We start from the raw sequence: 72,089 nt of genomic DNA, 5'->3' as shown, positions 1-72,089 counted from the left end.
GCAGATTCTTTAACAAGAGTGTTTCAAACTGCTCTATTAAAAGAAAGGTTCAGTTCTGTTAGTTGAGCACAAACATCACAAACCAGTTTCTGAGAATGCTTCTGTCTACTTTTTATGGGAAGAGATTTCCTTTTTCACCAGAGGCCCCAAAGCGTTCAGAATGTGCATGTCCAGATGCTACAAAAAGACTGTTTCAAACCTGCTCTCTAAAGGGGAATGCTCAACTCCGTGACTTGAATGCAAACATAACATGGAAGTTTCTGAGAATGCTTCTTCTTTTTCTATGGAGGTAATCCTGTTTCAAACGAAATCCCCAAAACAATTCAAATATCCGCTTGCAGATTCTATAACAAGAGTGTTTCAAAACTGCTCTATGAAAACAAAGCTTCAACATTGTTAGTTGAGTACACACATGAGAAACAAGTTTCTGAGAATGCTTCTGTCGAGTTTTCATGTGAAGAGATTTCCTTTTTCACCACAGGCCTCAAAGCGTTCAGAATGTTTAATTCCAGATGCTTCAAAGAGACCGTTTCAAACCTGCTGTATAAAAGGAAATGCTCAACCCTGTGACTTGAATGCAAACATAACAAAGAAGTTTCTCAGAATGCTTCTTCTTTTTATATGGAGATAATCCCATTTTCAAGGAAATCCTCAACGCAATCCAAATATCCACTTGTAGATTGTATAGCAACAGTGTTTCAAAATTGTTCCATCAAAAGAATGTTTCAATTCTGTTAGTTGAGTACACACATCAGAAACCAGTTTCTGAGAATGCTTCTGTCTATTTTTTATGGGAAGACATTTCCTTTTTCACCACAGGCCTCAAAGCACTCCAAATGTCCAATTCCAGATTCTACAAAAAGAGTGTTTCAAACCTGCTCTATGAAAGCAAATGTTCACCTCTGTGACATGAATGCAATCATCATTAAGAAGTTTCTGAGAGTGCATCTTTCTAGATTTTATACGATGATGTTCCCGTTTACAACGAAATCCTCAAAGCTATCCAAATATCCACTTGCGGATCGTACAAAAAGAGTGTTTCAAAACTGCTCTATCAAAAGCAAGCTTCAAATCTGTTGGTTGAGTACACACATCATAAAAAAGTTTCTGAGAATGCTTCCGTCTAGTGTTTATGGGAAGAGATTTCCTTTTTCACCATAGGACTCAAAGCGCTCAGAATGTCCACTTCCACATACTACAAAAAGACTGTTTCAAACCTGCTCTGTAAAAGGGAATGCCCAAACCTGTGACATGATTGCAAACATCAAAAAGAAGTTTCTGAGAATGCTTCTTCTTTTTCTGTGGAGATAATCCCGTTTCCAACAAAATCTTCCAAGCAACCCAAATATCCACTTGCAGATTCCATAACAAGAGTGTTTCAAAACTGCTCTATCAATAGAAAGGTTCAACTCTCTTAGTTGAGTACACACATCAGAAACTAGTTTCTTTGAATGCTTCTGTCTAGTTTTTATGGGAAGAGATTTAATTTTTCAACACAGGCCTCAAAGCGCTCCAATTTTCCGCTTCCAGATTCCACAAAAAGAGTGTTTCAAACCTTCTCTATGAAAGCGAATGTTCAACTCTGTGACTTGAATGCAATCATCATAAAGAAGTTTGTGAGAATGCATCTGTCTAGATTTTATACCATGATATTCCCGTTTCCAACGAAATCCTCAAACCTATCCATATATTCACTTGCAGATGGTATAAAAAGAGTGTTTCAAAACTGCTCTATCAATAGAAAGGTTCAACTCTGTTAGTTTAGTACACACATCAGAAACAAGTTTCTGAGAATGCTTCTGTCTAGTTTTTATGGGAAGAAATTTCCTTTTTCACCATAGGCCTCAAAGCTTTCCGAATGTCCACTTCCAGATACTACAAAAAGACTGTTTCAAACCTGCTCTGTAAAAGGGAATGCTCAACTCTGTGACTTGAATGTAAACATCACAAAGAAGTTTCTGAGAATGCTTCTTCTTTTTATATGGAGATAATCCCGTTTCCAACGAAATCCTCAAAGCAATCCAAATATCCACTTGCAGATTCTATAACAAGAATGTTTCAAAACTGCTGTATCAAAAGAAAGGTTCAACTCTGTTAGTTGAGTACACACATCAGAAACAAGTTTCTGAGAATGCTTCTGTCTAGTATTTATAGGAAGAGATTTCCTTTTTCACCATAGGCCTCAAAGCGCTCCAAATGTCCACTTTCAGATTCTACAAAAAGAGTGTTTCATACTTGCTCTATGAAAGCAAATGTTCAAGTCTGTGACTTGAATGCAATCATCATAAAGAAGTTTCTGAAAATGCATCTGTCTAGATTTTATACGATGATATTCCCGTTTCCAACGAAATCCTCAACTCTATCCAAATATCCCCTTGCAGATTGTACAAAAAGAGTGTTTCAAAACTGCTCTATCAAAAGAAAGGTTCAACTCTGTTAGTTGAGTACACACATCACAAACAAGTTTCTGAGAATGCTTCTGTCTAGTTTTTATGATAAGAGATTTGCTTGTTCACCACAGGCCTCAAAGCTCTCCAAATGTCCACTTCCAGATTCTACAAAAAGAGTGTTTCAAACTTGCTCTATGAAAGTGAATGTTCAACTCTGTGACTCGAATGAAATCATCATAAAGAAGTTTCTGAGAATGCATCTGTCTAGATTTTATACGATCATGTTCCCGTTTCCAACGAAATCCTCAAAGCTATCCAAATATCCACTTGCAGATTCTACAAACAGAGTGTTTCCGATCTGCTCTATCAAAAGAAAGGTTCAACTCTGTTCGTTGTGTAGACACATGAAAAACAAGTTTCTGAGAATGCTTCTGTCTAGTTCTTATGGGAAGAGTTTTCCTATTCCACCATAGGCCTCAAAACGCTCTAAATATCCACTTCCAGATACTTTAGAAGAGTGCTTCAAACCTCCTCTATGAAAGTGAAGGGTCAACTCTGGTAGTTGAATGCTAAGTTCTGAAAGACGTTTCTGAGAAGGCTTCCGTCTACATTTTATAGGAAGAAAATCCCGTTTCCAACGAAATTCTCAAAGGTTTCCAAATATCCAATTACAGATTTTACAAAAACAATGTTTGAAAGCTGTTCTATGAAAAGAAAGGTTGAACACTGTTAGTTGAGTACTCACAACCCAAACAAGTTTCTGATAATCCTTCTGTCTAGTTTTTATGGGAGGGTATTTCCTTTCTCACCATAGGCCACAAAGCGCTCCAAATGTCCATTTCCAGTTACTACAAAAAGACTGTTTCAAACCTGCTCTGTGTAAGGGAATGTTCAACTCTGTGACTTGAATGGAAACATCAGAAAGAAGTTTTTGAGAATGCTTTTTCTTTTTAGATAGAGATATTCCCGTTTCCAACGAAATCCTCAAAGCAATCCAAATATTCACTTGCAGATTCCAGAAAAAGGGTGTTTCAAAACTCTTCTGTCAAAACAAAGGTTCTACTCTGTTAGTTGAGTACACACATCCGAGACAAGTTTCTGAGAATGCTTCTGTCCAGTTTTTTGGGAAGAATTTTTCTTTTTCCGCTTAGGCCTCAAATCACTCCAAGTGTCCACTTCCAGATAATATAAAAAGAGTGTTCCAAACTTGCTCTATGAAAGAGAATGTTCAACTCTGTGGCTTGAATGCAAGCATCACAAAGTAGTTTCTGAGAAGGCTTCGGTCTAGGTTTTATATGAAGATTTTCCCGTTTCCAACGAAATCCTCAAAGGTATCCAACTATCCACTTACAGATTCTTCTATAAGAGAGTTGGAAAACTGCTCTATTAAAAGAAAGCTTCAACGCTGTTAGATGAGTACACACATGACAAAGAAGTTTCTGAGAATGCTTCTGTCTAGTTTTTAACGGAAGATGTTTCCTTTTTCACCATAGGCCTTAAATCGCTCCAAATGTCCACTTCCAGATACAACAAAAAGCGTGTTTCAAACCTGCTCTATGGAAAGGAATGTTCAACTCTGGGACTTGAATGCATACATCACCAAGAAGTTTCTGAAAATGCTTCTGTCTACTTTTGATAGGAAGATATTCCGTTTCCTCTGAAATCCTCCAAGCTATCCAAATATCCACTTGCAGATCGTACAAAAAGACTGTTTCAAAAGTGCTCTATCAAAAGAAAGGTTCAACTCTGTTAGTTGAGTACACACATCAGATACTAGTTTCTGAGAATGCTTCTGTCTAGTTTTTATGGGAAGAGATTTCCTTTTTCACCATAGGCCTCAAAGCGCTCTCTAGGTCCACTTCAAGATTCTCCAAAAAGAGTGTTTCCAACCTGCTCTATGAAAGCGAATGTTCAACCCTGTGACTTGAATACAATCATCATAAAGAAGTTTCTGAGAATGCATCTGTCTATATTTTATATGATGATATTCCCGTTTCCAATGAAATCCACAAAGGTATCCAAATATCCACTTCCAGACTCTACAAACAGAGCGTTTGCGATCTGCTCTATCAAAAGAAAGGTTCAACTCCGTTTGTTGAGTAGACACATGACAAACAAGTTTCTGAGAATGCTTCTGTCTAGTTTTTATGGGAAGAGATTTCCTATTCCACCATAGGCCTCAAAGCGCTCCAAATATCCTCTTCCAGATACTACAAGAAGAGTGTTTCAAACCTAATCAATGAAAGGGAATGGTCAACTCTGGGACTTGAATGCAAACTTCTCAAAGTCGTTTTTGAGAAGGCTTCCGTCTACTTTTTATATGAAGATTATCCCGTTTCCAATGAAATTCTCAAAGCTTTCCAAATATCCACTTGCAGATTTTACAAAAAGAACGTTTGAAAGCTGCTCTATCAAAAAACATGTTCAACACTGTTAATTGAGTACACACATCCCAAACAAGTTTCTGAGAATCCTTCTGTCTAGTTTTTATGGGAAGATATTTCCTTTCTCACCATAGGCCACAAAGCGCTCCAAATATCCAGTTCCAGTTACTACAAAAAGACTGTTTCAAACCTGCTCTGTGAAAGGGAATGTTCAACTCCGTGACTTGAATGCAAACATTAGAAAGAAGATTCTGAGAATGCTTCTTCTTTTTATATAGAGATATTCCCGTTTCCAACGAAATCCTCAAAGCAATCCAAATATCCACTTGCAGATTCCAGAAAAAGGGTGTTTCAAAATTTTCTATCAATGAAAAGTTCAACTCTGTTAGTTGAGTACACACGTCAGAAACAAGTTTCTGAGAATGCTACAGTCAAGTTTTTTTGGGAAGAATTTTTCTTTTTCCGCTGAGGCCTCAAATCGCTCCAAATGTCCACCTCCAGATACTATAAAACGAGTGTTTCAAACCTGCTCTATGAAAGGGAATGTTCAACTCTGTGGCTTGAATGCAAGCATCACAAAGTAGTTTCTGAAATGGCTTCTTTCTAGATTTTATACGAAGATTTTCCCGTTTCCAACGAAATCCTCAAAGCAATCCAAATATCCACTTGAAGACTCTTCTAAAAGAGAGTTTGAAAACTGCTCTATTAATAGAAAGCTTCAACCCTGTTAGTTGAGTACACATTTGACAAACAAGTTTCTGATAATGCATCTGTCTAGTTTTTATGGGAAGATGTTTCCTTTTTCACCATAGGCCTCTAAGCACTCCAAAAGTCCACTTCCAGATACAACAAAAAGAGTGTTTCAAACCTGCTCTATGGAAGGGAATGTTCACCTCTGGGACTTCAATGCATATATCACCAAGAAGTTTCTGAAAATGCTTCTGTCTACTTTTTATATGAAGATTTTCCCGTTTCCTCCCAAATCCTCGAAGCTATCCAAATATCCAATTGTAGAACGTACAAAAGGAGTGTTTCAAAACTGCTGTATCAAAAGAAAGGTTCAACTCTGTTAGTTGAGTACACACATCACAAACAAGTTTCTGAGCATGCTTCTGTCTAGTTTTTATGGGAAGAGATTTCGTTTTTCACCATAGGCCTCAAAGCGTTCGGAATGTCCATTTCCAGATACTACAAAAAGACTGTTTAAAACCTGCTCTGTAAAAGATAATGCTCAACTCTGTGACTTGAATGTAAACATCACAAAGAAGTTTCTGAGCATGCTTCTTCTTTATATATGCAGATAATCCCGTTCCCAACGAAACCCTCAAAGCAATCGAAATATCCACTTGCAGATACTACTAAAAGAGAGTTTGAAAACTGCTCTATTAAAAGAAAGCTTCAACACTGTTAGTTGAGTACACACATGACAAACAATTTTCTGAGAGTACTTCTGTCTAGTTTTTATGGGAAGATGTTTCCTTTTTCACCATAAGCCGTAAAGCGCTCAAAATGTCCAGTTCCAGATACAACAAAAAGAGTGTTTGAAACCTGCTCTGTGGAAGGGAATGTTCAACTCTGGGACTTGAATGCATACATCACCAAGAAGATTCTGAAAATATTTCTGTCTACTTTTTATATGAAGATATTCCCGTTTCCCCCGAAATCCTCCAAGTTATCCAAACATCTACTTGCAGATCTTAAAAAAGAGTGTTTCAAAACTGCTCTATCAAAAGAAAGGTTCAACTCTGTTAGTTGAGTACACACATCACAAACAAGTCTCTGAGAATGCTTCTGTCTTGTTTTTATGGGAAGAGATTTCCTTTTTCACCATAGGCTTCTAAGCGTTCGGAATGTCCACTTACAGATACTACAAAAAGACTGTTTCAAAATGCTCAACCCTATGAGTTGAATGCAAACATCACAAAGAAGTTTCTGAGAATGCTTCTTCTTTTTCTATGGAGATAATCCCGTTTCAAACGAAATCCTCAAAGCAATCCAAATATCCACTTGCAGATTCTATAACAAGAGTGTTTCAAAACTGCTCTGTCAATAGAAAGGTTCAACTCTGTTAGTGGAGTACACACATCAGAAACAAGTTTCTAAGAATGCTTCTGTCTAGTTTTTATGGGAAGAGATTTCCTTTTTCACCATAGGCCTCAAAGTGCTCCAAATGTCCTCTTCCAGATTCTACAAAAAGAGTGTTTAAAACCTGCTCTGTGAAAGGGAATGTTCAACACTGTGACTTGAATGCAATCATCATGAAGAAGTTTCTGAGAATGCATCTGTCTTGATTTTATACGATCATATTCCCGTTTCGAACGAAATCCTCAAAGCTATCCAAATATCCACTTGCAGATTCTGAAAACAGAGTGTTTCCCATCTGCTCTATCAAAAGAAAGGTTCAACTCTATTTGTTGAGTAGACACATGACAAACAAGTTTCTGAGAATGCTACTGTCTAATTTTTATGGGAAGAGATTTCCTATTCCACCATAGTCCTCAAAGCGCTCCAAATATCCCCTTCCAGATACTACAAGAAGAGTGTTTCAAAACTGCTCTATGAAAGGGAATGGTCAACTCTGGGACGTGAATGCAAACTTCTCAAAGACGTTTCTGAGTAGGCTTCTGTCTACATTTTATATGAAGATAATCCCGTTTTAAATGAAATTCTCAAAGCTTTCCAAATATCCACTTGCAGATTTTACAAAAAGAACGTTTGAAAGCTGCTCTATCAAAAGAAAGGTTCAACACGGTTATTTGAGTACACACATCCCAAACAAGTTTCTGAGAATCCTTCTTTCTAGTTTTTATTGTAAGATATTTCCTTTCTCACCATAGGCCACAAAGCGCTCCAAATGTCCACTTCCACTTACTACAAAAAGACGGTTTCATACCTGCTCTGTGAAAGGGAATGTTCAACTCTGTGACTTGAATGCAAACATCAGAAAGAAGTTTCTGAGAATGCTTCTTCTATTTATATAGAGATATTCCCGTTTCCCATGAAATCCTCAAAGCAATTCAAATATCCACTTGCAGATTCCAGAAAAAGGGTGTTTCAAAACTGTTCTATCAACAGGAAGGTTCCACTGTGTTAGTTGAGTACAAACATCAGAAACAAGTTTCTGAGAATGCCTAGTATTTTTGGGAAGAATTTTTCTTTTTCCGCTTAGTCCTCAAAGCACTCCAAATGTTCATTTCCAGATACTAAAAAAAGACTGTTACAAACCTGCTCTGTAAAAGGGAATGCTCAAGTCTGTGACTTGAACGTAAACATCAGAAAGAAGTTTCTGAGAATGCTTCTTCTTTTTATATGGAGATAATCCCGTTTCCAACGAAATCCTCAAAGCAATCCAAATATCCACTTGCAGATTCTACAAACAGAGTGTTTCCGATCTGCTGTATCAAAAGAAACGTTCAACTCTGTTAGTGAGTAGACACATGACAAACAAGTTTCTGAGAATGCTTCTGTCCAGTTGTTATGGGAAAACCTTTCCTATTCCAACATAGGCCTCAAAGCGCTCCAAATATCCACTTCCAGATACTACAAGAAGAGTGTTTCAAACCTGCTCTATGAAAGGGAATGGTCAACTCTGGGACTTGAATGCAAACTTCTCAAAGACGTTTCTGAGAAGGCTTTCGTCTACTTTTTACCTGAAGATAATCCCGTTTCCAACGAAATTCTCAAAGCTTTCCAAATATCCACTTGCAGATTTTACAAAAAGTATGTTTGAAAACTGCTCTATCAAGAGAAAGGTTCAACACTGTTAGTTGAGTACACATATCCCAAATAAGTTACTGAGAATCCTTCTGTCTAGTTTTTATGGTAAGATATTTCCTTTCTCACCATAGGCGACAAAGCTCTCCAAGTGTCCACTTCCAGTTACTACAAAAAGACTATTTCAAACCTTCTCTGTAAAGAGAATGTTCAACTCTGTGACTTGAATGCAAACATCAGGAAGAAGTTTCTGAGAATGTTTCTTCTTTTTATACAGAGATATTCCCGTTTCCAGTGAAATCCTCAAAGCAATCCAAATATCCACTTGTAGATTCCAGAAAAAGGGTGTTTTAAAACTGTTCAATGAAAGAAAAGTTCAACTCTGATAGTTGAGTACACACATCAGAAACAAGTTTCTGAGAATGCTTAGTTTTTTCGGGAATAATTTTTCTTTTTCCGCGTAGGTCTCAAAGCGCTCCAAATGTCCACTTCCAGATACTATAAAAAGAGTGTTTCAAACTTGCTCTATGAAAGGGAATGTTCAACTCTGTGGCTTGAATGCAAGCATCAAAAAGTAGTTTCTGAGAAGGCTTCTGTCTAGGTTTTATGCGAAGATTTTCCCGTTTCCAATGAAATCCTCAAAGCTATCCAAGTATCCACTTGCAGATTCTTCTAAAAGAGAGTTTGAAAACTGCTCTATTAAAAGAAAGCTTCAACACTGTTAGTTGAGTACACACACGACAAACAATTTTATGAGAATGCTTCTGTCTAGTTTTTATGGTTAGATGATTCCTTTTTCAACATAGGCCTCTAAGCACTCCAAATGTCCACTTCCAGATACAACAAAAAGAGTGTTTCAAACCAGCTCTATGGAAGGGAATGTTCAACTCTGGGACTTCAATGCATACATCACCGAGAAGGTTCTGAAAATGTTTCTGTCTGCTTTGTATATGAAGTTTTTCCCGTTTCCTCCCAAATCCTCAAAGCTATCCAAATATCCACTTGCAGATCGTACAAAAATTGTGTTTCAAAACTGCTGTATCAAAAGAAAGGTTCAACTCTGTTAGTTGAGTACACACATCACAAACAAGTTTCTGAGCATGCTTCTGTCTAGTTTTTATGGGAAGAGATTTCCTTTTTCACCATTGGCCCCAAAGCGTTCGGAATGTCCACTTCCAGATACTACAAAAAGACTGTTTCAAACCTGCTCTCTAAAAGAGAATGCTCAACTCTGTGACTTGAATGTAAACATCACAAACAAGTTTCTGAGAATGCTTCTTCTTTTTATATGGAGATAATCCCTTTTCCAACGAAATCCTCAAAGCAATCCAAATATCCACTTGCAGATTCTATAACAAGAGTGTTTCAAAACTGCTCTATCAAAAGAAAGGTTCAACTCTGTTAATTGAGTACACACATCAGAAACAAGTTTCTGAGAATGCTTCTGTCTAGTTTTTATGGGAAGAGATTTCCTTTTTCACTGCAGGCCTCAAAGCGCTCCAAATGCCCACTTCCAGATTCTACAAAAAGAGGGTTTCAAACCTGCTGTATGAAAGGGAATGTTCAACTCTGTGACTTGAATGCAATCATCATAAAGAAGTTTCTGAGAATGCATCTGTCTAGATTTTATACGATGATATTCCCGTTTCCAATGAAATCCTCAAAGCTATCCAAATATCCACTTGCAGATTCTACCAACAGAGTGTTTCCGATCTGCTCTATCAAAAGAAAGGTTCAACTCTGGTAGTTGAGTAGACACATGACAAACAAGTTTCTGAGAATGCTTCTGTCTAGTTTTTATGGGAAGATATTCGCTATTCCACCATAGGCCTCAAAGCGATCCAAATATCCACTTCCAGATACTACAAGAAGAGTGTTTCAAACCTGCTCTATGATAGGGAATGTTCAACTCTGTGACTTGAATGCAAACATCACAAAGTTGTTTCTGAGAATGCTTCTGTCTACTTTATATATGAAGATATTCCCGTTTCTAACGAAATCCTCAAAGCTATCCAAATACCCACTTGCACATTTACAAAAATAGTGTTTCAGAACTGCTCTATCAAAAGAAAAGTTCAACTCTGTTAATTCAATAAACACATTTCAGAAAAGTTTCTGAGAATGCTTCTGTCTATTTTTTATGGGAAGAGATTTCATTTTTCACCATAGGCCTCAAAGCGCTCCAAATGTCCACTTGAAGAAACTACAAAAAGAGTGTTTGAAACCTCTGTGAAAGGGAACGGTCAACTCTGTGACTTGAATGTAAACCTCACAAAGACGTTTCTGAGAATGCTTCTACCTTTTATATGAAAATATTCCCGTTTCCAACGAACTTCTCAAAGCTATCCAAATATCCACTTGTAGATTCTGCAACAAGTGTGTTTCAAAACTGCTCTATCAAAAGAAAGGCTGAACTCTGTTGATTGAGTACACACATCAGCAACAAATGTATGAGAATTCTTCAGAGTAGTTTTTATGGGAGGAGATTTCCTTTTTCACCATAGGCCTCAAAGCGCTCCAAATGTCCCCTTCCAGATATTACAAAAACAGTGTTTCAAACCTGCTCTGTAAAAGGGAATGTTGAATTCTGTGACTTGAATGCAAACATCTCAAAGAAGTTTCTGAGAATACTACTGTCTAGATTTTATATGAAGATTTTCCCGTTTCCAAATAAATCCCCAAATTTATCCAAAGATCCACTTGCCGATTCTACAAAAAGAGTGTTTCAGAACTGCTCTATCAAAAGAAAGGTTCAACTCTGTTAGTTGCGTACACACATCTCAAAGAAGGTTCTGAGAATTCTTCAGTCTAATTTCTATAGGAAGATGTTTCCCATTTCACCATCGTCCTCAAAGCGCTCCATATGTCCACCTCCAGATACTACAAAAAGTGTGTTTCAAACCTGCTTTATGAAACGGAGTGTTCAACTCTGGGACTTGAATGCAAACATCACCAAGAAGTTTCTGAGAATGCTTCTGTCTAGATTTTATATGAAGATACTCCCGTTTCCAACGAAATTCTCAAAGCTATCCAAATATCCATTTGCAGATTCTACAAAGAGAGTGTTTCGGAACTGCTCTATCTAAAGAAAGGTTCAACTCTGTTAGATGAGTACACACATCCCAAACAACTTTCTGAGAATGCTTCTGTCTAGTTTTTATATGAAAATATTCCCATTACAAACGAAATCCTCAAAGCTATCCAAACATCAAACTTCAGATTCTACAAAAAGTGTGTTTCAGAACTTCTCTATCAAAAGAAGGTTAAACACTGTTAGTTGAGTCCACACATCACAAACAACTTTCTGAGAATGATTCTGTCTAATTTTTATGGGAAGAGATTTCCTTTTTCACCATAGGCCTCAAAGCGTTCCTAATGTCCACTTCCAAATACTACAAAAAGAGTGTTTCAAACCTACTCTATGAAAGGGAATGTTCATCACTGTGACTTGAATGCAAATGTCACAAAGAGGTGTCTGATAATGCTTCTGTCTAGATTTTATATGAAGATATTCCCGTTTGCAACGAAATCCTCAAAGCTATCCGAATATCCATGTGCAGTACCTACCAAAAGAGTATTTCAGAACTTCGTTGTCAAAAGATAGGTTCACCTCTCTTAGTTGAGGACACACATCACATAGAAGTTTCTCAGAATGCTTCTGTCTAGTTTTTATGGGAAGAAACTTCCTTTTTCACCACAGGACTCAAAGCGCTCAAAATGTCCACTTCCAGATAGTACAAAAGAGTGTTTCAAACCTGCTCTATGAAACTGAATGTTCAACTCTGTGACTTGAATGCAGACATTATAAAGAAGTTTCAGAGAATTCTTCTGTCCAGATTTCATATGAAGATATTCCCGTTTGCGAAGAAATCCTCAAAGCTATCCAAATACCCACTTGCAGATTCTTCAAAAAGAGTGTTGCAGAACTGCTCTTCCAAAGAAAGGTTCAATTCTGTTAGTGGAGTACACACATTACAGACAAGATTCTGAGAATGCTTCTGTCTAGTTTTCATGGGAAGAGATTTCCTTTTTCACCATAGGCCTCAAATCGCTCCAAATGTCCAATTCCAGCTACTACAAAAAGAGTGTTTCAAACCTGCTCTACCAAGGGGAATTTTCAAATCTGTTACTTGAATGCAAACATCACAAAGATGTTTCTGAGAATGCTTCTGTCTACTTTTTATATGAAGATATTCCCGTTTCCAACGAAATCCTCAAAGCTATCCAAATATCCACTTGCAGATTCTACAAAAAGAGTGTTTCAAAACTGCTCTATCAAAAGGAATGTTCAACTCTGTTAGTTGAGAACACACATCCCAAGCAAGTTTCTGAAAATTCTTCTGTCTACTTTTCTTGGGAAGATACTTCCTTTTTCACCATAGGCCTCAAAGTGCTCCAAATGTCCACTTCCAAAAACTACAAAATGTGTGTTTCAAACTTGCTATATGAAAGGGAACGTTCAGGTCTGTGACTTGAGTGCAAACATCACAAAGAAGTTTCTGAGAATGCTTCTGTCTACTTTTTATATGGAGATATTCCCGTTTCCAATGAAATCCTCAAAGCTATCTAAATATACACTTGCAGATTCTACAAAAAGAGTGTTTCAAAACTGCTCTATCAAAAGAAAGGTTCAACTCTGTTAGTTGAGCACACTCATCACAAACATTTTCCTGAGAATGCTTCTGTGCAGTTTTCACGGAAAGAGATTTCCTTTTTCACCACAGGCTTCAAAGTGCTCCAAAAGTCCGCTTCCAGATACTACAAATGAGTGTTTCAAACCTGCTCTATGAAAGGGAATGTTCAACTCTGTGACATGAATGCAAACATCACAAAGAAGTTTCTGAGAATGCTTCTGTCTACTTTTTATATGAAGATATTCCCGTTTCCAACGAAATCCTCAAAGGTATCCAAATATCCACTTAGTGATTCTACAGACAGATTGTTTCAAAACTGCTCTATGAAAAGAAAGGTTCAACCCTGTTAGTTGAGCACACTCATCCCAAACAAGTTTCCGCGAATGCTTCTGTCTAGTTTTTATTGCAAGATACTTCCTTTTTCATCATAGGCCTGAAAGCGCTCAAAATGTCCACTTCCAGATACTACAAAAAGAGTGTTTCAAACCTGCTCTATGAAAGGGAATGTTCAACTCTGTGAGTTGAATGCAAACATCACAAACAAGTTCCAGAGAATTCTTCTGTCCAGAATTTATATGAAGATATTACCATTTCCAATGAAATCCTCAAAGCTATCCTAATAGCCACTTGCAGATTCTAAAAAAATAGTGTTTCAGAACTGCTCTTTCAAAAGAAAGGTTCAACTCTGTTAGTTGGGTACACACATTATAGACAAGTTTCTGAGAATCCTTCTGTCTAGTTTTAATGAGAAGAGATTTCCTTTTTACCATAGGCCTCAAATCCCTCCAAATGTCCACGTCCAGATACTACAAAAAGAGTATTTCAAACCCGCTCTATGAAAGAGAATTTTCAACTCTGTAACTTGAATGCAAACATCACAAAGAAGTTTCTGAGAATCCTTCTGTCTACTTTTTATAGGAAGATACTACCGTTTGCAATGAAATCCTCAAAGCTATCCAAATATCCACGTGCAGATTCTACAAAAAGAGTGTTTCAGATCTGCTCTATCAAAAGAAAGTTTAACTCTGTTAGTTGAGTAAACACATTACAGACAAGATTCTGAGAATTCTTCAGTCTAGTTTTTATGGGAAGGGATTACTTTTTTCACATTAGGCATCAAATCGCTCCAAATGTCCACTTCCAGCTACTACAAAAAGAGTGTTTCAAACCTGCTCTGTGAAAGGGAATGTTCAACTCTGTGACTTGAAGGCAAACGTCACAAAGATGTTACTGAGAATGCTACTGTCTACTTTATATATGAAGATATTCCCGTTTCCAATGAAATCCTGAGAGCTATCCAATATCCACCTGCAGATTGTACAAAAAGAGTGTTTTAGAACTGCCCTATCAAAAGAAACGTTCAACTCTGTTAGTTGAGTAAACACATTAGCGATAAGTTTCTGAGAATATTTCTGTCGAGTTTTTATGGGAATAGGTTTCCTTTTCCACCATAGGCCCAAAATCGCTCCAAATGGCCACTTCCAGTTACCACAAAGAGAGTGGTTCAAACCTGCTCTATGAAAGGGAATGTTCAACTCTGTGACGTGAATGCAAACATCAGAAAGAAGTTTCTGAGAATGCTTCTACTTTTTATATGAAGTTATTCCCTTTTGCAAGGAAATCCTCAAAGCTATCCAAATATCCACTTGCAGATTCTATAAAAAGAGGGTTTCCGTACAGTCCTATCAAAAGAAAGTTCAACTCTGTTAGTTGAGTACACACATCACAAACATGTTTCTGAGAATGCTTCTGTCTGGTTTTTAAGGGAAGAGATTTCCTATTTCACCCTAGGTCTCAAAGCGCTCCAAATGTCCACTTCTAGAAACAACAAAAAGTTTGTTTCTTACCTGTTGTATGAAAGGCAATGTTCAACTCTGTGACTTGAATGCAACCATTACAAAGGAGTTTCTGAGAATGTTTCTTTCTACATTTTATATGAAGATATTGTTGTTTCCAACGAAATCCTCAAAGCTATCCAAATATCCACATGCAGATTCTACAAAAAGAGGGTATAAAAACTTCTCTATCAAAAGAAAGGTTCAACTCTGTTAGTTGAGCACACACAGCACAAACAAGTTTCTGAGAATGTTTCTGTGTAGTTTTCATGGAAAGAGATTTACTTTTTCACCACAGGCTTCAAAGTGCTCCAAAAGCCTACTTCCAGATAATACAAATGAGTGTTTCAAACCCTGCTCTATTAAAGGGAATGTTCAACTCTGTGACTTGAATGCAAACATCACAAAGAAGTTTCTGAGAATGCTTCTGTCTACTTTTTATATGCAGATATTCCCGTTTCCAATGAAATCCTCAAAGCTATCCAAATACCCACTTGCAGATATAAAAAGAGTGTTTCATAACTGCTCTATCAAAAGAAAGTTCCAACTCAGTTGTGTACACACATCAAAAACAAGATTCTGAGAATGCTTCTGTCTGGTTTTTATTGGAAGAGATTTCCTTTTTCACCATAGGCCTCAAATCACTCCAAATGTCCGCTTCCAGATACTTTAAAAAGAGTTTTTCAAACCTGCTCTATGAAAGGGAATATTCAACTCTGTGACTTGAATGAAAACATCACAAAGAAGTTTCTGAGAATGCTTCTGTATACTTTTTATGTGAAGATATTCCCGTTTCCAAAGAAATCCTCAATGTTCAACAAATATCCAATTGCAGATTCTACAACAGGAGTGTTTCAAAACCGTTCTATCAAAACAAAGGTTTAAATCTGTTAGTTAGGCACACACATCCCAAACAAGTTTCTGAGAATGCTTCTGTCTAGTTTTTATGGGAAGATATTTCCTTTTTCACCATAGGCCTGAAAGAGTTCCAAATGTCCAATTCCAGATACTGTAAAAAGAGTGTTTCAAACCTGCTGCATGAAAGGGAATGTTCAACTCTGTGACTTGAATGCAAACATCACGAAGAAGTTTCTGAGAATGCCTCTGTCTAGATCTTATATGAAGATATTCCCTTTTCCAAAGAAATCCTCAAATCTATCCAAATATCCACTTGGAGATTCTACCAAATGAGACTTTCAAAATTGTGCTATCAAAAAAAGCTTCAACTGTGTTAGTTGAGTACACACATCACAAACAAGTTTCTTAGAATGCTTCAGTCTAGTATTTATGGGAAGATGTTTCCTTTTTCACCATAGGCCTCAAAGCGCTCCAAATATCCACTTCCAGGTACTACAAAAAGAGTGTTTCAAACCTGCTATGTGAAAGGGCATGTTCAACTCTGTGACTTGAATGCAAATATCTCAAAGAAGTTTCTGAGAATGCTTCTGTCTACTTTTTATATGAAGATATTCCCGTTACCAAAGAAATCCTCAAAGCTCTCCAAATATCCAGTTGCAGATTCTACAAAAGAGTGTTTCAAAACTGCTCTATCAAAAAAAAAGGTTCAACTCTGTTAGTTGAACACACACAGCAGAAACAAGATACTGATAATGTTTCTGTGAAGTTTTCATAGGAGGTATTTCCTTTTTCACGACAGGCCTGAAAGAGTTCCAAAAGTCCACTTCCGGATACTACAAATGAGTTTTTGAAACCTGCTCTATGAAAATGAATGTTCAACTCTGTCACTTGAATGCAAACATCACAAAGAAGTTTCTGAGAATGCTTCTGTCTACTTTTTATATGAAGATATTCCCGTTTCCAACGAAATCCTCCAAGCTATCCAAATATTCACTTGCTGATTCTACAACAGGTGTGTTTCAAAACATCTCGATCAAAAGAAAGGTTCAACACTGTGAGTTGAGTACACACATCACTAACAAGTTTCTGAGAATGCTTCTGTCTAGGTTTCATGGGTAGAGATTTCCTTTTTCACCATAGGCCTCAAAGCGCTCCTAATGTCCACTTCCAGATACTACAAAAAGTGTTGCAAACGTGCTCTGTTAAAGGGAAAGTTCAAGTCTGTGACTTGAATGCAAATATCACAAAGTAGTTTCTGAGAATGCTTCTACTTTATATATGAAGATATGCCCTTTTTCAACGAAATCCTCAAAGCTATCCAAATATCCACGTGGAGATTCTACCAAAAGAGTGTTTCAGAACTGCTCTATCAAAAAGTTCAACTCTACTAGTTGAGTACACACATTACAAACAAGTTTCTGAGAATGCTTCTGTCTAGTTTTTAAGGGAAGAGATTTGCTATTTCAACATAGGCCTCAAAGCACTCCAAATGTCCACTTCCAGAACCTACAAAAAGTGTGTTTCTAACCTGCTATAAGAAAGGGAATGTTCAACTCTGTGACTTGAATGCAAACATCACAAAGAAGTTTCTGAGAATGCTTCTGTCTACTGTTTATATGAAGATATTCCCATTTCCAATGAAATCCTCAAAGCTATCCAAATATCCAATTGGAGATTCTACAAAAAGCGTGTTTCATAACTGCTCTATCAAAAGAAATGTTCGACTCTGTTAGTTGAGCACACACATCACAAACAATTTACTGAGAATGCTTCTGTGTGGTTTTCAAGGAAAGAGATTTCCTTTTTCACCACAGACTTGAAATTGTTCCAAAAGTTCACTTCCAGATACTACAAATGAGTGTTTCAAACCTGCTCTATGAAATGGAATGTTCAACTCTGTGACTTGAATGCAAACATCACGAAGAATTTTCAGGGAATACTTCGGTGTAATTTTTTATGAAGATCTTCTCGTTTCCAATGAAATCGTCGAAGCTATCGAAATATCCACTTGCAGATACTACAACAGGAGTGATTCAGAAGTGCTCTATAAAAAGAAAAGTTCAATTCTGTTAGTTGAGCACACACATCACAAACTAGTTTCTCAGGATGCTTCTGTCTAGTTTTTATGGGAAAAGATTACCTTTTTCACCATATGTCAAAAAGCTCTCCAAGTGTCCATTTCCAGATACTATAAAAAGAGTGTTTCAAACCTGCTATCTGAAAGAGAATGTTCAACACTTTGATTGAATGCAAACATCACAAAGATGTTTCTGAGAATGCTTCTGTCTACTTTTTACATGAAAATATTCCCATTTCCAACGAAATCCTCAAAGCCATTCAAATATACACTTGCTGATTCTACAAAATTACTATTTCAGAACTTCTCTATCAAAAGATAGGTTCATCTCTCTTAGTTGAGTACACACATCACAACAAAGTTTCTGAGAATGCTTCTGTCTAGTTTTTGTGGGAAGATACTTCCTTTTTCATCATAAACCTCAAAGCACTCCAAATGTCCACTTCCAAATACTAGAAAAAGAGTGTTTCAAACCTGCTCTATGATAGGGAATGTTCAACTCTGTGACTTGAATGCAAACGTCACAAATAAGTTTCTGAGAATGCTTCTGTCCAGATTTTATATGAAGATAATACCATTTCCAATGAAATCCTCAAAGCCATCCAAATATCCACTTGCAGATGCTACACAAAGAGTGTTTAGAAACTACTCTTTCAAAAGAAGGGTTCAACTCTGTTTGTTGAGCACACACAAGACAAACAAGTTTCTGAGAACGCTTCTGTGTAGTTTTCATGGAAATAGATTTACTTTTTTACCACAGGCTTCAAAGTGCTAAAAATGCACACTTCCAGATACTGCAAATGAGTGTTTCAAACATGCTCTATGAAAGGGAATGTTCAACTCAGTGACTTGAATGCAAACATCGCAAAGAAGTTTCTGAGAACGCTTCTGTCCACATTTTTTATGAAGATATTTCCGTTTCAAACGAAATCCTCAAATCTATCTAAATATCCACTTGCAGATTCTACAAAAAGAGTATTTCAAACTGTTCTATCTAAAGAAAGCTTCAACTCTGATAGTTGAGTACACACATCACAAACAAGTTTCTGAGAATGCTTCTGTCTAGATTTTATGGGAAGATATTTCCTTTTTCATCATTGGCCACAAAGCGCTCCATATGTCCACTTCCAGATAGTACAAAAAGAGTGATTCAAACATGCTCTATGAAAGGGAATTTTCAACTCTGTGACTTGAATGCAAACATCACAAAGAGGATTCTGAGAATGCTTCTGTCTAGATTTTATATGAATACATAACCGTTTCCAACAAAATCCTCTAAGCTATCGAAATATCCACTTGCAGATTCTAAAAAAAGAGTGCTTCAGAACTTCTCTATCAAAAGATAGGTTAACCTCTCTTAGTTGAGTACTTACATCACAACCAAGTTTCTGAGAATGCTTCTGTCTAGTATTTATGGGACGATACTTGCTTTTTCACCACAGGCCTCAAAGCGCTCCAAATGTCCACTTCCAGATACTACAAAAAGACTGTTTCAAACCTGCTCTATGAAAGGGAATGTTCAACTCTGAGACTTGAATGCAACATCACAAAGAAGTTTCTGAGAATGCTTCTGTCCAGATTTATATGAAGATATTCCTGTTTCAAGCGAAATCCTCAAAGATATCCAAATATCCACTTGCAGATCCTACAAAAATAGTGTGTCAGAACTCCTCTATCAAAAGAAACGTTCAACTCTGTTAGTTGAGTACACACATTATGGATAAGTTTCTGAGAATGCTTCTGTCGAGTTTTTGTGGGAAGAGATTTCCTTTTTCACCATAGGCCACAAATCGCTCCAAATGTCCACTTCCAGCTAGTGGAAAAAGAGTGTTTCAAACCTGCTCTATGAAAGGGAATGTTCAACTCTGTGACTTGAATGCAAACATCACAAAGAGGTTTCTGAGAATGCTTCTACTTTTTATGTGAAGATATTCCCGTTTCCAACGAAATCCTCAAAGCTATTCAATTATCCACTTGCAGATTCTACAAAAAGAGCGTTTCAAAACTGCTCTAAAAAAAGAAAGGTTCAAATCACTTAGTTGAGTACACACATCACAAACAAGTTTCTGAGAATGCTTCTGTCTAATTTCTATGGGAAGATATTTCCTTTTTCACAATAGGCCTCAAAGCGCTCCAATGTCCACTTCCAGATACTATAAAAAGAGTGTTCCAAACCTGCTCTATGAAAGGGAGTGTTCAACTCTGTGACTTGAATGCAAACATCGCAAAGAGGTTTCTGAGAATGCTTCTGTCTAGATTTTATATGATGATATTCCCGTTCCCAATGAAATCCTCAAAGCTATGCAAATATCCACTTGCAGATACTACAAAAAGAGTGTTTCAGAACTTCTCAATCAAAAGATAGGTTCACCTCTGTTAGTTGAGTACAGACATCACAACAAAGTTTATGAGAATGCTTCTGTATAGTTTTTATGGGAAGATACTTTCTTTTTCACCATAAGCCTCAAAGCACTCCAAATGTCCACTTCCAGATACTACAAAAGGAGTATTTGAAACCTGCTCTATGAAAGGGAATGTTCAACTCTGTGGCTTTAAAGCAAACATCACAAAGAAGTACCTGAGAATATTTCTGTCCAGATTTTATATGAATATATTCCCGTTTCTAGTGAATTCCTCAAAGCTATCCAAATATCCACTTGCAGATCGTACAAAAAGAGTGTTTCAAAACTGCTCTATCAAAAGAAAGGTTCGACTCTGTTAGTTGAGGACACACATCACAAACAAGTTTCTGAGAATGCTTCTGTCTAGTTTTTATGGGAAAAGATTTCCATTTTTACCATAGGCCTCAAATGGCTCCAAGTGTCCACTTACAGCTACTCGAAAAACAGTGTTTCAAACCTGCTCTTTGAAAGGCAGCGTTCAACTCTGTGACTTGAATGCAAACATCACAAAGAAGTTTCTAAGAATGCTTCTGTCCAGATTTTATATGAAGATATTCCCGTTTCCAATGAAATCCTCAAAGCTATCAAAATATCCAATTGCAGATTCTATAAAAAGAGTGTTTCATAACCGCTCTATCAAAAGAAAGGTACAACTCTCCTAGTTGAGTACACACATTACAGACAAGTTTCTGGGAATGCTTCTGTCTAGTTTTTATGGGAAGATATTTGCTTTTTCACCGTAGGCCTCAAATCGCTCCAAAAGTCCACTTCCAGCTACTACAAAAAGAGTGTGTCAAACCTGCGCTATGAAAGGGAATGTTCAACTCTGTGACTTGAATGCAAACATCACAAAAAGGTTTCTGAGAATGCCTCTGTCTACTTTTTATATGAAGATATTCCCGTTTGCAACGAAATCGTCAAAGCTATCCAATTATCCACTGGCAGATTCTACAAAAAGAGCGTTTCAAAACTGTTCTGTAAAAAGAAAGGTTCAACTGTGTTAGTTGAGTACACACATCACAAACCAGTTTCTAAGAATGCTTCTGTGTAGTTTTTATGGGAAGAGGTTTCCCTTTTCACCGTAGCCCCCAAAGCGCTCCAAATGTCCTTTTCCAGATACTATAAAAAGAGTGTTTCAAACCTGCTCTTTGAACGGGAATGTTCAAGACTGTGAATTGAATGCAATCATCACTAAGAAATTTCTGAGAATGCTTCTGTCTAGATTTTATACGAAGATACTCCCGTTTCTAACAAAATCCTCAGATCTATCCAAATATCCACTTGCAGATTCTACAAAAAGGTGTTTCAGAACAGCTCTATCAAAAGAAACGTTCAATTCTGTTAGTTGAGTACACACATCACAAGCAACTTTCTGGGAATGCTTCTGCCGAGTTTTCATGGTAAGAGATTTCCTTTTTCACCATAGGCCTCAAAGCGCTTCAAATGACCACTTCCGAAAACTACAAAAAGAGAGTTTCAAACCTGCTCTATGAATGGGAATGTTCAACTTTGTGACTTGAATGCAAACATCACAAAAAACTTTCTTAAAAGTCTTCTGTCTACTTTTTATATGAAGATATTCCCATTTCCAACGAAATCCTTAAAGCTATCCAAATATCCACTTGGAGATTCTACAAAAAGAGTGTTTCAAAACTCCTCTATCAAAAGAAAGGTTCAACTCTGCTAGTTGAGTGCACACATCACAAACAAGTTTCTGAGAATGCTTCTGTCTACTTTTTATGGGAAGAGGTTTCCTTTGTCAACATAGGCCTCAAAGCGCTCCAAATGTCCCCGTCCAGATACTACAAAAAGAGTCTTTCAAACCTACTGTATGAAAGGGAATCTTCAACTGTGTGACTTCAATGGAAACATCACAAAGAAGTTCCTGAGAAGGCTTCTGTCTACTTTTTATATGAAGATATTCCCGTTTCCAATGAAATCCTCAAAGCTATCCAAATATCCACGTGGAGATTCTTCGAAAACAGTGTTTCAGAACTGCTCTATCAAAAGAAAGGTTCAACTCTGTTAGTTGAGTACACGCTTCACAAACAAGTTTCTAAGAAAGCGTTTGTCAAGTTTTTATGGGAACAGACTTCCTTTTTCACTATAGGCCTCAAAGCGCTCCAAATGTCCACTTCCAGATTCTAGAAAAAGAGTGTTTCAAACCTGCTCTGTGAAAGGGAATGTTCAACTCTGTGACTTGAATGCAAACATCACAAAGAAGTTTCTGAGGATGCTTCTGTCTACTTTTTATATGAAGATATTCCTGTTTCCAATGAAACCCTCAAATATATCGAAATATACACTTGCAGATTCTACAGAAACAGCGTTTCAAAACTGTTCTGTCAAAAGAAAGTTTCAACTGTGTTAGTTGAGTACACACATCATAAACCAGTTTCCGAGAATGCTTCTGTCTAGTTTTTATGGGAAGAGTTTTCCTTTTTCACCAGAGCCCCCAAAGCGCTCCAAATGTCTTTTTCCTGATACTATAAAAAGAGGGTTTCAAACTGCTCTTTGAAAGGGAATGTTCAAGTCTGTGAATTGATTGCAATCATCACAAAGAAGTTTCTGAGAATGCTTCTGTCTAGATTTTCTAAGAAGATACCCCCGTTTCTAACGAAATCCTCATATCCATCCAAATATCCACATGCAGAATCTACAAAAAGAGTGTTTCACAACTGCTCTATCAAAGGAGACTTTCAACTCTGTTAGTTGAGTACACACATCACAAACAACTTTCTGTGAATGCTTCTGCATGGTTTTCATGGTAACAGATTTCCTTTTTCACCATTGGCCTCAAAGCGCTCCAAATGTCCACTTCCAGATACTACAAAAAGAGTGTTTCAAACCTGCTCTGTGATAGGGAATGTTCAACTCCGTGAGTTGAATGCAAACATCACAAAGAAGCTTCTCAGAATGCTTCTGTCTACTTTTTATATGAAGATATTCCCATTTCCAATGAAATCCTCCAAGCAATCCAAATATCCACTTGCAGATACTACAACCAGAGTGTTTCAAAACTGCTCTATCAAAAGAGAGGTTCAACTCTGTAAGTTGAGCACACACATCACAAACATGTTTCTGAGAAAACTTCTGTCTATTTTTTATGGGAAGAGGTTTCCTTTTTCACCATAGTCCGCAAAGCGCTCCAAATTTCCATTTCCAGATACCACAAAAATAGTGTTTCAAATGTGCTCTGTGAAAGCGAGTGTTCAACTCTGTGACTTGAATGCGAACACCACAAAGAAGTTTCTGAGAATGCTTCTGTCTACTTTTTCTTTGAAGTCTTTCCCCTTTCCAACGAAATCCTGCAAGCTATCCAAATATCCACTTGGAGAATCTACAGAAAGAGTTTTCAGAACTGCTCTTTCAAAGAAAGCTTCAGCTCTGTTAGTTGAGTACACACATCACAAAGAAGTTTCTGAGAGTCCTTCTGTCCAGTTTTTATGGGAAGATATTTCCTTTTTCACCAAAGGCCCCAAAGCACTCCAAATCTCCACTTCCAGATACTACAAAAAGAGTGTTTCAAACCTGCTCTGTGATAGGGAATGTTCAACTCCGTGAGTTGAATGCAAACATCACAAAGAAGCTTCTCAGAATGCTTCTGTCTACTTTTTATATGAAGATATTCCCGTTTCCAATGAAATCCTCAAAGCTATCCAAATATACACTTGCAGATTCTACAAAAAAAGAGTTTTAAAACTGCTCTATCAAAAGAGAGGTTCAACTCCGTTAGTTGAGTACACACATGACAAACATATTATGAGAATGTTTCTGTGTAGTTTTTATGGGAAGAGATTCCCTTTTTCACCATTGGCTTCAAAGTGCTCCAAATGTCCACTTCCAGATACTACAAAAAGTGTGTTCCAAACCTGTTCTATGAAAGGGAATATTCAACTCTGTGAGTTGAATGGAAACATCACAAAATAGTTTCTGAGAATGCTTCTCTTTACTTTTTATATGAAGATATTCACGTTTCCAACGAATTCCTCAAAGCTATCGAAATATCCACGTGCAGATTCTACAAAAGGAGTGTTTTAGGACTTCTCTATCAAAAGAAATGTTCAACTCTGTTAGTTGAGTACACACATCACAAACAAGTTTCTGAGAACTCTTCTGTGTAGTTTTCATTGGAAGAGATTTCCTTTTTCACCATAGGCTTCATAGTGGTCCAAATGTCCAATTCCAGAAACTTCAAAAAGCGCTTTTCAAACCTGCTGTATGAAAGGGAATGTTCAACTCTGTGAGTTGAATGCAAACATAATAAGGATGATTCTAAGAAGGCTTCTGTCAACTTTTTATATGAAGATATTCCCGTTTCCAACAAAATCCTCAAAGCAATCCCAACACCACTTGCAGATTCTACAACAAGAGTGTTTCAAAACTGCTCTAACAAAAGAGAGGTTCAACTCCCTTAGTTGAGCACTCACATCACAAACAAGTTTCTGAGAATGCTTCTGTCTAGTTTTTATGGGAAGATATTTCCTTTTTCACCATAGGCCTCAAAGCGCTCCATGTGTCCATTTCCAGATACCTCAAAAAGAGTGTTTCAAGCCTGCTCTATGAAAGGGAATGTTCAAATCTGTGACTTGAATGCAAACATCACAAAGAAGTTTCTGAGAATGCTTCTGTCTACTTTTTATTTGAAGATATTCCCGTTTCCAACGAATTCCTCAAAGCTGTCAAATATCCACTTGCAGAATTTAAAAAAGAGTGTTTCAAAACTGCTCTATCAAAAGAACGGTTCAAATCTGTTTGTTGAGTACACACATCACAAACAAGTTTCTGAGAATGTTTCCATCTAGTTTCTAGGGGAAGATATTTCCTTTTTAACCATAAGCTTCAAAGCGCTCTAAATGTCCACTTCCAGATACTACAAAAAGAGTGTTTTCAAGCCTGCTCTATGAAACGCAATCTTCAACTCTGATACTTGAATGCAAACATCATGAAGAAGCTTCTGAGAATGCTTCTCTCTGCTTTTTATATGAAGATATTCTGGTTTCCAAAGAAATCCTCAAATGTATCCAAATATCCACGTGCAGATACTACAAGAAGAGGATTTCAGAACTTCTATATCAAAAGGAAGGTTCAACTGTGTTAGTTGAGTACACACATCACAAACAAGTATCTGGAATGCTTCTGTCTAGTTTTTATGGGAAGAGATTTCCTTTTACATCATAGGCTTCAGAGGGCTCCAAATATCCACTTCCAGATCCTGCAAAAAGAGTGTTTAAAACCTGCTCTATGGACGGGACTGTTCAACTCTGTGACTTGAATGCAGACATCACAAAGAAGTTTCTGAGAATGCTTCTGTCTACTTTTTATATGATGATATTCCCGTTTCCAACGAAATCCTCAAATGTATGCAAATATCCACTTGCAGCTTACAAAAAGAGTGTTTCAGAACTGCTCTATCAAAAGAAAGCTTCAACTCTGTTAGTTGAGTACACACATCACAAACAAGCTTCTGAGAATGCTACAGTCTAGTTTTCAAGGGAAGATATTTCCTTTTTCTCCTTAGGGCTCAATGCACTCTAAAAGTCCACTTCCAGATACTACAAAAAGACTGTTTCAAACCTGCTCTATGAAAGGGAATTTTTAACTCTGTGACATGAATGCAAATATCACGGAGAAGTTTCTGAGAATGCTTCTTTCTACTTTTTATATGAAGATATTTCCGTTTCCAAATAAATCCTCAAAGCAATCCAAATATCCACTTACAGATTCTACAAAAAGAAGGTTTCAAAACTGCTCTATCAAAAGAAAGGTTCAAAACTGTTAGTTGAGTACACACATCATAAAAAATTTTCTGAGAACGCTTCTGGCTATTTTTTATTGGAAGATGTTTCCGTTATCACCATAGGCCTCAAAGGTCTCCAAATGTCCCCTTTCAGATAATACAAAAAGAGTGTTTCAAACCTGCTCTATGAAAGGGAATGCTCAACTCTGTGAGTTGAATGCAAACATTAAAAATTTGTTTCTGAGAATTCTTCTGCCGAGATTTTATATGAAGATATCCGGGTTTTCAAAGAAATTTTCAAAGTGCTCCAAGTATCCACATGCAGATTCTACAAAAAGAGAGTTTCAAAACTACTTTGTAAAAAGAAATGTTCAACTCTGTTTGTTGAGCACACACATCAGAAATTTGTTTCTCAGAAAGTTTCTGTCTTGTTTTTATGGGAAGATATTTCCTTTTTCACCATGGGACTCAAAGAGCTCAAAATGTCGACTTCCAGATACTACAAAAGAGTTTTTCATACCTGCCCTATGAAAGGGATGTTCAACTCTGTGCCTTGAATGCAAACATCACAAAGTCGTTTGTCAGAATGCTTCTGTCTAGATTTTATATGAAGATATTGCCATTTCCAACGAAATCCTCAAATCCATCCAAATATCCACTTGCAGATTCTACAAAAAGAGTGTTTCAAACCTGTTTTATGAAAGGAAATGTTCAAATCTGTGACTTGAATGCGAACTTCACAAAGAAATTTCTGAGAATGCTTCTATTTTTATATGAGGATAACACCGTTTCCAATGAAATCCTCAAAGCTATCCAAATATTCACTTTCAGATACTACAAAATGTGTGTTTCAAAACTGCTCAATCAAAAGAAAGGTTGAACTCTGTTAGTTGAGCGCACACATCACAAACAAGTTTCTGAGAATGCTTCTGTCTAGTTTTCATGTGATGATATTTCCTTTTTTACCATAGGCTTTAAAGCACTCCAAATGTCCACTTCCAGATACCAAAAAAGAGTGTTTCAAACCTGCTCTCTGAAAGGGAATGTTCAAACTCTGTGACTTGAATGCAAATATCACAAAGACGTTTCTCAGCATGCTTCTGTCTAGATTTTATATGACGATATTCCCGTTTCCAACGAAATGCTCAAGGCTATCCAAATATCCACTAGCAGAATCTACAGAAAGAGTGCTTCAAAACTGATCTATCAAAAGAAAGGTTCAACTCTATTAGTTGAGAACACACATCACAAACAAGTTCCTGAGAATGCTTTTGTCTAGTTTTTATGTGAAGATATTCCCGTTTCCAACGAAAGCCTCAAATTTATCTTAATATCAACTTGCAGATTCTATAAAAAGAGAGTTTCAAAACCGCTGTAAAAAAGAAATGTTCAACTCTCTGAGTTGAGTACACACATCACATAGAAGTTTCTTAGAATGCTTCTGTCTAGTTTTTATGTGAAGATATTTCCTTTTTCACCATAGGCCTCACAGCACACCAAATGTCCACTTCCAGATACTACAAAAAGAGTGTTTCAAATCTGCTCTATGAAAGGGAATGTTCAACTCTAACTTGAATGCAAGCAGCCCAGAGATTTTTCTCAAAATGCTTCTGTCTAGATTTTACATGAAGACATTCCCGTTTCCAAAGAAATCCTCAAATCTATCCAAATAACCACTTGCAGATTCTACAAAAAGAGTGTTTCACAATTGCTCTATCAAAAGAAAGGTTCAAATCTGTTAGTTGAGTACACACATCACAAACCAGTTTCTGAGAATGCTTCTCTCTAGTTTTTATGGGAAGAGACTTCCTTTTACACCATGGGCCTCAAAGCGCTCCAAATATCCACTTCCAGATACTACAAAAACAGTGTTTCAAACCTGCTCTATGAAAAGCAATTTTCAACTCTATGACTTGAATGCAAACATCACAAAGAAGTTTCTGAAAATGCTTCTGTCTACTTTTTATTTTAAGATATTCCCTTTTCCAACGAAACCCTCAAAGCTATCCAAATATCCACTTGCAGATTCTACAAAAAGAGTGTTTCAAAACTGCTCTATCAAAAGAAAGGTTCAACTCTGTTAGTTGAGGTCACACATAATAAACAAGTTTCTGAGAAAGCTTCAGTCTAGTTTTTATGGGAAGATATTTCCTTTTCACCATAGGCCTCAATGCACTCCAAATGTCCATTTCCGGATACTACAAAAAGAGTGTTTCAAACCTGCACTATGAAAGCGAATGTTCAACTCTGTGGCTTGAATGCAAATATCACAAAGAAGTTTCTGATAATGCTTCTGTCTACTTTTATAAGAAGATATTTCTGTTTCCAACGAAATATTCAAAGCTATCCAAGTGTCCACTTGCAGATGCTATGAAAAGATTGTTTCAAAACTGCTCTATCAAAAGAATGGTTCAACTGTGTTAGTTGAGTACACACATCACAAACAATTTTCTGAGAATGCTTCTCTCTACTTTTCTTGGGTAGATATTTCCTTTTTCACCATAGGCCTCAAATCGCTCCTAATGTCCACTTCCAGATACTCCAAAAAGAGTGTTTCGAAAGTGCTCTATGAAAGAGAATATTCAAATTGGTTAGTTGAGTCCAAACATCACAAAGAAGTTTCTGAGAATGCTTCTGTGTAGTTTTTATATGAAGATATTCCCTTTTCCAAATAGATCCTCAACGCTACCAAAATATCCATTGCAGCCTCTACAAAACTAGTGTTTCAAAACTGCTCTATCAAAAGAAAATATCAAATCTGTGAGTTGAGAACACACATCACAAAGAAATTTGTTAGAATTCTTCTGTCTAATTTTCATCGGAAGATTCTTTCCTTTTTCACCACAGGCCTCAAAGTGCTGCAAGCCTCCACTTACAGATTATTCAAAAAGAGTGTTTCAAAACTGCTCTTTAAAAAAGAATGTTCAACTCTGTGAGTTGAATGCAAGCATCAAAAAGAAGTTTCTGAGAATGCTTCTGTTTCGTTTTTATATGAATATTTTCCCGTTTCCAATGAAAGCCTCAATGCTAACAAAACATCCACTTGCAGATACTTCAAAAAGAGTGTTTCAATACTGCTGTATCCAAAGAAAGGTTCAACTCCGTTAGTTGAGTACCCACATCACAAACTAGTTTCTGAGATTGCTTCTGCCTAGTTTTTACGTGAAGATATTACCTTTTTCACCATAGGCCCAAAAGCTCACAAAGTGTCCCCTTCCAGATACTACAAATAGAGTGTTTCAGAACTGCTCTATGAAAAGGCATGTTCAGATCTGTGCGTTCAATCAAAGCATCACATAGAAGTTTCAGAGAATGCTTCTGTCTAGTTTTTATGTGAAGATATTCCCTTTTCCAACGAAAGCCTCAAAGTTATCCTAATATCAACTTGCAGATTCTACACAAAGAGAGTTTCAAAGCCGCTGTATTAAAAGATATGTTCAACTATCTGAGTTGAGTACACACATCTCATAGAAGTTTCTGAGAATGCTTCTGTCTAGTTTTATTGGGAATATATTTCCTTTCTCACCATAGGCCTCAAAGTGCTCCAAATGTCCACTTCCAGTTACTCGAAAGAGTGTTTCAAAACTGTTCTATGATAGGGAATGTTCAACTCTGTCAGTTGAATGCAAACATCACAAAGAAGTTTCTGAGAATGCTTCTGTCTAGTTTTTATGTGAAGATATTCCCGTTTCCAATGAAAGCCTCAAATCTATCCAAATGTCAACTTGCAGATTCTGCAAAAGAGTGTTTCAAAACTGCTCTATGGAAAGCCATGTTCAACTCTGTGAGTTGAATGCAAGCATCACAAGAATTTTCTGAGGATGCTTCTGTTTAGTTTTTATGAGAAGATATTCCCGTTTCCAATGAAAGCCTCAAATCTATCCAAATATGAACTTGCAGATTCTACAATAAGAGTATTTCAAAACTGCAGTATGAAAAGAAATGTTCATCCCTCTCCCTCTCCCTCTCCCTCTCCCTCTGTCTCCCTCTCTGCACGGTCTCCCTTTCCCTCTCCCTCTCCCTCTCCCTCTGTCTCCCTCTCCACATGGTCTCCCTCTCCCTCTCTTTCCACTGTCTCCCTCTGATGCTGAGCCGAAGCTGGACTGTACTGCTGCCATCTCGGCTCATTGCAACCTCCCTGCCTGATTCTCCTGCCTCAGCCTGCTGAGTGCCTGAAATTGCACGTGCACGCTGCCACGCCTGACTGGTTTTCGTATTTTTTTGGTGGAGACAGGGTTTCGCTTTGTTGGCCGGGCTGGTCTCCAGCTGCTAACCGCGAGTGATCCGCCAGCCTTGGCCTCCCGATGTGCCAGGATTGCAGATGGAGTCTCGTCCACTCAGTGCTCAATGTTGCCCAGGCTGGAGTGCAGTGGCCTGATCTCGGCTGGCTACAACCTCCACCTCCCAGCTGCCTGCCTTGGCCTCCCGAAGAGCCGAGATTGCAGCCTCTGCCCGGCCGCCAGCCCATCTGGGAAGTGAGGAGCATCTCTGCCTGGTTGCCCATCATCTGGGATGTGAGGAACCCCTCTGCCTAGCTGCCCAGTCTAGGAAGTGAGGAGCGCCTCTTCCCGGCCGCCATCCCATCTTGGAAGTGAGGAGCATCTCTGCCCGGCCGCCCATCGTCTGAGATGTGGGGAGCACCTCTGCCCTGCCACCCCATGTGCGATGTGAGGAGTGCCTCAGCCCAGCCATGACCCCATCTGGGAGGTGAGGAGCATCTCCACCTGGCCACCCCATTTGAGAGGTGAGGAGCCCCTCCACCTGGCAGCTGCCCCACCTGAGAAATGAGGAGCCCCTCTGCCCAGCAGCTGCCCCATCTGAGAAGTGTGGAGCCCCTCTGCCCAGCAGCCACTCCGTCTGAGAGGTGAGGAGACCCTCCACCCAGCAGCCACCCCATCTGGGTTGTGAGGAACATCTCCACCCAGCAGCCACCCCACCCAGGAGGGAGGTGGGGGACAGCCCCCGCCCGGCCAGTCACCCCATCCAGGAGGGAGGTGGGGGTCAGCCCCTGCCCGGCCAGCCACCCCATCCGGGAGGGAGGTGGGGGGTCAGCCCCCGCCTGGCCAGCCACCCCGTCCAGGAGGGAGGTGGGGGGTCAGCCCCCTCCCGGCCAGCCACCCCATCCAGGAGGGAGGTGGGGGGTCAGCCCCCGCCTGGCCAGCCGCCCCGTCCAGGAGGGAGGTGGGGGACAGCCCCCACCCGGCCAGCTGCCCTGTCTGGGAGGGAGGCGGGGGGTGCCTTCACCCGGCCAGCCGCCCTGTCCTGGAGGTGGGGGGCACCTCTGCCCGGCCGCCCCTTCTGGGAAGTGAGGAGCCCCTCTGCCCGGACCCCACCCCGTCTGGGATGTGGACCCAACAGCTCATTGAGAATGGGCCATGATGACGATGGCGGTTTTGTGGAATAGAAAGGTGGGGAAAAGTTAGAGAAATCAGATTGTTGCTGTGTCTGTGTAGAAAGAAGTAGACATGGGAGACTTCATTTTGTTTTGTACTAAGAAAAATTCTTCTGCATTGGGATGCTGTTGATCTATGACCTTACCCCCAACCCTGTGCTCTCTGAAACCTGTGCTGTGTCCACTCAGGGTTAAATGGATTAAGGGTGGCGCAAGATGTGCTTTGTTAAACAGATGCTTGAAGGCATCATGCTCCTTAAGAGTCATCACCACTCCCTAATCTCAAGTACCCAGGGAGAGAAACACCCGTGGAAGGCCGCTGGGTCCTCTGCCTAGGAAAACCACAGACCTTTGTTCACTTGTTTATCTGCTGAAATTCCCTCCACTATTGTCCTATGACCCTGCCAAATCCCCCTCTGCGAGAAACACTCAAGAATGATCAACAAAAATAAACAAATAAATAAATAAATGTTCAACACTGTGAGTTGAGTACACACATCATAAAGAAGTTTCTGAGAATGCTTCTGCCTAGTTTTTATGTGAAGATATTCCCTTTTCCAAAGAAATCCTCAAAGCTATCCATATATCCACTTGCAGACTCTACAAAACTAGTGTTTCAAAATTGCTCTATCAAAAGAAAAGATCAACTCTGTGAGTTGAGAACCCACATCACAAAGAAATTTGTGAGAATTTTTCTGTCTAGTTTTTATGGGAAAATATTTCCTTTTTCAACATAGGCCTCAAAGTGCTCCAAACTTCCACTTACAGATACTTCAAAAAGAGTGTATTAAAACTATTCTATGAAAAGGAACGGTCAACTCTGTGTGTTGAACGCAAGCATCACAAAGAGGTTTCTGAGAATGCTTCTGTTTAGTTTTTATGAGAAGATATTCCCGTTTCCTAAGAAAGCCTCAAAGCTAACAAAATATCCACTTGCAGATACTACAAAAGCAGGGTTTCAATACTGCCGTATCAAAAGAAAGGTTCAACTCCGTGAGTTGAGTACACACATCACAAAGAAGTTTCTGAGAATGCTTCTGTCTAGTTTTTACGTGAAGATATTTCCCTTTTCACCATAGGCCAAAAAGCGCACCAAGTGTCCCCTTCCAGATACTAAAAAAAGAGTGTTTCAGAACTGCTCTATTAAAGGGCATGTTCAACTCTGCGAGTTGAATTGAAACATCACCAAGGAGTTTCAGAGAATGTTTCTGTCCAGTTTTTATGTGACGACATTCCCGCTTCCAACGAAATCCTCAAAGCTATCCAAATATCCACATGCAGACTCTACAAAAAGAGTGTTTCAAAACTGCTCTATCAAAAGAAATGTTCAACTCTGTGAGGTAAGTACACACATCACAAAGAAGTTTCTGAGAATTCTTCTGTCTAGTTTTATTGGGAATATATTTCGTTTTTCACCATAGGTCTGAAAGCTCTCCAACTTTCCACTTACAGATTCTACAAAAAGAGTGATTCAAAACTGCTCTATTAAAAGGAATGTTCAAACCTTTGAGTTGAATGCAAGCATCACAAAGAAGTTCCTGAGAACCTAGTTTTTACGTGAAGATATTTCCTTTTTCAGCATAGGCCCAAAAGTGCACAAAGTGTCCCGTTCCAGATACTACAAAAGGAGTGTTTCAGAACTGCTCTATGAAAGGGCATGTGCACCTCTGTGAGTTGAATCGAAACATCAAAAAGAAGTTTCAGAGTATGCTTCTATATAGTTTATATGTGAAGATATTCCGGTTTCCAACGAAAGCCTCAAAGGTATACAAATATCCACTTGCAGGATCTACAAAAAGAATGTTTCAAAACTGCTGAATGAAAAGAAATGTTCAACTCTGTTAGCTGAGAACACACATCACAAAATAGTTTCTGAGAATGCTTCTGTCTAGTTTTGATGTGAAGATATATCCTTTTTCACCTTAGGCCTCAAAGCGCTCCAAATGTCCACTTCTAGATACTGTAAAAAGAGTGTTTCAAAACTGCTCTATGATAGGGAATGTTCCACTCTGTGAGCTGAATGCAAACATGACAACGATGTTTCTGAGAATGCTTCTGTCAAGTTTTTATGTGAAGATATTACCGTTTTCAAAGAAATCCTCAAAGTTATCCAAATATCCACTTGCAGACTCTAAAAAAAGAGTGTTTCTAAACTGCTCTATCAAAGGAAAAGTTCAATTATATGAGTGGAGTACACACATCACAAAGCAGTTTCTGTGAATTCTTCTGTCTCCTTTTTCAGGGAAGATATTTCTTTTTCACCATAGACCTCAAAGCTCTCCAAGTTTCCACTTACAGATTCTACAAAGAGTCTTTCAAAACTGCTGTATTAAAATGAATGTTCAAATCTGTGAGTTAAATGCAAGCATCACAAAAAGTTTCTGAGAATGCTTCTGTCTAGTTTTTATGTGAAGATATTTCCGTTTCCAATGAAAGCCTCACGGCTATCCAAATATCCACTGGCAGATTCTGCAAAAAGAGTGTTTCAAAACTGTTGTATCAAAAGAAATATTCAACTCTGTGAGTTGAGTACGCACATCACAAAGTAGTCTGTGAATGCTTCTGCATAGTTCTTATGTGAAGACATTTCCTTTCTCACCAAAGGCATCAAAGAGCTCCAAATGTCCACTTCCAGATACTACAAAAAGAGTGTTTCAAAACTGCTCTATGATAGGGAATGTTCAACTCTGTCAGTTGAATGCAAACATCACAAAGATTTTTCTGAGAATGCTTCTGTCTAGTTTTTATGGGAAGATATTCCCGTTTCCAATGAAATCCTCAAAGCAATCCAAATATCCACTTGCACACACTACAAAAAGAGCGTTTCAAAACTGCTCTATCAAAGGAAAAGTTCAACTCTGTGAGTGGAATACACTCATCACAAATAAGTTTCTGAGTATTCTTCTGTCTAGATTTTATGGGAAGATATTTCTTTTTCACCATAGGCCTCAAGGCGCTAATATTTCCACTTACTGATACTTCAAAAAGAGTGTTTCATAACTACTCTATGAAAAGGAATGTTCAACTCCGTGAGTTGAATGCAAGCATCACAAAGAAGTTTCTGAGAAAGCTTCTGTCTAGTTTTTATGTGAAGATATTCCCGTTTCCAACGAAAGCCTCAAAACTATCCAAATATCAGCTTGCAGATTCTACAAAAAGTGAGTTTCAAAACTGCTGTATCAAAAGAAATGTTCAACTCTGTGTGTTGAGTACACACATCACAAAGTAGTTTCTGAGAATGCTTCTGTCTAGTTTTTATGTGATGACATTTCCTTTTTCACCATAGGCATCAAAGCGCTCCAAATGTCCACTTCCAGATAGTAGAAAAACAGTGTTTCAAAACTGCACAATGAAAGGGAATGTTCAACTCTGTGAGTTGAAAGCAAACATGATAAAGAAGTTCTTGAGAATGCTTCTTTCTAGTTTTTATGTGAATATATTCCTGTTTCCAACGAAATCCTCACAGCTATCAAAATATCCACTTGCGGACTCTACAAAAAGAGTGTTTCAAAACTGTTCTATCAAAAGAAAAGCTCAACTCTGTGAATGGAGAACACACATCACAAAGAAGTTTCTGAGAATTCTTCTCTCCAGCTTTTATGGGAAGATATTTCCTTTTTCAGCACACGAATCAAAGCGCACCAAATTTCCACTTGCAGATTCTACAAAAAGAGTGTTTCACAACTGCTCTAAGGAAACGAATGTTCAACTCTGTGAGTTGAATGCAAGAATCTCAAAGAAGTTTCCGTGAATGCTTCTGTCTAGTTTTTATGTGAAGATATTCCCGTTTCCAACAAAAGACTCAAATCTATTCAAATATCCACTTGCAGATTCTACAAAAAGAGTGTTTCAAAACTGCTATATCAAAAGAAAGGGTCAACTCTGTTAGTTGAGTACACACATCAAAAACAAGTTTCTGAGAATGCTTCTGTCTAGTTTTTATGGGAAGAGATTTCCTTTTTCACCATAGGCCTCAAAGCGCTCCAAATGTCCTCTTCCAGCTACAAAAAGAGTGTTTCAAAACTGCACTATGAAAGAAAAAGTTCAATCAAATCTGTGAGTGGATTACACACATCAGAAAGAAGTTTCTGAGAATTTCTCTGTCTACTTTTTATGGGAAGATATTTCCTTTTTCACCATAGGTCTCAAAGCTCTCCAAGTTTCCACTTATAGATTCTACAAAAAAAGTGTTTCAAAACTGCTGCATCAAAGGAAAGGTTTAACTCTGTGATTTGAGTACCCACATCACAAAGTCGTGTTTGAGAATACTTCTTTCTACTTTTTATGTGAAGATATTTCCTTTTTCACCAGAGGTCTCAAATCGCTCCAAATGTCCACTTGCAGATTATCCAAAAAGAGTGTTTCAAAACTGCTCTATGAAACGGAATGTTCAACTCTGTGAGTTGAATGCGAGCATCAGAAAGAAGTTTCTGAGAAAGCTTCCGTCTAGTTTTTATGTGAAGATATTCCCGTTTCCAATGAAAGCCTAAAAACTATCCAAATATCGTCTTGCAGATGTTACAAAAGAGTGTTTCAAAACTGCTGTATCAAAAGAGAGGATCAACTCTGTAAGTTGAGTACACACATCAAAAAGAAGTTACTGAGAATGCTTCTGTCTAGTTTTTATGTGAAGATATTTCGTTCTTCTCCATAGGTCTCAAAGGGCTCCAAATGTCCACTTCCAGATACTACAAAAAGAGTGTTTCAAAACTGCTCTATGAAAGGGAACGTGCAAATCTCTGATTTGAATGCAAACATCACAAAGAAGTTTCTGAGAATGCTTCTGTCTAGTTTTTATGTGAAGATATTCCCGTTTCCAACGAAATCCTCAAAACTATCCAAATATCCACTTGCAGACTCTACAAGAAGAGTGTTTCAAACCTGACCTATCAAAAGAAAAGTTCATCTCTGAGTTGAGTACACAGATCACAAAGAAGTTTCTGAGAATTCCTCTGTCTAGTTTTATGGGAAGATGTATTCTTTTTCACCATAAGCCTCAAAGCTCTCCAAGTTCCCACTTACAGATTCTTCAAAAAGATTGTTTCAAAACTGCTCTATTAAAAGGAATGATCAAATCAGTGAGTTGAATGCAAACATTGCCAAGTGGTTTCTGAGAATGCTTCTGTCTACTTTCTATGTGAAGATATACCCGTTTCCATCGAAATCCTCAAAGCTATCCAATTATCCACTTGCAGATTCTATAAAAAGAGTGTTTCAAAACTGCTGTATGAAAAGAAGGTTCAACTCTGTGAGTTGAGTACACACATCACAAAGTAGTTTCTCAGAATGCTTCTGTCTAGTTTTTATGTGACGATATTTCCTTTTTTACCATAAGCCACAAAACGCTCCAAATGTCCACCTCTAAATACTACAAAAAGAGTTTTTCAAAACTGCCCTTTGACAGGGATTGTTCAACTCTGTGAGTTGAATGAAAACATCACAAAGAAGTTTTTGAGAATGCTTCTGTCTAATTTTTATGCAAAGATATTCCCGTTTCCAACGAAATCCTCAAAGCTCTCTAAATATACACTTGCAGACTTCACAAAAAGAGTATTTCAAAACTGCCCTATCAATAGAAAAGTTCAACTCTGTGAGTTGAGTACACACATCACAAAGAAGTTTCTGAGAATTCTTCAGTCTAGTTTTTATGGGAAGATATTTCGTTTTTCACCGTAGGCATCAATGAGCTCCAAGTTTCCACTTACAGATTCTACAAAAAGAGTGTTTCAAAACTGCTCTATTTAAAGGAATGTTCAACTCTGTGAGGTGAATGCAAGCATCACAAAGAAGTTTCTGAGAATGCCTCTGTCTAGTTTTTATGTGAAGATATTCCCGTTTGCAGCGAAAGCCTCAGAGCTATCCAAATATGCAATTGCAGATTCTACAAAAAGAGTGTTTCAAACCTGCTGTATAAAAAGAAAGGTTCAAATCTGTGAGTTGAATGCAAACATCATGAAGAAGTTTCTAAGAATTCTTCTGTCTAATTTTTATGGGAAGATATTTCCTTTTTCACCAAAGGCCTCAAAGTGCTCCAAGTTTCCTCTTACAGATTCTACAAAACAAGTGTTTCAAAACTGCTCTATGAAAAGGATTGTTCTACCCTGTGAGTTGAATGCAAGCATCACAAAGAAGTTTCAGAGAATGCTTCCGTCTAGTTTTTGTGTGAATATATACATTTTTCTAGTGAAGACCTCAAAGCTTTCCGAATATCCACTTGCAAATTATACAAAAAGACGGTTTCCAATCTGCCCTATCAAAAGAAAGTTTCAACTCTGTGAGTTGAATGCACACATGACAAAGAAGTTTCTGAGAATGCTTCTGTCTAGTTTTATGTGGAGATATTCCCGTTTCCAACGAAATGCATAATGAAGTTCTAATATCCACTTGTAAATTCTACACGAAGAGTGTTTCCAAACTGCTGTATCAAAAGAAAGGATCAACTCTGTAAGTTGAGTACACACATCACAAAGAAGTTTCTGAGAATGCTTCTGTCTAGTTTTTATGTGAAGATATTTCCTTTTTCACCATAGGTCTCAAAGGACTCCAAATGTCCACTTTCAAATACTACAAAAAGAGTGTTTCAAAACTGCTCTATGAAAGGGAATGTTCAACTCTATGAGTTGAATGCAAACATCTCAAAAAAGTTTCTGAAAATGCTTCTGTCTAGTTTTTATGTGAAGATATTCCCGTTTCCAATGAAATCCTCAAAGCTATCCAAATATCCACTTGCAGACTATACAAAAAGACTGTTTCAAAACTGCTCTATCAAAAGAAAAGTTCAACTCTGTAAGTGGAGTACACATATCATGAAGAAGTTTCTGAGAATTCTTCTGTCTAATTTTAAAGGGAACATATTTCCTTTTTCACCATAGGCCTCAAAGCGCTAAATGTTTCCACTTACAGATTCTTCAAAGAGAGTGTTTCAAAACTGCTCTTTGAAAAGGAATGTTCAACGCTGTGAGTTGAATGCTAGCATCACAAAGTAGTTTCTGAGAATGCTTCTGTCTAGTTTTTATGTGAAGATATTCCCCTTTCCAATGAAAGCTTCAAAGCTATCCAAATATCCACATGCAGATTCTACAAAACAGTGTTTCAGAACTGCTGTATCAAAAGAAAGGATCAACTCTGTAAGTTGAGTACACACATCATAAAGAAGTTTCTGAGAATGCTTCTGTCTAGTTTTTATGTGAAGATATTTCCTTTTTCACCATAGGTCTCAAAGGGCTCCAAATGTCCAATTCCAGATACTAGAAAAAGATTGTTTCAAAATTGCTCTATGCAAGGGAATGTTCAAGTCTGTAAGTTGAATGCAAACATCACCGAGAAGTTTCTGAGAATGCATCTGTCTAGTTTTTAGGTGAAGATATTCCCGTTTCCAACGAAATACTCAAAGCTATCCAAATATCCACTTGCAGATTCTACAAAAAGAATTTTTCAAAACTGCTCTATCAAAAGAAAAGTTCAACTCTGAGTTGAGTGCGCATATCACAAAGCAGTTTCCGAGAATTCTTGTGTGTAGTTTTATGGGAAGATATTTCCTTTTTCACCATAGGCCTCAAAGCTCTCCAAGTTTCCACTTACAGATTCTACAAAAAGAGTGTTTCAAAACTGCTCTATTAAAACGAATGATCAAATCTGTGAGTTGAATGTAAGCATCGCAAGGAAGTTTCTGAGAATGCTTCTGTCTAGTTTTTATGTGAAGATATTTCCATTTCCAAAGAAAGCCTCAAAGGTATCCAAATATCCACTTGCAGATTCTACAAAAAGAGTTTGAAAACTGCTGTATCAAAAGAATGGTTCAACTCTGTGAGTTCAGTACACACATCAAAAAGTGGTTTCTGAGAATGCTTCTGTCTAGTTTTTATGTGAAGATATTTCCTTTTTCAGCATTGGTCTCAAAGGGCACGATATGTCCACGTCCAGATACTACAAAAAGAATGTTTGAAAACTGCAGTATTAGCAAAAGAAACTACCATCAGAGTGAACAGGCAACCTGCAAAATGGGAGAAAATTTTTGCAACCTACTCATCTGACAAAGGGCTAATATCCATAATCTACAATGAACTCAAACAAATTTATAAGAAAAAAACAAACAACCCCATCAAAAAGTGGGCAAGGGACATGAACAGACACTTCTCAAAAGAAGACATTTATGCAGCCAAAAAACACATGAAAAAATGGTCATCATCACTGGCCATCAGAGAAATGCAAATCAAAACCACTATGAGATATCATCTCACACCAGTTAGAATGGCAATCATTAAAAAGTCAGGAAACAACAGGTGCTGGAGAGGATGTGGAGGAATAGGAACACTTTTACACTGTTGGTGAGACTGTAAACTAGTTCAACCCTTGTGGAAGTCAGTGGGTTGATTACTCAGGGATCTAGAACTAGAAATACCATTTGACCCAGCCATCCCATTACTGGGTATATACCCAAAGGAGTATAAATCATGCTGCTATAAAGACACATGCACATGTATGTCTATTGTGGCACTATTCACAATAGCAAAGACTTGGAACCAACCCAAATGTCCAACAATGATAGACTGGATTAAGAAAATGTGGCACATATATACCATGGAATACTATGCAGCCATAAAAAATGATAAGTTCATGTCATTTGTAGGGACATGGATGAAATTGGAAATCATCATTCTCAGTAAACTATGGCAAGAACAAAAAACCAAACACCGCATATTCTCACTCTTAGGTGGGAATTGAACAATGAGATCACATGGACACAGGAAGGGGAATATCACACTCTGGGGACTGTTGTGTGGTGGGGAGGGGGGGAGGGATAGCATTGGGAGATATACCTAATGCTAGATGAGGAGTTAGTGGGTGCAGCGCACCAGCGTGGCAAATGTATACATATGTAACTAAACTTCACAATGTGCACATGTACCCTAAAACTTAAAGTATAATAATAAAAGAAAAAAAAAGAAAAGTAAAAGAAAATATGTAACCTAAATATATTAATAAATTATGAAAATTTGAGATCCCATATATAAATGTACAAAATAAATCATTTCAAATCACAAAAAAAATGAAGGTTCTGAGAATGCTTCCGTCTAGTTTTTATGGGAAGAATTTCCTTTTTCAACATTGGCCTCAAAGCACACAAAATGTCCACTTCCAGATACTAGAGAAAGAGCATTTCAAAACTGCTCTATGAAAGGGAATGTTCAACTCTGTGAGTTGAATGCAAGCATCCTAAAGAAGTTTCTGAGAGTGCTTCTGTCTACTTTATGTGAAGATATTCCAGTTTCCAACGAAATCCTCAAAGCTATCTAAATATCCACTTGCAGACTCTACAAAAAGAGAGTTTAAAAACTGCTCTATCAAAAGAAAAGTTCCACTCTGTGGGTGGTGAACACATATCACAAAGAAGTTTCTGAGAATTTTTCTCTCTGTTTTTAAGGGAACATATTTCCTTTTTCACCATAGGCCTCCAAGCGCTAAATATTTCCACTTACAGATTCTTCAAAAAGAGTGTTTGAAAACTGCTCTCTGAAAAGGAATGTTCAACTCTGTGAGTTGAATGCAAGCATCTCAAAGTAGTTTCTGAGAATGCTTCTGTCTAGTTTTTATGTGAAGATAGTCCCGTTTCCAACGAAAACCTCAAAGATATCCAAATATCCAGATGCAGATTCTACAAAAGAGTGTTTCAAAACTGCTGTATCAAAAGAAAAGATCAACTCTGTAAGTTGAGTACACACATCACAAAGAAGTTTCTGAGAATGCTTCTGTCTAGTTTTTATGTGAAGATATTTCCTTTTTCACCATAGGTCTCAAAGGGCTCCAAATATCCACTTCCAGATACCACAAAAAGAGTGTTTCAAAATTGCTCTTTGAAAGGGAATGTTCAATTCTGTGAGTTGAATGCAAACATCACAAAGAAGTTTCTGAGAATGCTTCTGTTTAGTTTTTATGTGAAGATATTACCGTTTCCAGCGAAAGCCTCAAATCTATCTCAATATCCACTTGTAGACTCTACAAAAAGAGTGTTTCAAAACTGCTCTATCAAAAGAAAAGTTCAACTCTGAGTTGAGTGCACATATCACAAAGGAGTTTCTGAGAATTCGTCTGTCTAGATTTATGGGAAGATATTTCCTTTTTCACCATAGGCCTCAAAACTCTCCAAGTTTCCACTTACAGATTATACAAAAAGAGTTTTTCTAAACTGCTCTATTAAAAGGAATGATCAAATCTGTGAGTTGAATGCAAGCACCGCAAAGACGTTTTTGAGAATGCTTCTGTCTAGTTTTTATGTGAAGACATTCCCTTTTCCAATGAAAGCCTCAAAGCTATCAAATATCCACCTGCATTTTCTACAAAAAGAGTGTTTCAAAACTGCTGTATAAAAAGAAAGAATCAATTTTGTGAGTTGAGTACACACATCACAAAGTAGTTTCTGAGAATGCTTCTGTCTAGTTTTTATGTGAAGATATTTCCTTTTTCAGCATTGGCCTCAAAGCGCACCAAATGTCCACTTCCAGATACTACAAAAAGAGTGCTTGAAAAGTGCTCTATGACAGGCAATGTTCAGCTCTGTGAGTTGAAGGCAAACATCACAAAGAATTTTCTGAGAATACTTCTTTCTAGTTTTCATGTGAAGATATTCTCGATTCCAACGAAATCCTCAAAGCTATCCAAATATCCACTTGCAGATCGTACAAAAAGAGTGTTTCCAAACTGCTGTATCAAAAGAAAAATTCTGCTCTTTGAGTTGAGTACACGCATCACAAAGAAGTTTCTGAGAATTCTTCTGTCTAGTTTTTATGGGAAGATGTTGCCTTTTCACCATAGGTCTCAAAGCACTCCAAGTTTCCAGTTACAGATTCTACAAAAAGAGTGTTTCAAAACTGCTCTATGTAAATGAATTTTCAACTCTGTGAGTTGAATGCAAGCATCACCAAGAAGTTTCTGAGAATGCTTCTGTCTAGTTTTTATGTGAAGATATTCAGGTTTCCAATGAAATCCTCAAAGCTATCCAAATATCCACTTGCAGATTCTACAAAAGGAGTGTTTCAACAGTGCTGTATCAAAAGAAAGGTTCAACTATATAAGTTGAGTACACACATCACAAAGAAGTATCAGAAAATGATTCTGTCTAGTTTTTATGTGAAGATATTTCCTTTTTCACCATAGGCTTCAAAGCTCTCCAATGTTCTATTTACAGATTCTACAAAAAGAGGATTTCAAAACTGCTCTATTAAAGGGAATGATCAAATCTGTGAGTTCATTGCAAGCATCGCAAAGAAGTTTCTTATAATGCTTCGGTGTAGTTTATATGGGAGGATATTTCGTTTTCCACCGGAGGCCTCAAACCGCTCCAATTTTCCACTTACAGATGCTACAAAAAGAGTATTTCAAAACTGCTCTATGAAAAGGAATGTTCAACTCTGTGAGTGAAATGCAAGCATCACAAAGAAGTTTCTGAGAATGCTTCTCTCTAGTTTTTATGGAAGATATTCCCCTTTCCAACGAAAGCCTCAAAGCTATCCAAATATCTACTTGCAGATACTACAAAAAGAGTGTTTCAACACTGCTATATCAAAAGAAATGTTCAAATATGTGAGTTCAATGCAAACATCACAAAGAAGTTTCTGAGAATTCTTCTGTCTTGTTTTTACGGGAAGATATTTCCTTTATCAGCAAAGGCCTCAAGCACACCAAGTTTCCACTTACAGATCCTAGAAAAAGAGTGTTTCAAAACTGCTCTTTGAAATAGTGTGTTCTACTCTGTGAGTTGAATGCAAGCATCACAAGGAAGTTTCTGAGAATCCTTCTGTCTATTTTTTTTGTGAATATATACCGGTTTCCAGCGAAGACCTCAATGCTTTCAAATATCCACTTGAAAATTCTAGAAAAAGAGGTTTTCCAATCTGCCCTATTAAGAGAAAGTTTCAACTCTGTGAGCTGAATGCACACATCACAAAGAAGTTACTGAGAATGCTCCTGTCTAGTTTTATGTGAAGATATTCCCGTTTCCAAATAAATCCACAATGCTGTCCTAATATCCACTTGTAAATTCTACAGGAAGAGTGTTTCAAACTGCTGCATCAAAGGAAGGGTTAAACTCAGTTAGTTGAGTACACACATCACAAAATAGTGTCAGAGAATGCTTCTGTCTACTTTTTATGTGAGGTTATTTCCTTTTTCACCATAGGTCTCAAATCGCTCCAAATGTCCTCTTTCAGATTCTACCAAAAGTGTGTTTCAAAACTGCTCCATGAATAGGAATGTTCAACATTGTGAGTTGAATGCAAACATCACAAAGAAGTTTCTGAGAATGCTTCTGTCTAGATTTTACGTGAAGATATTCCCTTTTCCAACGAAATCCTCAAATCTATCCAAATATCCACTTGCAGACTCTACAAAAATAATGTTTCAAAACTGCTCTATCAAAAGAAAAGTTCAACTCTGAGTTGAGTACACACATCACAAAGAAGTTTCTGAGAATTCTTCTGTCTAGTTTTTTGTGAAGATATTTCCTTTTTCACCACATGCCTCAAAGCTCTCCAAGTTTCCACTTACAGTCTACAAAAAGAGTGTTTCAAAACTGCTCTATTAAAAGGAATGTTCAAATCTGTGAGTTGAATGCAAGCATCACAAAGAAGTTTCCGAGAATTCTTCTCTCTAATTTTTATGTGAAGATATTCCCGTTTCCAACGGAAGCCACAAAGCTATCCAAATATCCTCTTGCAGATTCTACAAAAAGAGTGTTTCAAAACTGCTGTATGAAAAGAAAAGTTCAACCCTGTGACCTGAGTACACACATCACAAAGTAGTTTCTGAGAATCCTTCTGTCTAGTTTTTATGTGAAGATATTTACTTTTTCACCATAGACCTCAAAGCACTTCAATGTCCTCTTTGAGAAACTACAAAAAGAGTGTTTCAAAACTGCTCTATGACAGGGAATGTTCAGCCCTGGATTTGAATGCAACCATCACAAAGAAGTTTCTGAGAATGCTTCTGTCTAGTTTTTTGTGAAGATATTCCCGTTTCTTACGAAAGCCTCAAAGCTATCCAAATGTCCCCTTGCAGGTTCTTTTTTTTTTTTTTTTTTTTTTTTCGTGTGAGCAACATGGCTGTTTATTTCACCTGGGTGCAGGTGGGCTGAGTCTGAAAAGAGAGTCCGCGAAGGGAGATAAGGCTGCGGCCGTTTTATAAGATTTGGGTAGGTAAAGGAAAATTACAGTCAAAGGGGGTTTGTTCTCTGGCGGGCAGGAGTGGGGGTCACAAGGTGCTCAGTAGGGGTGCTTTCAAGCCAGGATGAGCCAGGGAAAGGACTTTCACAAGGTAATGTCATCAGTTAAGGCAAGGACCAACCATTTACACTTCTTTTGTGGTGGAATGTCATCAGTTAAGGTGGGACAGGGCATATTCACTTCTTTTGTGATTCTTCAGTTACTTCAGGCCATCTGGGCATAAACGTGGAAGTCACAGGGGATGCGGTGGCTTGGCTTGGGCTCAGAGGCCTGACATTCCTGCCTTCTTATATTAATAAGAAAAATAAAACAAAATAGTGTTGAAGTGTCGGGGCGGCAAAAATTTTTTCAGGGGGTGGTATGGAGAGAGAATGGGCGATGTTTCTCAGGGCTGCTTCAAGCGGGATTAGGGGTGGCTTGGGAACCTAGAATGGGAGAGATTAAGCTGAAGGGAGGTCTTGTGGTAAGGGGTGATATTGTGGGGATGTTAGAAGAAACATTTGTCATATAGAATGATTGGTGATGGCCTGGATACGGTTTTGTATGAATTGAAAAAATAAATGGAATAACAGAAGGAGAAAAACAGGTATAAAAGGTCTAAGAATTGGGACGACTCAGGATGTCTGATTAGAGAGTGCTTAAGGAGATTCGAAAAGAGTGTTTCCAAACTGCTGTAGCAAAAGAAAGGTTCAACTCTGTGAGTTGAGTACACGTATCACACAGAAGTTTCTGAGAATTCTTCTGTCTAGTTTTTAAGTGAAGATATATCCTTTTTCATCATAGGCCTCAAAGCTCTCCAAGTTTCCACTTTCAGATTCTACAAAAAGAGTGTTTCAAAATTCCTCTATTAAAAGGAATGATCAAATCTGTGAGTTGAATGTAAGCATCGCAAAGAAGTTTCTGAGAATATTTGTCTAGTTTTTATGCAAAGATATTCCCGTTTCCAACGAATGCCTCCAAACTATCCATATATCGTCTTGAAGATTCTACAAAAAGAGTGTTTCAAAACTGCTGTATGAAAATAAAGGTTCAACTCTGTGGATTGAGTACACCCATCAAAAAGTAGTTTCTGAGAATGCTTCTGTCTAGTTTTTACGTGAAGATAATTCCTTTTTCACCATAGGCCTCAAAGCGCTCCAAACGTCCTCTTCCAAATACTACAAAAAGAGTGTTCCAAAACTGCTCTATGACAGGGAATATTCAATTCTGTGAGTTGAATGGAAACATCACAAAGAAGTTTTTGAGAATGTTTCTGCCTAGTGTTTATGTGAAGATATTCCCGTTTCCAAAGAAATCCTCAAAGCTATCCAAATATCCACTGGCAGACTCAAGAAAAAGATTCTTTCTAAACTGCTCTATCAAAAGAAATATTCAACTCAGTGAGTTGAGTAAACACATCACAAATAATTTTCTGAGAATTCTTCTGTCTGGTTTTTATGGGAACATGTTTCCTTTTTCACCATAGGCCTCAAAGCACTAAAATTTTCCACTTACAGAATGTCCAAAAAGACTGTTTCAAAGCTGCTCTATGAAAAGGAATGTCCATCTCCGTGAATTGAATGCAAGCATCACAAAGAAATTTCTGAGAATGCTTCTGTCTAGTTTTAACGTGAAGATATTCCCGTTCCCAACGAAAGCCTCAAAGCTATCCAAATATCAACTTGCAGATTCTACATAAAGAGTGTTTCAAAACTGCTGTATCAAAAGAAAGGTTCAACTCTGAGTTGTGTACACACATCACAAAGAAGTTTCTGATAATGCTTCTGTCTAGTTTTTATGTGAAGATATTTCCTTTTTCACCATAGGCCACAAAGCGCTCCAAATGTCTTCTTGCAGATACTACAAAAAAAGTGTTTCAAAACTGCTCTATGACAGGGAATTTTCAACACTGTGAGTTGAATGCAAACATCACAAATAAGTTTCTGAGAATGTCTCTGTCTAGTTTTTATATGAAGATATTCCCGTTTCCAAAGAAAGCCTGAAAGCTATCCAAATATCCACTTGCAGACTCTACAAGAAGAGTGTTTCAAAACTGCTCTATCAAGCGAAATGTTCAAATCTGTAAGTTGAGTACACAAATCACAAAAACTTTCTGTGAATTCTTCTGTCTTGTTTTTATGGGAAGATATTTCCTTTTTCACAAAAGGCCTCATAGCGCTCCAAGTTTCCACTTACAGATTCTACACAAAGACTGTTTCAAAACTGTTCTATGAAAAGGAATATTCTACTCTGTCAATTGAATGCAAGCATCTCAAAGAAGTTTCTGAGAATGCATCTGTCTAGTTTTTATGTGAAGATATTCTCGTTTCCAAAGAAATCCTTAAAGCTATCCAAATATCCACTAGCAGACTCTACAAAAACAGTGTTTCAAATCTGCTCTATCAAAAGAAAATTTCAACTCTCTGAGTAGAGTACACACATCAGAAAGAAGTTTCTGAGAATTCTTCTGTCTAGTTTTTATGGGAACATATTTCCTTTTTCACCATAGGCCTCAAACGGCTCCAATTTTCCACTTACAGATTCTACAAAAAGAGTGTTTCAAAACTGCTGTATCAACGGAAAGGTTTAACTCTTTACGTTGAGTACACACATCACAAAGTAGTTTCTGAGAATGCTTATGACTAATTTTTGTGTGAAGATATTTCCTTTTTCACCATAGGTCTCCAATTGCTCAAAGTGTCCACTTGCAGATTTTACAAAAAGAGTGTTTCAAAACTGCTCTATGAGTAGGAATTTTCAATTCTGTGTGTTGAATGAAAACTTCACAAAGAAGTTTCTGAGAAAGATTCTGTCTAGTTTTTATGTGAAGATATTCCCGTTTCCAACGAAAGCCTCAAAGCTATCGAAATATCCACTTTCAAATTCTACAAAAAGAGTGTTTCGAAACTGCTGTATCAAAACAAAGGTTCAAATCTGTGAGTTGAGAGCACACATCACAAGTTTCTGAGAATGCTTCTGTCTAGTTTTCATGTGAAGATATTTCCTTTTTCACCATAGGCCTCAAAGCGCTCCAAATGTCCACTTCCAGATAATACAAAAAGAATGTTTCAAAACTGCTCTATCAAAGGAAAAGTTCAATTCTGTGAGTGTAGTACACACATCAGAAAGAAGTTTCTGGGAATTTCTCTGTCTACTTTTTATGGGAAGATATTTCCTTTTTCAGCATAGGTCTCAAAGCACTCCAAGTTTCCCCTTACAGATTCTACAAAAAGAGTGTTTCAAAACCGCTCTTAAAAGGAATATTCAAATATGTGAGTTGAATGCAAGCATCACAAAGAAATTACTGAGAATACTTCTGTCTAGATTTTATGCGAAGATAATACGATTTCCAAAGAAAGGCTCAAAGATATCCAAATATCCATTTACAGATTCTACAAAAAGAATGTTTCAAAACTGCTGTATCAAAAGAAATGTTCAAATCTGTGAGTTGAGTACACACATCACAAAGTAGTTTCTGAGAATTCTTCTGTCTAGTTTTTATGTGAAGATATTTCCTTTTTCACCATTGGCCTCAAAGTGCTGCAAAGGTCCACTTCCAGATACTACAAAAAGAGTGTTTCAAAACTGCTCTATGAGAGGGAATGTTCAACTCTGTGAGTTGAATGCAAACATCAAAAAGAAGTTTCAGAGGATGCTTCTGTCTCGTTATTATGTGAAGATATTCCCGTTTCCAATGAATTCCTCAAAGCTATCAAAATATCCACTTGCAGACTCTACAAAAAGAGTGTTTCAAACCTACTGTATCAAAGGAAAAGTTCAACTCTGTGAGTGAAGTACACATATCACAAAGAAATTTCTGAGAATTCTACTGTCTAGTTTTTATGGGAAGATATTTCCTTTTTCACCATTGGCCTCAAAGCGCCCCAGGTTTCCACTTACAGATACTTCAAAAAGAGATTTTCAAAACTGCTCTATGAAATGGAATGTTCAACTCTGTGAGTTGAGTGCAAGCATCACAACGAAGATTCTGAGAATGCTTCTATCTAGTTTTTATGTGAAGATATTCCCGTTTCCAACGAAAGCGTCAAAGCTATCCAAATATCCATTTGCAGATTCTACAGAAAAAGTATTTCAAAACTGCTGTATCAAAACAAAGGTTCAAATCTGTGAGTTGAGTACGCACATCACAAAAGTATTTCTGAGAATGCTTCTGTCTAGTGTTTATGTGAAGATATTTCCTTTTTCACCATAAGCCTCAAAACGCTCCAAATGTTCACTTCCACATACTACAAAGAGAGTGTTTCAAAACTGCTCTAAGAAAGGGAATGTTCAACTCTGTGACTTGAATGCAAGCATCACAAAGAAGTTTCTGAGAATTCTTCTATCTAGTTTTTATGGGAAGTTATTTCCTTTTTCACCATAGGCCTCGAAGTGCTCCAAGTTTCCACTTACAGATTCTACAAAAAGAGTATTTCAGAACTGCTCTATGAAAAGGAATGTTCCACTCTGTGAGTTGAATGCAAGCATCACAAAGTAGTTCTGAGAATGGTTCTATCTAGTTTTTTAGTGAATATATACCCGTTTCTAGCGAAGACCTCAAAACTGTCCAAATATCCACTTCCAAATTCTTCAGAGGTTTTCCAAACTGCTCTGTCGAAAGAAAGTTTCAGCTTTGTGAGTTGAATGCAGACATCTCCAGGAAGTTTCTCAGAATGCTTCTGTATAGTTTTATGTGAAGATATTCCTGTTTCTTACGAAATACTCAATGCTGTCCAACTCTCCGCTTCTAAATTATACAAGAAGAGTGTTTCAAAACTGTTGTATCAAAAGAAAGGTTTAACTCTGTGAGTTGAGTACACACATCACAAAGTAGTTTCTGAGAATGCTTCTGTCTACTTTTTATTTGAAGATATTTCCTTTTTCACCATAGGTCTCAAATCTCTCCAAATATCCACTTGCAGATTCTATAAAAAGAGTTTTTCAAAACTGCTGTATGAATAGGAATGTGCAACTCTGGATGTTGAATGAAAACATCACAAAGAAGTTTCTGAGAATGCTTCTGTCTAGTTTTTATGTGAAGATATTCCCGTTTCCAACGAAAGCGTCAAAGCTCTCCAAATATCCACTTGCAGATTCTACAAAAAGAGTGTTTCAAAACTGCTGTATCAAAACAAAGGTTCAAATCTGTGAGTTGAGTACACTCATCACAAAGGTGTTTCTGAGAATGCTTCTGTCTAGTTTTTATGTGAAGAGATTTCCTTTTTCACCATAGGCCTCAAAACGCTCCAAATGTTCACTTCCAGATACTACAAAGAGAGTGTTTCAAAACTGCTCTCAGAAGGGTAATGTTCAACTCTGTGAGTTGAATGCAAGCATCACACCAACTGTCCACTTCCAGATACTACAAAAAGTGTGTCTCGGGGGGAGGAGCCAAGATGGCTGAATAGGAACAGCTCCGGTCTACAGCTCCCAGCGTGAGCGACGCAGAGGACGGGTGATTTCTGCATTTCCATCTGAGGTACCGGGTTCATCTCACTAGGGAGTGCCAGACAGTGGGCACAGGTCAGTGGGTGCGCACACCTTGCATGAGCTAAAGCAGGGTGAGGCATTGCCTCACTTGGGAAGCACAAGGGGTCAGGGAGTTCCCTTTCCGAGTCAAAGAAAGGGGTGATGGACGCACCTGGAAATTCGGGTCACTCCAACCCGAATATTGCGCTTTTCAGACCAGCTTAAAAAATGGCGCACCACGAGATTATATGCCACACCTGGCTTGGAGGGCCCTACACCCATGGAGTCTCAGTGATTGCTAGCACAGCAGTCTGAGATCAAACTGCAAGGCGGCAGCGAGGCTGGAGAAGGGGCGCCCGCCATTGCCCAGCCTTGCTTAGGTAAAAAAAGCAGCCAGGATGTTCGAACTGGGTGGAGCCCACAACAGCTCAAGGAGGCCTGCCTGCCTCTGTAGGCTCCACCTCTGGGGGCAGGGCACAGACAAACAAAAAGACAGCAGTAACCTCTGCAGACTTGAATGTCCCCGTCTGACAGATTTGAAGAGAGCAGTGGTTCTCCCAGCACGCAGCTGGAGATCTGAGAATGGGCAGACTGCCTCCTCAAGTGAGTCCCTGAACCCTGACCCCCAACCAGCCTAACTGGGAGACACCCCCCAGAGGGGCACACTGACATCTCACATGGCAGGGTATTCCAACAGACCTGCAGCTGAGGGTCCTGTCTGTTAGAAGGAAAACTAACAAACAGAAAGGACATCCACACCAAAAACCCATCTGTACATCACCATCATCAAAGATCAAAAGTAGATAAAACCACAAAGATGGGGAAAAAACAGAACAGAAAAACTGGAAACTCTAAAACGCAGAGTGCCTATCCTCCTCCAAAGGAACACAGTTCCTCACCAGCAACGGAATGAAGCTTGATGGAGAATGACTTTGACGAGCTGAGAGAAGAAGGCTTCAGATGATCAAATTACTCTGAGCTATGGGAGGACATTCAAACCAAAGGCAAAGAAGTTGAAAACTTTGAAAAAAATTTGGAAGAATGTATAACTAGAATAACCAATACAGAGAAGTGCTTAAAGGAGCTGATGGAGCTGAAAAAAAGGCTTGAGAACTACGTGAAGAATGCAAAGCCTCAGAAGCCAATGTGATCAACTGGAAGAAAGGGTATCAGCAATGGAAGATGAAATGAATGAATTGAAGCGAGAAGGGAAGTTTAGAGAAAAAAGAATAAAAAGAAATGAGCAAAGCCTCCAAGAAATATGGGACTATGTGAAAAGACCAAATCTACGTCTGATTGGTGTACCTGAAAGTGATGGGGAGAATGGAACCTAGTTGGAAAACACTTTGCAGGATATTATCCAGGAGAACTTCCCCAATCTAGCAAGGCAGGCCAACGTTCAGATTCAGGAAATACAGAGAACACAACAAAGATACTCCTCGAGAAGGGCAACTCCAAGACACATAATTGTCAGATTCACCAAAGTTGAAATGAAGGAAAAAATGTTAAGGGCAGCCAGAGAGAAAGGTCGGGTTACCCTCAAAGGGAAGCCCATCAGACTAACAGCAGATCTCTCGGCAGAAACCCTACAAGCCAGAAGAGAGTGGGGGCCAATATTCAACATTCTTAAAGAAAAGAATTTTCAACCCAGAATTTCATACCCAGCCAAACTAAGCTTCATAAGAGAAGGAGAAATAAAATACTTTACAGACAAGCAAATGCTGAAAGATTTTGTCACCACCAGGCCTACCTTAAAAGAGGTCCTGAAGTAAGTGCTAAACATGGAAAGGAACAACCGATACCAGCCGCTGCAAAATCATGCCAAAATGTAAAGACCATCGAGACTAGGAAGAAACTGCATCAACTAACGAGCAAAATAACCAGCTAACGTCATCATGACAGGATCAAATTCACACATAACAATATTAACTTTAAATGTAAATGGACTAAATGCTCCAATTAAAAGACACAGACTGGCAAATTGGATAAAGAGTCAAGACACATTAGTGTGCTGTATTCGGGAAACCCATCTCACATGCAGAGACACACATAGGCTCAAAATAAAATGATGGAGGAAGATCTACCAAGCAAATGGAAAACAAAAAAAGGCAGGGGTTGCAATCCTAGTCTCTGATAAAACAGACTTTAAACAAACAGAGATCAAAAGAGACCAAGAACGCCATTACATAATGGTAAAGGGATCAATTCAACAAGAAGAGCTAAAAATTTTACATATATATGCACCCAATACAGGAACACCAAGATTCATAAAGCAAGTCCTGAGTGACCTACAAAGAGACTTAGACTCCCACACATTAATAATGGGAGACTTTAACACCCCACTGTCAACATTAGACAGATCAACGAGACAGAAAGTCAACAAGGATACCCAGGAATTGAACTCAGCTCTGCATCAAGCGGACCTACTAGACATCTACAAAACTCTCCACCCCACATCAACAGAATATACATTTTTTTTAGCACCACACCACAGCTATTCCAAAATTGACCACATACTTGGAAGTAAAGCTCTCCTCAGCAAATGTAAAAGAACACAAAGTATAACAAACTATCTCTCAGAACACAATGCAATCAAACTAGAAATCAGGATTAAGAATCTCACTCAAAACTGCTCAACTACATGGAAACTGAACAACCTGCTCCTGAATGACTACTGGGTACATAACGAAATGAAGGCAGAAATAAAGATGTTCTTTGAAACCATCGAGAAAAAAGACAAAACATACCAGAATCTCTGGGACGCATTCAAAGCAGTGTGTAGAGGGAAATTTATAGCACTAAATGCCCAGAAGAGAAAGCAGGAAAGATCCAAAATTGACACCCTAACGTCACAATTAAAGGAACTAGAAAAGCAAGAGCAAACACATTCAAAAGCTAGCAGAAGGCAAGAAATAACTAAAATCAGAGCAGAACTGAAGGAAATAGAGACAAAAAAAACCGTTCAAAAAATTAATAAATCGACGAGCTGGTTTTTTGAAAGGATCAACAAAATTGATAGACCGCTAGCAAGACTAATAAAGAAAAAAAGAGAGAAGAATCAAATAGATGCAATAAAAAATGATAAAGGGGATATCACCACCGATCCCACAGAAATACAAACTACCATCAGAGAATACTACAAACATCTCTACGCAAATAAACTAGAAAATCCAGAAGAAATGGATAAATTCCTGGATACGTACACTATCCCAAGACTAAACCAGGAAGAAGTTGAATCTCTGAATAGACCAATAACAGGATCTGAAATTGTGGCAATAATCAATAGCTTACCAACAAAAAAGAGTCCAGGACCAGATGGATTCACAGCCGAATTCTACCAGAAGTACAAGGAGAAACTGGAACCATTCCTTCTGAAACTATTCCAATCAATAGAAAAAGAGGGAATCCCCCCTAATTCATTTTATGAGGCCAGCATCATTCTGATACCAAAGCCAGGCAGAGACACAACAAAAAAAGAGAATTTTAGACCGATATCCTTGATGAACATTGATGCAAAAATCCTCAATAAAATACTGGCAAAACGAATCCAGTAGCACATCAAAAAGCTTATCCACCATGATCAAGTGGGCTTCATCCCTGGCATGCAAGGCTGGTTCAATATACGCAAATCAATAAATGTAATCCAGCATATAAACAGAGCCAAAGACAAAAACCACATGATTATCTCAATAGATGCAGAAAAAGCCTTTGACAAAATTCAACAACCCTTCATGCTAAAAACTCTCAATAAATTAGGTATTGATGGGACGTATTTCAAAATAATAAGAGCTATTTATGACAAACCCACAGCCAATATCATACTGAATGGGCAAAAACTGGAAGCATTCCCTTTGAAAACTGGTACAAGACAGGGATGCCCTCTCTCACCACTCCTATTCTACATAGTTTTGGAAGTTCTGGCCAGGGCAATTAAGCAGGAGAAGGAAATAAAGGGTATTCATTTAGGAAAAGAGGAAGTCAAATTGTCCCTGTTTGCAGACGACATGATTGTATATCTAGAAAACCCCACTGTCTCAGCCCAAAATCTCCTTAAGCTGATAAGCAACTTCAGCAAAGTCTCAGCATACAAAATCAATGTACAAAAATCACAAGCATTCTTATACACCAACAACAGACAAACAGAGAGCCAAATCATGAGTGAACTCCCATTCACAATTGCTTCAAAGAGAATAAAATACCTAGGAATCCAACTTACAAGGGATGTGAAGGACCTCTTCAAGGAGAACTACAAACCACTGCTTAATGAAATAAAAGAGAATACAAACAAATGGAAGAACATTCCATGCTCATGGGTAGGAAGAATCAATATCATGAAAATGGCCATACTGCCCAAGGTAATTTACAGATTCAATGCCATCCCCATCAAACTACCAATGCCTTTCTTCACAGAATTGGAAAAAACTACTTTAAAGTTCATATGGAACCAAAAAAGAGCCCACATCATCAAGTCAATCCTAAGCCAAAAGAACAAAGCTGGAGGCATCACACTACCTGACTTCAAACTATACAAGGCTACAGTAACCAAAACAGCATGGTACTGGTACCAAAACAGAGATATAGATCCATGGAACAAAACAGAGCCCTCAGAAATAACGCCATATATCTACAACTATCTGATCTTTGACAAACCTGAGGAAAACAAGCAATGGGGAAAGGAATCCCTATTTAATAAATGGTGCTGGGAAAACTGGCTAGCCATATGTGGAAAGCTGGGACTGGATCCCTTCCTTACACCTTACACAAAAATCAATTCAAGATGGATTAAAGACTTACATGTTAGACCTAAAACCATAAAAACCCTAGAGGAAAACCTAGGCATTACCATTCAGGACATAGGCATGGGCAAGGACTTCATGTCTAAAACACCAAAAGCAATGGCAACAAAAGCCAAAATTGACAAATGGGATCTAATTAAACTAAAGAGCTTCTGCACAGCAAAAGAAACTACCATCAGAGTGAACAGGCAAGCTACAAAATGGGAGAAAATTTGTGCAACCTACTCATCTGACAAAGGGCTAATATCTAGAATCTACAATGAAATCAAACACATTTACAAGAAAAAAACAAACAACCCCATCAAAATTGGGTGAAGGACATGAACAGACACTTCTCAAAAGAAGACATTTACAGAGCCAAAAAACACCTGAAAAAATGCTCATCTTCCCTGGCCATCAGATAAATGCAAATCAAAACCACAATGAGTTACCATCTCACACCAGTTAGAATGGCAATCATTAAAAAGTCAGGAAGCAACAGGTGCTGGAGAGGATGTGGAGAAATAGGAACACTTTTACACTGTTGGTGGGACTGTAAACTAGTTCAACCATTGTGGAAGTCAGTGTGGCGATTCCTCAGGGATCTAGAACTGGAAATACCATTTGACCCCGCCATCCCATTACTGGGTATATACCCAAAGGACTATAAATCATGCTGCTATAAAGACACATGCACACGTATGTTTATTGTGGCATTATTCACAATAGCAAAGACTTGGAACCAACTCAAATGTGCAACAATGATAGACTGGATTAAGAAAATGTGGCACATATACACCATGGAATACTATGCAGCCATAAAAATGATGAGCTCATGTCCTTTGTAGGGACATGGATGAAATTGGAAATCATCATTCTCAGTAAACTATCGCAAGAACAAAAAACCAAACACCGCATATTCTCACTCATAGGTGGGAATTGAACAATGAGATCACATGGACACAGGAAGGAGAATATCATACTCTGGGGACTGTTGTGGGATGAGGGGAGAGGTGAGGGATAGCATTGGGAGATATACCTAATGCTAGATGACGAGTTAGTGGGTGCAGCACACCAGCATGGCACATGTATACATATGTAACTAACCTGCACAATGTGCACATGTACCTTAGAACTTAAAGTATAATAATAAAAAAAAAATAAATAAAAACTAGACAGTAGCATTCTCAGAAACTTCTTCGTGTTGTGTGCATTCAACTCACAGAGTTGAACGTTCCTTTTGATAGAGCAGTTTTGAAACACTCTTTTTGTAAAAGGTGCAAGTGGATATTTGGAGCGCTTTGAGGCCTATGGTGGAAACGGGAATACCTTCACATAAAAAGTAGAAAGAAGCATTCTCAGAAACTTCTTTGTGACGTGTGCATTCAACTCACAGAGTTGAAACTTCCTTTTGATAGAGCAGTCTTGAAACACTCTTTTTGTAGGATATGCAAGTGAACACTTGGAGCGCTTTGTGGCGTGTGCTGGAAAAGGAAATATTGTCCCATAGAAACTAGATAGAAGCATTCTCAGTAACTTCTTTGTGATGTGTGCTTTCAACTCAGAGATTTGAACCTTCCCTTTGATAGATCAGTTTTGAATGTCTCTTTTTGTAGAATCTGCAAGTGCATATTTGGAGCGCTTTTTGGCCTATGGTGGAAACAGGTATATCTTCACATAAAAACAAGACAGAAGCATTATCAGAAACTTCTTTGTGATGTGTGCAGTCAACTCAGAAAGTTTAACCTACATTTTTTCAGAGTAGTTTTGAAACACCCTTTTTGTAGAATCTGCAACTGGACATTTGGAGCGCTTTGAGGTCAATGGTACAAAAGGAAATATATTCATATAAAAAATACACAGAAGCATTGTCAGAAACTACGTTGTGATGTTTGGGTTTAACTCACATAGTTGAACAATCCTTTTGATTGAGCAGTTTTGAATCACTCTTTTTGTAGAATCTGCAAGTGGATATTTGGACCGCTTTGAGGACTGCGGTGGAAACGGGAATATCTTCACATAAAAATTAGACAGAAGCATTCTCAGAAACTTCTTTGTGTTGTGTTCCTTCAACTCACAGTGTTGAACTTTCTTTTGATAGAGGAGTTTTGAAACACTCATTTTGTAGAATCTGCAAGTGGATAATTTAAGGTTTTTGAGGCCTACGATGGAAACGGGAATATCTTCACATAAAAACTAGAGAGAAGCATTCTCAGAAACATCTTTCTGATGTGTGCATTCAACTCATAGAGTTGAACCTTCCTTTTGATAGAGCAGTTTTGAAACACTCATTTTGTAATATCTGCAAGTGGATATTTGTTCACAAGGAAGGCGTCAGTGGAAACGCAAATATTTTCACATAGAAACTGGAAAGAAGCATTCCGAGAAACTTCTTTGTGATGTTTGCATTCAACTCACAGAGTTGAACGTTCTCTTTCATAGTGCAGTTTTGAAACACTCCTTTTATATAATCTGCAAGTGGATATTTTGAGTGCTTTTTGGCCTACGGTGGAAACGGGAATATCTTCATATAAAACGAGATAGAAGCATTCTCAGAAACTACTTTGTGATGTGTGCACTCAACTCAGAGAGTTGAACCTTCCTTTTGATAGAGCACTTTTGAAACACGCTTTTTGTAGAATCTGCAAGTGGATATTTGGATCATTGTGAGGTCTATGGTAGAAAAGGAAATATCTTCTTTTAAAAACTAGACAGAAGCATTCTCAGAAACCACTTTGTGATGTGTACACTCTACTCACAGAGTTGAACTTTTTTTTTGATAGAGCAGTTTTGAAATACTCTTTTTGTAGAATTTGCAAGTTTACTTTTGGAGTGCTTGGATGCCTATGGTGGGAAAGGAAATATCTTCACCTAAAAAGTAGACAGAATCATTCTCAGAAACTTCTTTGTGATATTTGCATTCAACTCACAGAGTTGAACATTCCTTTTCACAGAGCAGTTTTGAAACACTCTTTTTTGTAGAATCTGCAATGGATATTTGGACCACTTTCAGGCATTCAGTGGAAACGGGAGTATATTCACATAAAAACTAGACAGATGCATTCTCAGAAACTTCTTTGTGATGTGTGCATTCAACTCAGAGAGTTGAACTTTCCTTTTGATAGAGACGTTTTGAAACACTCTTTTTGTAGAATCCCAAGTGGATATTTGGAGCGCTTTGCTGCATACAGTGGAAACGGGAATACCTTCACATAAAAACAGGACAGAAGCATTTTCAGAAACTTATTTTTCATTTGTGCATTGAACTCGGAGAGTTGAACTTTCCTTTTGATACAGCAGTTTTGAAAATGTCTTTTTGTAGATTCTGCAAGTGGATTTTCATAGCTCTTTGAGGCCTACGGTGGAAATGGGAATATCTTCACATAAAAACTAGACAGTAGCATTCTCAGAAAGTTCTTCATGATGTGTGCATTCAACTGAGAAAGTGGAACTTTCCTTTTGATAGAACACTTTTGAAACACTCTTTTTGTAGAATCTGCATTTGGATATTTGGAGTGCTTTTAGGCCTTCGGTGGAAACAGGAATATCTTCACATAAAAACTAGACAGAAGCATTCTCAGAAACATGTTTGTGGTGTGTGCATTTAACTCACAGAGTTTAAACATTCCTTTGATAGAGTAGTTTTGAAGTACTCCTTTTGTAGAATCTGCAAGTGGACATTTGGAGCACTTGGAGGCCTGTGGTGGAAAGGAAAATATTTTCACATAAAAACTAGAAGGAAGCATTCTCAGAAACTACTTTATGCTGTGTGAATTAAACTCACACAGTTGAACCTTCCTCTTGGTAGATCAGTTTTGAAAGACTCTTTTTGTGCAATCTGCAAGTGGATATTTGGAGCGCTTTGAGGCCTACTGTGGTAACGGGAAAATCTTCACATAAATACTAGACAGAAGCATTCTCAGAACCTTCTTTGTGAAGTGTGAACTCAGCTCCAAGAGTTGAACCTTCCTTTTGATAGAGCAGTTTTGAAACACTCTTTTTGTAGAATCTGCAAGTGGATATTTGGATCGCTTTGAGGCCTTTGGTGGAAACGGGAATATCTTCACATATAAAGTAGACAGAAGCATTCTCAGAAACTTCTTTGTGATGAGTGTATTCAACGCACAGAATTGAACATTCTTTTTCAAAGAGAAGTTTTTAAACACTCTTTTGTAGAATCTGCAATTGGATGTTTGGACCGCTTTCAGGCCCTTTGGGGAAAAGGAAATATCTTCGCATAAAAACTAGAGAGAAGCATTCTCAGAAACTTCTTTGTGATGAATGCATTCAACTCATAGAGTTGAACCTTTCTTTTGATATAGCAGTATTAATACACTCTTTTGTAGAATCTGCAAGTGGATATATGCAGCGCTTTGAGGCCTATGGTTGAAAAGGAAATATCTTCACCTAAAAACTAGACAGAAGGATTCTCAGAAACTTCTTTGTGATGAGTGCATTCAACTCACAGAGTTGAACCTTTCTTTTGATAGAGCAGTTCTGAAACACACTTTTTGAAGAATCTGCAGTTGGATAATTGTAGCGCTTTGAGGTCTATGGCGGAAAAGGAAACTTCTTCACATAAAAACTAGACAGAAGCATTCTCAGAAACTTCTTTTTGATGACTGCAGTCAACTCACAGAGTTGAACTTGTCGTTTGATAGAGCAGTTTTGAAACACCTTTTTTGTAGAATGTGCAAGTGGATATTTCAATAGCTTTGAGGCCTATGGTGGAAAAGGAAATATCTTCACTGAAAAACTAGACAGAAGCATTCTCAGAAACTTCTTTGTGATGAGTGCATTCAACTTTCAGAGTTTAACGTTTCTTTTCATAGAGCAGTTTGGAAAAACTCTTCTTCTATAATCTCAAATGGATATATGGTGTGCTTTGAGGCCTATGGTGGAAAATTAAATATCGTCACATAAAAACTAGAGAGAAGCATTCTCAGAAACTTCTTTGTGACGTGTGCATTAAGCTCACAGAGTTGAATTTTTCTTTTGATAGAGCAGTTTTGAAACAATATTTTTGTAGAATCTGCAAGTGGATATTTGGAGCACTTTGAGGCCTATGGTGGAAAAGGAAATATCTTCACATAAAAACTTAACAGAAGCATTCTCAGAAACTTCTTTGTGATGTGTGCATTCAACTCACAGAGTTGAAACTTTCCTTTGATTGAGTAGATTTGAAGCACTTTTTTGTTGAATCTGCAGGTGGATATTTGGAGCTCTTTGAGGCCAATGGTGGAATAGAATATATGCTCACATAAAAACTAGACAGAAGCATTCTCAGAAACTTCTTTGTTATGTGTGCATTCAACTCACAGTGTTGAAACATTCTTTTGATAGAGCAGTTTTGAAACACTCTTTTTGTAGAATGTGCAAGTGGATATTTGGAGCGCTTTGAGGCCTATGTTGGAAAAGGAAGTATCTTCACATGCCACCTACACAGAAGCTTTCTCAGAAACTTCTTTGTGATGAGTCCATTCAACTTATGGAGTTTTACCTTTCCTTTCACTGAGGATTTTTGAAACACTCTTTTTGTAGAATCTGCAAGTGGATATTTGGAGCCCTTTGTGCACTATGGTGGAAAAGGATATATCTCCAAATAAAAACCACAGAAGCACTCTCAGAAACTACTTCGTGATGTGTGCATTCAGCACAGAGAGTTGAATCTATCTTTTGATTGAGCAGTTTTGAATCTCTCTTTTTGTAGAATCTGCCAGTGGATATTTGGAGCACTCTGAGCCCTATGGTGGAAAATGAAATATCTTCAACTAAAAACTACACAGAAGCATTCAGAGAAACTTCTTTATGATGCATGCATTCAACTCACAGAGGTGAATCTACTTTTGATTGAGCAGTTTTGAATCTCTCTTTTTGCAGAAACTGCAGGTGGATATTTGGAGCCCTTTGAGGCCTACAGTGGAAAAGCAAATATCTTCACATTAAAACTACACAGAAGCATTCTGAGGAAGTTATTTGTAATGTATGCATTCAACTCACAGAGTTGAACCTATCTTTTGATTGAGCAGTTTCGAATCTCTCTTTTTGCAGAATCTGCAAATCGATATTTGGAGCCCTTTGTGATCTATGGTGGAAAAGGAAATATCGACAAATAAAAACTACACAGAAACATTCTGAGAAACTTCTTTGTGATGTGTGCATTCATCTCACAGGGTTGAACCTATCTTATAATTGAGCAGTTTTGAAACACACTTTTTGTAGAATCTGCAAGTGGATATTTGGAGCGCTTTGAGGCCTACCGTTGAAAAGCAAACATCTTCAAATTAAAACTACACAGAAGCATTATGAGAAACTTCTTCGTGATGTCTGCATTCATCTCACAGAGTTGAACCTGTCTTTTGATTGAGCAGTTTGGAAACACTCTTTTTGCAGAATCTGCAAGTGAATAATTGGAGCCCTTTGGGGCCTACTGTGGAAAAGGAAATATCTTCACATAAAAACTACTCAGAAGCATTCTGAGAAACTACTCTGTGATGCGTGCTTTCAACTCACGGAGTTGAGCTTATCTTTTGATTGAGCAGTTTTCAGTGTCTCTTTTTTCAGAATCTGCAAGTGGATATTTAAAGCCCTTTGCGGCCTATGTTGGAAAAGGAAATATCTTCAAATAAAAACTACACAGAAACATTCTGAGAAACTTCTTTGTGATGTGTGCATTCATCTCACAGGGTTGAACCTATCTTAAAATTGACCAGTTTTGAAACACTCTTTTTGCAGATTCTGCAAGTGGATATTTGGAGTCCTTTGGGGCCTATGGTTTAAAAGGAAATATCTTCAAATACAAACTACGCAGAAACATTCTGAGAAACTTCTTTGTGATATGTGCATTCATCTCACATTGTTGAACCTATCTTATGATTGAGCAGTTTTGGAACACTCTTTTTGTAGAATCTGCAAGTGGATATTTGGAGGGCTTTGAGGCCTACCATGGAAAAGCAAATATCTTCAGATAAAGACTACACAGAAGCATTATGAGAAACTTCCTTGTGATGTGTGCATTCGTCTCACAGAGTTGAACCTTTCTTTTTATTGAGCAGTTTTGGATCACTCTTTTTGTAGAATCTGCAAGTGGATATTTGGATCCCTTTGTGGTCTATTGTGGAAAAGGAAATATCTTCACATAAAAACTACACCGAAACATTCTGAGAAACTTCTTTGTGATATGTGCATTCATCTCACAGAGTTGAACCTTTCTTTTTATTGAGCAGTTTTGGATCACTCTTTTTGTAGAATATGCAAGGGGATAATTGGAGCCCTTTGAGTCCTATTGTAGAAAAGGAAATATCTTCACATAAAAACTACTGAGAAGCATTCTGAGAAACTTCTTTGAGATGTGTGCATGCAACTCACAGATTTGAACCTATGTTTTGATTGGGCAGTTTAGAATCTTGCTCTTTGTAGAATCTGTACGTGGATATTTGGAGCCCTTTGCACTCTATGGTGGTAAAGGAAATAACTTCAAATAAAAACTACACAGAAGCATTCTCAGAAACTTCTTTATGATGTGTGCATTCAACTCACATAATTGAACCTATCTTTTGATTGAGCAGTTTTGAATCTCTCTTTTTGTAGAATCTGCAAGTGGATGTTTGGACAGCTTTGAGGCCTGTTGTGGAAAAGGAAATATCTTCACATAAAAACTACACAGAAGCATTCTGAGAAACTTCTTTGTGAGGTGTGCATTCAACTCACAGAGTTGAACTTATCTTCTCATTGAGCAGTTTTGAATCTCTCTTTTTGTAGAATCTGTAAGTGGATATTTGGAGCCCTTTGTGCCCTATGGTGGAAAAGGAAATATCTTCGAATAAAAGCTACACAGAAGCATTCTGAGAAACTTCTTTGTGAGCTGTGCATTCAAGTCACAGAGTTGAACCTATCCTTTGTTTGAGCAGTTTTGAATCTATCTTTTTGCAGAATCTGCAGGTGGATATTTGGAGCGCTTTTCGGCCTACTGTGGAAAAGCAAATATCTTCACATAGAAACTGCACAGAAGCATTCTGAGAAACTTCTTTGTGATGTGTGCATTCAACTCAAAGAGTTGAACGTAACTTTTGATTGAGCAGGTTTGAATCTCTCTTTTTGTATAATCTGCCAGTGGATATTTGGAGAGTTTTGAGGTCTGTGTTGGAGAAGGGGATATCTTCACATAAATACTACACAGAAGCATTCTGAGAAACTACTTTGTTCTGTTTGCATTCAAATGAGTTAAACCTATCTTTTGATTGAGGAGTTTTGAATCTCTCTTTTTGTGGAATCTACAAGTGGATATTTGGAGCCCTTTGCGGCCTATGGTGGAAAAGGAAATATTTTCAAATAAGAACGACACAGAAGCATTCTGAGAAAGTTTTTGTGATGTGTGCATTCATCTCACACAGTTGAAACTTTCTTTTGATTGAGCAGTTTTGAAACACTCTTTTTGTAGAATTTGGAGGTGGATATTTGAAGAGCTTTCAGGTGTATTTTGGAAAAGAAAATATCTTCACATAAAAACTTCACAGAAATATTCTGAGGAACTTCTTTTTGATGCATGCATTCATCTCACGGAGTTGAACCTTTCTTTGATTGAGCAGTTTAGAATCTCTCTTTTTGTAGAATCTGCAAGTGGATATTTGGAGCTATTTGCGACCCTTGGTGGAAAAGGAAATATCTTCAAATAAAAAGTACACAGAAGCATTCTGAGAAACTTCTTTGTGATGTGTGCATTCATGTCACAGGGTTGAAACTATTTCATGATTGAACAGTTTTGAAACACTCTTTTTGTAGAATGTGCAAGTGGATATTTGGAGTGCTTTGAGGCTTACCATGGAAAAGCAAATATCTTCACATTAAAGCTATGCAGAAACATTCTGAGGAAGCCCTTTGCGATGTGTGCATTCATCTCACAGCGTTGAACACTTCTTTTGGTTGAACAGGTTTCAAACACTCTCATTTTATAATCTGCAAGTGTGTATTTGGAGCGATTTGATTCCTACGGTGTTAAAGGCGGTATCTTCACATAAAAACTACACAGAATTCTGAGAAACTTATTTGCGATGTGTGCATTCAACTCACAGAGTTGAACCGATCTTTTGATTGAGCAGTTTCAAATCTCTCTTTTTGTAGGATCTGCACTTGGATATCTGGAGCCTTTTGCACCCTAAATTGGTAAAGGAAATATCTTCACATAAAAAGTACACAGAATGATTCAGAGAAACTTGTGAGGTGTGCATTCAACTCACAGAGTTGAACTTATGTTTTCATTGAGCAGTTTTGAATCTCTCTTTTTGTAGAATATGCAAGAGCATATTTGGAGGGCTTTGTGGCCTACTGTGGAAAAGCAAATATCTTTACCTAAACACTACACAGAAGCATTCTGAAAAACTTCATTGTGATGTGTGCATTCATCTCATAGAGTTGAACCTTCCTTTTGATTGAGCAGTTTTGAAACACTTTTTTTGTATAATCTGCAAGTGGATATTTGGAACAATTTGAGGCCTATTTTGGAAAAGAAAATATCTTCACATAAAAACTAGGTTGAAGAATTCTGAGAAACGTCTTTGTGATATGTGCGTTCATCTGACAGAGTTGAACCATTCTTTTGATTGAGTAGTTTGGAAACAATGTTTTTGTAGAATCTGCAAGAGGACATTTGGAGCGCTTTGCACCCTGTGGTAGAAAAGAAAATATCTTCACAGAAAATCTAGACAGTAGCAATCTGAGAAAATTCTTGTGATGTGTGCATTCATCTCACAGGGTTAAACCTTTCTTTTGATTGAGCAGTTTTGAAAATCTCTTTTTGTAGAATCTGCAAGTGGACATTTGGAGCACTTTGAGGCCTATGGTGGAAAAGGAAATATCTTCACATAAAAAGAAGACAGAATAATTCTGAGACACTTTTTTTGTGATGTGTGCATTCTTCTCACGGAGTTGAAACTTTCTTTTGATTGAGCAGTTTGGAAACACTCTTTTTTAGAGTATGCAAGTGGACATGTGGAGTGCTTTGTGGCCTATGGTGTAAAATTAAATATATTCACATAAAATATAGACAGAAGCAATCTGAGAAACTTCTTTGTGATGTGTGCATTCATCTCACAGAGTTAAAACTTTCTTTTGATTGAGCAGTTTTGAAACTCTATCTTTGTGATATAAAGATATTTCCTTTTCCACCGTAGGCCTCAAAGTGCTCCAAATGGCCACTTGCAGATTCTACAAAAAGAGAGTTTCACAATTACTCAATCAAAAGAAAGATTTAACTCTGTGAGATGAATGTGCACATCACAACAAAGTTTCTCACATTGTGCCTACATTGTTTGTGAAGATATTTCCTTGTCTACCATAGGTCGCAAAGTGCTCCAAGTGTCCACTTGCAGATTCTACAAAAAGAGAGTTTCAAAACTGCTCAATCACAAGAAAGGTTTAACTCTTTGTAATGATGCACACAACACAATGAAGTTACTCAGATTGCTTCTTTCTAGATTTATGTGAAGATATTTCCTTTTCTACCATTGGCGGCAAAGTCCTCCAAATGTCCACTTGCAGATTCTACAAAGAGGGAGTTTCCAAAGTGCTCAATCAAAAGACAGGTTCAACTCTGTGAGATGAACGCACACATCACGAAAAATTTTCTCAGAATTATTCTGTCTAGTTTATATGTGAAGATATTTCCTTTTCCACAATAGACCTCAAAGCGCTCAAAACGTCCACTTGCAGATTCTACAAAAAGATAGTTTCAAAACTGCTCTATCAAAAGAAAGTTTTAAGTCTGTGAGATGAATGCACACATCACAAAGAATTTTCTCAGGTTGCTTCTGTCAAGATTTTCTGCGAAGGCATTACTTTTTCCACCATAGGCCTCAAAGCGCTCCAAATGTCCACTTGCAGATTCTACAAAAAGAGTGTTTCCAAACTGCTCAATCAAAAGAAAGGTTCAACTCTGTGAGATGAACGCACACATCAACAAGAGGTTTCTCAGGATTCTTCTGTCTAGTTTTTATGTGAAGATATTTCCTTTTCCAGCATAGGCTTCAAAGCCCTCCAAATGTCCACTTGCAGATTCTACAAAAAGAGAGTTTCAAAATTGCAAAATCAAAGGAAATATTTAACTCTGTGGAATGAATGCACACATCACAAAGAAGTTTCTGAGATTGCTTCAGTCTAGATTTTAGGTGAATATATTTCCTTTTCTTCCATTGGCTGCAAAGTGCTCCAAATGTCCAATGGAGATTCTACAAAAAGAGTGTTTCCAAATTGCTAAATCAAAATAAATATTCAACTCTGTAAGCTGAACTCACACATCACAAAGAAGTTTCTCAGAATTCTTCTGTCTAGTTTTTATGTGAGGATATATCATTTTCAACCATAGGCCTCAATGCACTCTATATGTCCACTTGCAGATTCTACAAAAAGTGTATTTCAATACTGGTCCATAAAAAGGAAGGTTCAACTTTTTTAGACGAATGCACACATCACAAAGAAGTTTCTCAGATTGCTTCTGTCCAGACTGTATGCGAAGATATTTCCTTTTCTACCGTAGGCTGCTAAATGCTCCAAATGTCCACTTACAGATTCTACAAAAAGAGTGTTTCCAAACTGCTCAATCAAAAGAAAGTTTCAACTCTGTGAGATCAACGCACACATCATGAAGAAGTTTCTCAGAATTCTTCTGTCTAGTTTTTATGTGATTATAGTTCCTTTTCCACCACAGGCCTCAAAGCAGTCCAAATGTCTACTTGCAGATCCTACAAAAAGAGAGTTAAAAACTGCTCAATCAAAAGAAAAGGTTAAGTATGTGACATGAAGGCACACATCACAAAGGAGTTTCTCTGATTGCTGCTGTCTAGATTTTATGTGAAGATATTTCCTTATCTACCATAGGCCACAAAGCGCTCCAAATATCCACTAGCAGATTCTACAAAAAGAGTGGTTCCAAACTGCTCAATCAAAAGAAAGCTTCAACTCTGTGAGATGAGTGCACACATCACAATGAAGTTTCTCAGCATTATTCTGCATACTTTTTATGTGAAGGTATTTTATTTTCCACCATAGGCCCCAAAGTGCTCCAAATGTCCACTTGCAGTTTCTACAAAAAGATAGTTTCCGAACTGCTCAATGAAAAGAAAGATTTAACTCTTTGTGATGAATGCACACATCACAAAGAAGTTTCTCAGGTTGCTTCTGTCTAGATTTTATGTGAAGATATTTCCTTTTCTACCATAGACTGCAAAGCAATACAAATTGTCCACATGCAGATTCTACAGAAAGAGTGTTTCCAAAATGCTCAATCAAAGGAAAGGTTCAACCCTGTGAGATGAAGGCACACTTCACAAAGAAGTTTCTGAGAATGCTTCTGTCTAGTTTATACGTGAAGATATTTCCTTTTCCACCATAGGCCTCAAAGCGCACCAAATGTCCACTTGCAGATTCTACAAAAAGAGACTTTCAAAACTGCTCAATCAAAGGAAAGGTTTGACTCTGTGAGATGAGTGCACATATCACAAAGTGGTTTCTCAGATTGCTTCTGTCTAGATTTTATGTGAAGATATTTCCTTTTCTACCATAGGCCACAATGCGATCGAAATGTCCACTTGCAGATTCTACAAAAAGAGAGTTTCCAAACTGCTCAATCAAAAGAAAGGTTTAACTCTGTGAGATGAATGCACACATCACGAAGAAGCCTCTCAGATTGCTTTTGCCTAGATATTATGTGAAGATATTTCCTTTTCTACCATAGGCGGCAAAGCACTCCAAATGTCCTCTTCCAGATTCTACAAAAAGAGTTTTTCAAACTGCTCAATCCAAAGAAAGGTTCATTTCTGTGAGATGAACACACAATTCATGGAGAAGTTTCTCAGAATTCTTCTGTCTAGTTTTCATGTGAAGATATTTCCTTTTCCACCATAGGACTCAAAGCATTCCAAATATCCACTTTCAGATTCTACAGGAAGAGAGTTTCCAAACTACTCAATCAAAAGAAAGGTTTAACTCTGTGAAATGAATGCACACATCACACAGAAATTTCTCAGATTGCTTCTGTCTATATTTTATGTGAAGATATTTCCTTTTCTACCATTGGCCACTAAGCGCTCCAAATGTCCACTTGCAGATTTTACAAAAAGAGTGCTTCCGAACTGCTCAATGCAAAGAAAGGTTCAACTCTGTGGGATGAATGCACACATCACAAAGAAGTTTCTCAGAATTCTTCTGTCTAGTTTTTATGTGAAGATATTACCTTTTTAAATATACCCCGCAAAGCGCCCCAAATGTCCACCTGCAGATTCTACAAAAAGAGTTTTTCAAAACAGCTCAATGAAAAGAAAGGTTCAACTCTGTGAGATGAACACAAGCATTACAAAGAAGTTTCTCTGAATTCTTCTGTCTAGTTTTTATGTGAAGATATTTCCTTTTTTACTATAGGCCTCAAAGCGCTCCGAATATCCACTTGCAGATTCTAGAAAGAGAGAGGTTCAAAACTGCTCAATCAAAAGAAAGGTTTAACTCTGTTAGATGAATGCACATATCAGAAAGAAGTTTCTCAGATTACTTCTGTCCAGATTTTATGTGAAGATATTTCATTTTCTACCACAGGCCGCAAAGCCCTCAAAATGTCCACTTGCAGAATCTACAAAAAGAGAGTTTCAAAACTGCTCAATCAAATGAAAATATTAACTCTGTGAGATGAACGCACACATCACAAAGAAGTTTTCCAGAATTATTCTGTCTAGTTTTTATGTGAAGATATTTCCATTTCCAGTATAGGTCTCAAGGTGCTCGAAATGTCCACTTGCAGATCCCACAAAAGGTGTATTTCAAAACTGGTCCATCAAAAGTAAGGTCCAACACTGGGAGATGAATGCACACATAACAAAGAAGTTTCTCAGAATGCTTCTGTCTAGTTTTTATGTGAAGAAATTTCCTTTTCCACTATAGGCGTCAAAGCACTCCAAATGTCCACTTGCAGATTCTACAAAATGAGAGTGTCAAAACTGCTCAATCAAAAGAAAGGTTTAACTCTGTGGGATGAATGCACACATCACAGAGAAGTTTCTCAGATTGCTTCTGTCTAGATTTTATGTGAAGATATTTACTTTTCTGCCATAGGCCGCACAGCACCCCAAATGTCCAATTGCAGAATCTACAAAAACAGTGTTTCCAAACTGCTCAATCAAAGAAAGGTTTAACTCTGTGAGATGAATGCACACATCACAAAGAAGTTTCTCAGAATTCTTATCTCTAGTTTTTATGTGAAGATATTTCTTTTACCACCATAGGACTCAAAGCGCTCCAAATGTCCACTTGCAGATTCCACAAAAAGAGAGTTTCAAAACTGCTCAATGAAAAGAAAGGTTTAACTCTATGAGATGAATACACAGTTCACAAAGAAGTTTCTCAGATTGCTTCTGTCTAGATTTTATCTGAAGATATTTCCTTTTCTACCATAGGCTGCAAAGCTGTCCAAATGTCCACTTGCAGATTTTACAAAAAGAGTGTTTCCAAACTGCTCAATCAAAAGAAAGGTTCAACTCTGCGAGATGAACACACACATCACAAAGAAGTTTCTCAGAATTCTTCCGTCTAGTTTTTATGTGAAGATATTTCCTTTTCCACCATAGTCCTGAAAGCATTCCAAATGTCCACTTGCACACTCTACAAAATGAGAGTTTCAAAACTGCTCAATCAAAGGAAAGGTTTAACTCTGTGAGATGAAAGCACACATCAAAAAGAAGTCTCTCCGATTGCTTCTGTCTAGATTTTATGTGAAGATATTTACTTTTCTACCATAGGCCACAAAGCACTCCAAATGTCCACTTGCAGATTCTACAAAAAGAGTGTTTCCAAACTACTCAATCAAAGGAAACGTTTAACTCTGTGAGATGAATGCACACATCACAAAGAAGTTTCTCAGAATTCTTCTCTCTAGTTTTTATGTGAAGATATTTCCTTTTCCACCATAGGCTTTAAAGCGCTCCAAATGTCCACTTGGAGATATCACAAAAAGAGAGTTTGAAAACTGCTTAATCAAAAGAAAGGTTTAACTCTGAGATGAATGCACACATCATAAAGAAGTCTCTCAGACTGCTTCTGTCTAGATTTTATGTGAAGACATTTCCTTTTCTACCAAAGGCTCAAAGTGCTAGAAATTTCCACTTGCAAATACTACAAAAAGAGTGTTTGCAAACTGTTCAATTAAAAGAAAGGTTCCGCTCTGTGAGATGAATGCACACATCACAAAGAATTTTCTCATAATTTTTCTGTCAAGTTTTTATGTGAAGATGTTTCCATTTCCACCATAGGCTTCAAAGCGCTCCAAATGTCCACTTGCAGATTCTACACAAAGATAGTTTCAAAACTGCTCAATCAAAAGAAAGGTTTAAGTCCATGAGATGAATGCACACATCCCAAAGAAGTTTCTCAGGGTTGATTCCGTCTAGATTTTATGGGAAGATATTCTCTTTTCTACCATAGGCTACAAAGAGCTCCAAATGTCCACTTGCAGATACTACAAAAAGAGTATTTCCAAAGTGCTCAATCAAAGGAAAGGTTCAACTCTGTGAAATGAATGCACACATCACAATGAAATTTCTGAGAATTCTTCTGTCTAGTTTTTATGTGAAGATATTTCCATTTCCACCATAGGCTCCAAAGTGCTGTAAATGTCAACTTTCAGATTCTACAAAAAGAGAGTTTAAAAACTGCTCAATCAGGGGAGGAGCCAAGACGGCCGAATAGGAACAGCTCCATCCTACAGCTCCCAGCGTGAGCGACGCAGAAGATGGGTGATTTCTGCATTTCAATCTGAGCTTTGAAGAGAGCAGTGGTTCTCCCAGCATGCAGCTGGAGATCTGAGAACGGGCAGACTGGCTCCTCAAGTGGGTCCCTGACCCCTGACCCCCAAGCAGCCTAACTGGGAGGCACCCCCCAGCAGGGGCACACTGACACCTCACACGGCAGGGTATTCCAACAGACCTGCAGCTGAGGGTCCTCTCTGTTAGAAGGAAAACTAACAAACAGAAAGGACATCCACACCAAAAACCCATCTGTATATCACCATCATCAAAGACCAAAAGTAGATAAAACCACAAGGATGGGGAAAAAACAGAACAGAAAAACTGGAAACTCTAAAAAGCAGAGCACCTCTCCTCCTCCAAAGGAATGCAGTTCCTCACCAGCAATGGAACAAAGCTGGATGCAGAACGACTTTGACAAGCTGAGAGAAGAAGGCTTCAGACGATCAAATTACTCTGAGCTAAGGGAGGACATTCAAACCAAAGGCAAAGAAGTCGAAAACTTTGAAAAAAATTTAGAAGAATGTATAACTAGAATAACCAACACAGAGAAGTGCTTAAAGGAGCTGATGGAGCTGAAAACCAAGGCTCGAGAACTACGTGAAGAATGCAGAAACCTCAGGAGCCGATGTGATCAACTGGAAGAAAGGGTATCAGCAATGGAAGATGAAATGAATGAAATGAAATGAGAAGGGAAGTTTAGAGAAAAAAGAATAAAAGAAATTAGCAAAGGCTCCAAGATATATGGTACTATGTGAAAAGACCAAATCTACGTCTGATTGGTGTACCTGAAAGTGATGGGGAGAATGGAACCAAGTTGGAAAACACTCTGCAGGATATTATCCAGGAGAACTTCCCCAATCTAGCAAGGCAGACCAATGTTCAGATTCAGGAAACACAGAGAATGCCACAAAGATACTCCTCGAGAAGAGCAACTCCAAGACACATAATTGTCAGATTCACCAAAGTTGAAATGAAGGAAAAAATGTTAAGGGCAGCCAGAGACAAAGGTCAGGTTACCCTCAAAGGGAAGCCCACCAGACTAACAGCAGATCTCTCAGCAGAAACCCTACAAGCCAGAAGAGAGTGGGGGCCAATACTCAACAATCTTAAAGAAAAGAATTTTCAACCCAGAATTTCATATCCAGCCAAACTAAGCTTCATAAGTGAAGGAGAAATAAAATCCTTTACAGACAAGCAAATGCTGAGAGATTATGTCACCACCAGGCCTGCCCTAAAAGAGCTCCTGAAGAAAGCACTAAACATGGAAAGGAAAAACCAGTACCAGCCACTGCAAAATCATGCCAAAATGTAAAGACCATCGAGACTAGGAAGAAACTGCATTAACTAACGAGCAAAATCACCAGCTAACGTCTTCAGGACAGGATCAAATTCACACATAACAATATTAACTTTAAATGTAAATGGACTAAATGCTCCAATG

This window comes from Pan paniscus, chromosome 18, assembly GCF_029289425.2.
Source record: "Pan paniscus chromosome 18, NHGRI_mPanPan1-v2.0_pri, whole genome shotgun sequence".
In the NCBI taxonomy this organism is placed as follows: domain Eukaryota; kingdom Metazoa; phylum Chordata; class Mammalia; order Primates; family Hominidae; genus Pan; species Pan paniscus.
Note: the sequence above shows the minus strand (reverse complement) of the source record.